The sequence below is a fragment of the Ceratotherium simum genome, chromosome 20, assembly GCF_057802395.1.
Source record: "Ceratotherium simum simum isolate JZ-2026a chromosome 20, ASM5780239v1, whole genome shotgun sequence".
NCBI lineage: Eukaryota > Metazoa > Chordata > Mammalia > Perissodactyla > Rhinocerotidae > Ceratotherium > Ceratotherium simum.
In genome coordinates, this window is record NC_141919.1 from 41793537 (window position 1) to 41865625 (window position 72089).

General features: G+C 35.9%; 1 long non-coding RNA gene across 1 annotated transcript; it reads left to right on the plus strand.

Annotated features, from left to right (window-relative positions):
- The first annotated feature begins 35077 nt into the window (after positions 1-35077).
- LOC147914435 (uncharacterized) lies at positions 35078-59565 on the plus strand. Its single transcript, XR_015555321.1, has 3 exons — positions 35078-35189; positions 47673-47816; positions 59496-59565. It is a non-coding gene; the product is annotated as an uncharacterized LOC147914435 (long non-coding RNA).
- Positions 59566-72089: the final 12524 nt, after the last annotated feature.

Consider the following 72089-nt stretch of genomic DNA (forward strand, 5'->3'; position numbering starts at 1 on the left):
GTCCAGGTGAATTTAAGAAGAGAGGAGGGGCTCAGCCCCAGGGCAGAGAGCCCAGGAGCATTTCTCTCTGCTGACCTTCCACCAGGCAACTCTTGTGGTTTGGTTTCATCATTAATACCTTACGAAGAAGAAGCAGCACTGAGAGAATGTTACGTAACTAGTTTGTTATCCACCACCTTGGAGTTTACAAAGACAGAGGATACAGAAGAGATGACTGAATAGGGCTGGGCTCTTCACATGATTAAGGCTTTTTATAAACTGTACTGGTATCGTCCAGGTAACAATTCAGTGGCCTGGCCTGGACCAACAATGTGAATAAACTCGGAAGCAAATTCTTACCCAGCCAAACTTCCAGATGGGAATGCGCACTGGCTGATACCTTGATTGCAGCCTTGTGAGACCCCAGGACCCAGTAAAGCCATGCCAGGACTCCTGACCCACAGAAACTGAGATAATAAGTATGTGTTGTTTTTTAAGTCTCACTTGGTGGTAATTTGTTACACGGCACTAGATAACTGATGCACCATTCCTTCCAGAAAGGATGACATGTAAAAGAAGGAGAGATATGAGAACGCATGACTGTCTCGTAAATGTTTAAGTAGCTTGATGTAACTAAACCATAGAGGGCAAGGTGTGGAAGTAAGAGACCAGAGTAACTGAGAACTCACTATATGCTGTTCAGCGTGCCAACTGTTTTTTAGGCATCTTTCTATTTCCTCTAAAGCTCTATGAGTTTGGTGCCGTTGTTGTCTTTTTACATATTGGGAACTTGGCTTAGAGTAAATCTTCCTTACTGTCACATGCAGCACATGCAAACAGGCCAACAGTGTGCTGAGATGTGGATTTCCATGAGCAGGAGGAGCAGCCAGGTGAGGCTTGAGGTGGCTGGCTACACAGCTCCTTCCATTTACCCTAGTGGGCCATAAAACACTCCATTAATTCCTGTGTGCCTATGCTGAAAAGTTTTAGAGGCACTTAGAAAGGCTAAGCAATGTATTTCAGGTCATCCATCTTTCGAGCGGATGAGAGGTCTTTCAGACTTAGACATTTGACTCCAAGCTTTGTGTTCTTTGCATCATTTTGCACCATCTAAAGTAGAAGATGACCTTCCTAGTAGGAAGAACTCAGTTCATTTAAGAACTTTTTTCGCTATGTATCTGATATAATAATTGAACTCGTGCAATGAGCTAGGTATTGAATTCAGTGGTTTATATCCATTATTTCATTTAATCCTCACAACAAACCTGAGAGATAAGAAATAAAATATTCTCATTTTAAGAGCAAAGTCACAAAGTCAAAGAGAGATTAAGTGATAGAAGGTTTCAGAATTAGTAAATAGTGGGAAAGCATTTAAATTCATGTCTGTCAGACCCTAAAGACAGTAAGCTTAACTATAAAATAAAATGACCTGGAAATGGCCAAAGTCTGAATGAAGTGTGGAAATCTACCCCACTAGTTGTTTTTACATGATGTATCCAATTGTACATGAACTGTTTGTAAATTAAATTTTGAAAACAACTGCTCTTTTTCGTAAGGCAAAATGAAATGAAGTGAGATCATATCCTAGGCATCTATTATTCTTTGTGTACCTAGATGTCTTTACAAATTGCTGAAGATACCAGGATGAGCTTAAGGATAGGGAACTGCAGATATAGCTTATGGAACAAAATTGCTTATAAGTTCATAAAGATTGAGGAAGGTTACTTGATGGGGATGGAAGTAGTGAGGTATAAGGCATTATGGACAATAAAGTTCATTTTAAATTTAATAATAGGATTGAAAATAGGAAACCAAGTTAAAGGGAAATTCATACTGACAAAATGCCTTTTCTTTACTCTTTTAAACAACATGATAAAAAGTGTGATAACATTTCAAGCTCCATGACTACCAGTTATAGCTTTTTGACTTTGAGCAAATTACCTTTTCCATTTGTACTTTAGTTTGCTCACCAATAAAATGGTAATGCTACTAGTACCTTATATATATATATGTATGTATACACACACACATACATATACCTTAGCATTTCTGAAATGGACACGTTTTACTGTTGAATGTAAAAGGTGCTTTTGTTTTATTTAATTTCAAGAAACACAGCTATTTTGTAGGTGTGCTAAGTGGTTTAGATATTTAATTCTCCCATGAGTTTCTGGGATTTTGCATCTAGGGTACAATAACTCTTACATGTCTAGGACTTTGCACAACTGTGCAACACAGTTGCCTCCTCTGCCCCTCCCTCGCAATGCAATCCATTCTGGGGAGAGTGATATGCAGGTGACAGTGAGCATCACTTTGGTGAAAAAATGCACTTTCCATTACAGCATATTTCTCTATCATCAATAGCGATTTAAATGGGTTGTGAGTAGAAATAACTAAATAAAGAATCTTTTCTTCATCCAAAAAGATTTACTGACTTTCTGAAGTAAATGGTGATGCTCTAAATATGTCCATAGTGGCAAACATTCAGATCCCGATGTAGTTGGCTTTCAACTTGGAGGAAACCAAAATGCCCATTAGAAGATATTGATTTTATGAGGAAATATTAATCAAATCTTAATTAACTAGCCTACATTTATTTTCATAGTTCTTTTGCAATACATGAAAACAAATCTTATGCTTATTTTAAAAGTGATAGAGATTAAGAAAGGTCAAACAGTTTGTTTGGCTAATAAAATGAGATAGTAAAAATTCAAGGATGAGAAATCAGAATTCCAAGCCTAATGAAGAGAAAGTCTTTCTTTTCCATTTTTGTGTGGAAGGCCAATATTTAAACACGTTCAGAGTCAATAGCACATTTCTGCTTGAACAAGATACAGCAAAATCAGGAAACTATGACTTAAAAACAAAAGAAGGTAGGCATAATTTTGCTTGTGAGTACTGTAAATTCAGTAGTAAAATGGAAACTAAAATATCGGGGTAAAAAGACTGAAAGAACCGCAATGATAAATTATTAATAGAAAATACCTTATGCTCAACTCATTAATAGTACTCAGATCTGTGACCTACTTAGAAATAAATAGGTTTTCTCTCTTAGTGTTCAGAATCTACTGAACAGACTAGGATGGGCAAGTATAACTAGGAGTAGATTTCCTTTAGTAAATCATTTAAGTCGCATGTTGTGCCTGCAATCAAAAAGCAAGTGAAGAGTACATTCATAATATATGTGGTTAGGAATCCTTATAGAAGCCTGATTTTCCTACTGCTAAGTTTATATGCCTTCACCATCTGTAGTTCTCAAATTCTAGAAGCCATGCTAATGCTAACAAAGTGGCTGGCTTGGCAGATCAATCCGAATGGGAGCCTGGAGAATTACCTACTTTGAAAAGGTAATTTAAAACTAAATCCATCTCTAAAAGTGAATATCCCCTTTGGGTTTATAGGTTTCACTGAGGGGGGGAGCCCTACATGTTGGAAGCATTCCCTTTTGTTTGCCAATCGAAGGAAGACTAAGGCCAAAACCCAAAAGGATATGACTTAGACAAGAATGAACATATGGCTCTCAAAATTTTAATCACAAGAAAGGAAAATATAGTTACAGCTAGTGGATAAACAGCTCTGTTTTATAAAAACCTCAGATCAGTATCAACTTAATTATAAGATCATCTGATAAAAGACATAGTGATTTAAAGGAACAAATCAGTTTTGCATGCTAAAACAAAACAAAACAAAACACCCAAGGAGAAGTGAGACTAACAGGAAAAATTCAAGCAATGGAAGAATTTGGTGCAATAATCTCCTATAAAGTAGGCTATCTGAAGTATTTTATCAGCACCTGTGTTAGAGTTAAGAAGCAGGAGTTCAGGGACCAAGTCTAAAAATGGTTTGGCACAGTCATTGCTAATAATATTAAAAATTCTTAAGTTATAAGGAAATGATTTCTTGTACAATCTTGAGGTATTCATATTATATTGGAATTTTCATGCTAAAATTGACAACTCCTAGGTGATTTTTTTCCCACTTTCAACACAAGATTACAGGTCTCTATTTTTAAATAAAGATAAAGTGCAAATTGTCCTTACAAGAAGAGGTAAACTGTTTCCAGTTTTCATAGTGTTGTCGTCTATTGCTTGACTATGCATGTTTTTTTGGAATCTTTAACCAATCTATTATCCACTTATAAAGTTAAATGTTCAATAATAGAATATGCAGTACTTCCGGATGTGCTGATCAAATAAACTTAAGAAAGTTTGATATGCATTCGTCTAACAAAAATGTAAACAAATTTAGACAGTCATTAAGGAAATATATAAAGAACATCTACTCTGGACTAGGCAGGGATTGTTTGTTGTGTGAAGCTGTGAACTTGAACTTTCTTAAATATTGGCCATCATATCTCTAGTCATGCTTTAGCTTCATAGCTTACATCCTCCCTCCCCTCCTCTCTCTCTTCCTCCCTCTCTCCCTCCCTCTCTTCCTTCTTTCCTTTCTTCCTTCTTTTTTTCCTCCTTCCTTATCAAATATATTTTAAGTTTTTTTAATATTCCAGGCACTAGATGAATGAAACATGGACTTGGTCATCGCAGAGCTCACAGAAAGTGGGAGTTATATGTAAACACCAAAGTATAACACCAAAATTCTGAAAGTTTGACTCATAAACTAAAATATAACCACAGACTAAAAAGCAAGAGGTTATGCCAGTTTTGATTTTCTTTATTAAATACTGTGCTAAATGCTCTGGGTTGAAAGATGCCAAAATGAGTAAGCAACCCTACCCACAAGGAATACACATGCAGTCAAGGGGGGAAGGTGTGAAGACAGATGCTATGATAGAGGATATGTATAAAAAATTTCCAAAGGGTGCTGTATTAGTTTCCTATTACTGCTGTAACAAATGACCATAAATGTATTGTCTCAAAACAACATACATTTATTATTTTACAGTCTAGTTCAGAAGTTTGCGTGAGTCTCCCTGAGGAGGTTCTAGAGGATAATCTGTTTCCTTGTCTTTTCTAGCTTCTAGACACCACCCACATTCCTCGGCTCCTGTCTTTCTCTTTCTATCTTCAAAGCCATCAACGTTGGGTCTCTCTCTGTGCCTTTCTTCTGTAGTCCCATCTCCCTCTGCCTTCCTTCCTCTGCCTTCCTCTTCCACTTTTACGGACCCTTGTAATTACATTGGGCCCATATAGATAATCCAAGTAATCTTCTTTAATTCCATCTTCAATCAAAACTACCCTTTGCTATGTAACCAAAACTATTTCAAAGTTTCATAGATTCTGGAAATTAGGAAATGGACATCTCTGATATCACAGTGCTATTGAAATGCAATAGAAATTCATATTAAATGAGATAACGTGTATAAAATACTTTGTAAAATATAAAGGGTGATGCTAATTTAAGGTGTTATAGTGGCAGGTTGCTATGCTGTGGTTTGGCTATGCAGGCATGTGAAGTTAGGTCACATTTCTTTTTTCCCCTCTACTTCTTCTGGGTCTCTAGGTACTATGTTTGACTTGCCTAATTCCATGAGTTTATTATTTTGGCCCAGAAAGATGGTACTTGTGTAGTTTAAAGTCAGGCTTTTCCTCCTATGTAAGCAAAACAGAACCCTCAAATATTTTTCTCTTCTCTGGACAGACTAATTCAGATATGTTGACCTATCTACATTCCCTGATTTTTGTGGGTCCCGAAATCACTATGGAGAAAAACTTAAAATCACAACTGTCGACAGTTGTGATTTAGACAAATGAAGACATGTCCGATGGGCTAAGAGTGTGGATGCATGACTGACATTAAGAATCCAGGTTTAAAGGAGGGCAATGCCTGTTCCCATTCCCTCCCTATTCCACAACTCCCATGAACAAAATCACCATAATTAGAAATGTTTTTCTCACCTGTGGATCCATCTTGAGAAATAAATCTGAGAAGGCATAAGAAAAAGAAGTTCCTGATTATAACACAAGATATTTTAACCCTCTCTGATAGGTCCTGAATTGCCTGGGCAGACGAGTGATACATGGTAAAAACTGAATCATAGGGGAGGGGCCATGCAAAACATTGCTGGAATACAATCACCCTTCCTACCCATCCAGGGTTGAAATAAGTATATATTTATTTGTATTCCTAAAGGCCCAAGCAAATGCCCGTTGGATAGCACGTGAAGAATTTTACACTTATTTAGTAAAGGATGAGAAGCAAAGACAATAAAGTAAAGAATGACAGTTTTCGAGTTTAGAAGTGACTAGAGCTAGGCTTTCAGAAGCTGAAATTGTAACAACACATAGGATGGATTGGAAAGGGCTGGTGGTACATAGAAAATTATTAAAGTACTTTCAGTTCTATACTACTACAATGGCATGGTTGACATCCTTGTACATGTCACTTGTTAGTGAGTACAATATTGATGATTCTGTTCATAAAAATATGTCTTCCTCTCCGCGGAGGCTGGAGTAGAGATTTGCGTGTAACATGCACTCCTTTAAACATTACTCCTTAATTGAACATGAGGCTGATCACTTGAGTTGTTTCAGACCAGGGTAAAGTCACAGGGCAGCTGTAATAAAACCTTTCAACCACAGCAGAATCAGAATAGAACCAACCTTCAGAGATAAAGGGAGATGATCCCATTTGTTTAGTGGTTGTCAAGTTAGATTAATCTTAAGTAAAGTCCAACTGCATGTATCAGTCAGGGTGGAAAGTTAGTGTAGGAGAAAGAACAATGGCTTTGGTGTCAGAAAACATGAGTTCAATCCCCAGCTTCACTCATTACTAGAACTATGACCTTGAATATATTTCTTTCTCTCTCTGAACTTTGGTTTCCTGAGTAAACAAGCAGGATATTTGGGTGACATCAGTGAAAAAGATCACTGTAAGGACCATGCACAATCACATTTGAGAAATCCTGGATGTTCTTGAACCAGAAAAGAGGATTTGAGGAGTTTGAATTCTTCCAACTATGTGTGTAAGGGTTATGTGCCAAAGACCACTCGTTGCAACCATACTCCTTTTCTGTTTGTGGTGTTAGAGAACCTGGAGCATAGGATCCAAAGAAGAGTTTAGCAATAAGTCAGGTGACTGCTGACCTAATATTCATTCAGCCCCCTCAAAGAGGTTATGATGTGACTCTTACCACAGACTGGGGCAGCACTGGGCTTTTACCAGAGTATCAAGCTGGCATCTCTGTTGGAAAAGGACTTTTGATCTAAGGACCCAAGCAGGTCTTTCAAGTAGAACTGTGCTGTCACAGTGCTGGCATATTTGAATAGGTTCTGCATTCGTGTCAGGCATTTATGCCCAACTCCTAAAACCTATTAGAGATCAATTATGGTTAAATCCAACACACTTAGATAAAAAGATACTCTGAAACTGCTCAGCTGTTTCCTCTATATTGTCGAAAATGATCTTGGTAGAATGCAAAGCCTCTTTAACTTGTAAAATATATCATTATACTTTGCTTTGAGTAATGTGCAAGTTAATGTCCCTCCCATCCCAATCATAACAATCCCTCAGCCAACTGTAAAAGATCCTTTAATGATTATTTTCTCCAGTTAATGCCTTTTTTCATCTGTGGTTACACAAGTGGAGCTGGGGTGCCCTGCCTATGCGCTATCATTTGTTTTAGAGATTCTTGGGGAGTTAAAAATAAAAGACATTTGCAAAAAATGTTGAAAGTTAAATGGATATATTAACATAGTACTAACCAATAAATTAAAAGGGCAATGCGATAAAATAGAATTTCAAATTCAAAAGGGTTTATCTCATGAAAAACTTAAGCCGCTCTAAATTTTTGCTACATATAAAATTGCACAATTAACAAGGAACTCAATGTGCTAATGGTTTTAAAATATTCATTTTAGGCTTATAGTTTCCAGTTTATACATCTTTTGGAAAGCTTTGATATATAAACACCACAACAATTCATTTAAAATGGTATTTTTAAGTTTCCTAAATGATTTGGACACCCAAGCCTTTTTTAAAGAAATTTCTTAGAATGATAATTGGGCAATGGTTCAATCCATTCCAAATGTTTAGTAAAGTTCCTCGTAACTATTAATTATATCTCAATAAAAGCTTCCAAGTAAATCAAAATTTTAATGTTTCAAAGGGTTATAATTTTCCTGGTCTTATAAAGAGAAGCTAAGTTAAAGAGAGCAAATTTACTGGGAAAAATGAAATTCTGTCCCCTCATTCTCCTTTGTGCCTAGGTTTATGCTAGAGAAAGAGTGAGAATGACAAGAGTACCAGCTGGTGCCAGGTTCATATTAGTGGGCACTTGCTGTGATGCTCAGGGTCTCTGGTGTTTGCCTTTTCCTCCCAGAACCTAACATTACTAGATACTCTGGCATCATGCTGCCCTCACCCCAGCTCGGTAATCAAACTCTAAGTTCCTTAAGTTCAGGGACTGTTTCTTATTCTCTCAGTATCTACCACAGTATATATAACATGTCAAGTACTTAACTGCTAGAAATTTAAATAAATATGTCTATATGTACATATGTGTATTTATATATACACATATGTATGTGTGTATTGTATAATAAAGAATTTGTCTGGCCTTTGTCCAAGATTCCTGGGATAGAGCCTCTAAACGCTTGGAATTTCCTGAGTGATTGGAGTATCTTTGTTGTTCATGATGGGCCCCTGGGATGACTACTGAGTTTATACATATGAGATGATTTATGGTGGATTCTTACATAGCTTATGCTATCAAGTGCACTCAGGATGGGGGCAGGAAATGCCAGAAAGACCAACCATATGACTAGAGTATTGGGGCTTTGAACCACATCTACCAGCCCAACCTCTGGGAAGAAGAGATGGGCTGGAGATTGAGTTCAATCACGTCATCAATGATTCCATTAATGATGCCTACATAATGAAACTCTAATAAAATCTCTGGACACTGAGGCTCAGGTAAGCTCCTTGGTTGGTGGACATACGATGTGTCAGGAGGTTGACACGTCCTGATTCCATGGGAGAGGACCCTCAGGACTCTCCCAAATCTCCCAGACCTCTCCCTATGTGTGTCTACTTTGACTGGTCTTGATTTGTATTCATCATAATAAAACTGTAATCATAAGTATAGCACTTTCCTGAGTTCTGTGAGTCGTTTTAGTGACATCAAAACTGAAGGAATTGTAGGAACCCCTAAATATGTAGCAAGTTGGTCAGAAATGTAGGGGGCCTGAGGACTCCTGACCTCGCAGCTGGCATCTAAAACGAGAGCAGTCTTGTTGGGGACTGTACTCTTAACCTGTGGAATCTACACTAATTGGGGAGAGTTAGTGTCAGAATTGAATTGTACAGTATATGTGTAGAAAATACGTATATGCATATTTCTGTCTTAGAGTCTCTAAATAAAGGTGGCAACAAAGACTCTGGATTCTTAACTTTTGAAATAAAGATTTAAACCTTTACCATGAAGTGCTTATGCCGCGTTGTTCAACCCCAGCACAGAGTCATTCCAGAGCTGGCACTATTAAGGCCCTCAGGGAACTGCCCTTCTGGGGTTTGGGGGTGCCTTTTAAAAGGTTCTACTACTCCATGTCTAATGCAGGTACAGGATAGAGAGAGACTGCACTCACAGGCGGAGGACTAGGAATAGACTTTTGGGGAAGACAAGAAGGGCTCAATCATGATTTTTATTCTCTCTTTCCTGTGTCCCCTTCCATTTTGTGACTTAGATTTCTTATTTTTCCTTACCTTTTCTCTCTATCATTTCCTTCTCAAAGGCATGGGCATTAGGTATTCACTTCCACTAAAAAGTGAACAACCAATGGATCTTTCAGTGTTCTCCTCCCTCTGGGCATGGTCCTTCTCAGTCCCTTACCAATATGTCAAAAAGACCCCACTACCTGTTGTCACCCTGTGAAACTGGTTCTCATGACATAGTTGGACCAAACAGGCCTGCCTCCTCTGACCTTTTGTCTCCTTTGTTCTTTTTATAAAAGTAGCAAGCAGTCTATTGTGTCAGACACTCCTTAAATGCAAGTACTAACCGTTTATATCTTAAACCAGGAGGTAGGTACTATTTTTTATGCTCATTTTATAGATGATTATATGAAACACAATGAGTTAAAAAAATTTGCTCAAGACCACTCAGCTAGTAAGTGGTAGAGCCAATTCCAGTCAAGGCAGTTTGATTCTGGAACCCACACTCATAATTAGTGAGTTATGCTTCCTCACATAAAATGCTTCTTAATCTGTGGAGACCTGTGCTCTTGCTCTGCCCTAGTATGAGTAGCTCATCACATATGCAAGAATATTCCTTTTATTTCCATAGTCTTATTTGTCACAGTGTTCCCCTATGCACTATCTTTCTAGCATTATTTGCTATCTCCCAAATGCCTGGTACTTTCTCCAACTTCCCACTTGCTTTTCCCTCTGCTTGGAGAGCCCTTCTCAATTTCTCCACATCACTTACTCCTGCTCGTTCTTCAACTCATCTCATGAATGTTTTGATGCTGAGTCTGGGAGAAGCCATTTCTCTGTACCTCTTCAGTGTCTGCATGCTTTTATTGCGGTGCTTATCGCAGCCTGTGGTGGCACTTAATTTACTTTTGTTTTTCTCGGAAGGCTAAAATCTATTTGATGAAGGTCTTTTGTCTCACACATCTCTATCTCTAGATTTGGCCTAGCGCGAATTCTACAACATAATAACCATTCCTTGAAAGTTTGTAAAATAAATGAAAAAATTAATGAGACTAGATAATAACATTGCAATATTTCTGAAATCTAAGTTGATAACGAGAGATTTACAATTTGTCATATCCTAAGAGTTTCATGGAACATCTCTAGGGCTGGTAAGGTAGAAAATGTACTCATAGTGGACTGACTTGATGTGTGCTTACATCATTGAACCTGCAAGTTTACCTTAATCTCAGACAAGGATTGAGGGTACAATGAAAGAAAAAGTGGGTAATAATCTCACCTGATTATGCACTCCTTCTCAACTTCATCTAACTTTTGGGGAGTTGAAAATTCCCTGAGTGAAACAATCACAATTCTCGTATTTATAATACTTCAAATACACACACATACAATGCCCCCCACACATACGCACACATGCTATGGTATATATCCATAGTGTATACAGTGTGTGTGTATATATATTTCCCCATCCCCCTATGTAGAAGATGACAAAGTATACTATCACTTTAAATTGCTTTCTTAATATCATAACAAAATTATAGTAAACTGTCACTTTTAAAGCTTTATATATTTTATGCCATCAATTTTAACAGCTGTTATTCAGAGAGGTTTTGGTTTTTATTTTAATCACTTAATCTTTGACTTGGAAATTCAGTGAAAAAGTCAAAAGGAATGGATATATCTATGATTGTAAAAGAACAATTTCATTTATGAAAATACGTTTATCTCTGTCTGCATATCTAGAGATCTCTCAAGGTGTAAGACTCTATTTCAGAATGAAAGGCTCTGCTGTATGGTTTGAGTGAACTATTCTAATAATGAAAGAAAATCCGTGCTAACATTGAATCCATGTAACCCCAGGACACTGGCCAGGAAAAGCCAACTTGGTGGATTCTGCCTATAGAAGCATATCAGCCCCTATTTTGTGGTGGATCCTATCACTTTTCTCCCGAGAGGTGACTGTAGCAGCTTGTTAAGTATTCTCTCTCTCTATGAATTCCCAGAGAATGCCTAAAACCAGTAATTCACAGTTCGTGGAGATCATATTTCTGACCTCTGTAAGCTATAGCACTGGTCACTCAAGTTTGTCCCGTCCTGACATGGCCAAAAAGTACTTCCTTTTGTCCTGAAGAGTGGCCCAAGATTTCTCTAGGACACTTATCATATAGTTAGTGATTGGCATTCCCCTAGCTTCCTCTGGTTTATCAGTGTTGATATCCTTTTGTTCTACCTGCTTCGGTAGGGTTCACGTCAGATTTTATGTAAATGTATGTCAATAGGGATCTTGCTTTGCTTAAAATTTGTGTTTGGTTATAGACCAGTGGTTGTATGATGTTACTTCACAAATTTTGTAAATTGCTAATAACGTTCTGTGTTTATATAGTCCTTACATAACGGATGGAAATGCTCTAACACTGACAACAAAAATAGCAAATGCCATCATTTCTTGAGGACTCAGGTCATACCAAACCCAGTGCTAAGATTACATATGGTCTTTCATAAAATTTCCCTCATAAATTATTTGGTAATGGGGATTACTATCCCCTTTTACAGAAGAGTTTAATGAGATTTCATAATGTGCTAATCTAACTAGGGTCACAGAACTGGTAAGCAGCAAAGCCACAATTCAAATTCAGGGCTTGCTGATTCCAACAGTCCATATTCATAATTGTTACGTGAAGTTGCCTTCTTTACTACAGGCGTGGGAAGGGGTTATAATGCAAAACAGCAAAAAGCAGAGAATTAATGACTGCGCAGTAGAGAAGAATTTTTTTATTTTTTGTTTCTGTGAATTGTACTCAATCAGATAGTTGTTCTTTATCTGCCAAACAACAGAATGATGTACCAATCCATCCCTATTATTTCAAAGCACAGAGTGGTGTGCAAAGGTAAGGGGACATTCATTTCTGTGAAATATGTAGTTGGCATTTGCAGAGAACACTTTTGAAGAATGCACACTTTTTTGAATAACAGTGTTTCCTAGCTCTGTGTAGTAGAGACCTAAGAAAAACAGTAGCTAATGTTATAGATATGCAGTCGATTGAGTGAAAATGTGAGCATGAGCAAAATGATGGCAGAGACACTAAAAATTATGTATAAAAGCTGAGATAATAAGGAAGTGATGATTGGAATACAAATTGGAACCATATGGATCATTGAAGCGGATTCATGAATAATGCAAAACCAAGGTGACGAAAAATGATTTAAACAGGGCAAGGATAGAGATAATGTTGTTATCCTATCTTGGCTAGGGATTAAAATTAATACCTGAATTTAACTGTATATATTTTCAGTTCATGATTATATATATGTGTCTACACGTGTGGGTTATGTGTATGAATAATCTACACATACAGTAGTTTGCTACACAACTGAAATTTGTGCTTCAAGTTATACTGCCCCTACCCTGCATGTGCCCGCAAACTACCTACAGCTTCCTCTGGAGCAACTGTGGAAATTTTCTCTGGGATGTTTATTATATTGCCAGTGATGAATTGTTGCTCCAATGAACTCTAGCTCATTGTGTATCAACTGTCTGATAAACTGCTTATAATTCCTTCCAAAATAGAGTTTGAAGCTTTCAATTTGACTGAAAACTCTAAAGGAAAAGGTCCCTTTCAGGTATTGTTAACCTAGAATGGAAGGATCCAGGTGATAAATACAGTTGCATATCTGATGTTCAGATAGAGCAGACCAGGAAAAATGAGCCCTTTCCTAAAAGGGGACACATCAAGGCCCATTGCCACCTGGGAATTAGGTTAGATAATTTACACTACATCATGAATTTGGCTCCATATAGCAATTGTTGGCAACCATCTGAATCCCCAATTCATTTTACCTCTTCTAACCAAAGAATCATTGATTAATAAGATTTTCTAGTGGGATAGCTTTTGTGTTCCTTCTAGTCTCTCTCTCTCTCTTTCTCTCTCTCTCTCTCTCAGATGGTCTTAAACTGTAGTGCACATCCCAATCTGACTTTTTTTTTTTTTACCAGGGACTCATCTGGCTGTAGGATGTTTCATGAGACCCACTCTAGTTCTGCTTTTCGCATAGTCCTCCTCATCTTGGCCTGTCTCGCATTCATTTTTTTTCGCCTGGGCCTCTTACCTATCCTCCCCTTCTCTTCATCGCTGGTAATTTATTCCCAGGTCCTGTCCTCATCTATCCTAATAGAGAATTTCAACAGAAGCTTGGCCCTTTTTATGTTTAATCATATTAAACTTTTGTTTTTAAGTAAAAGAAATGAAAAATGTAGGTAAATAATAGAATTTTAGAGCACTGATAGCACAAAAGTAACTTATAAGGGAAAAAAATTTAATGTCGTTTTCTTGTGGCACTTTTGCTTTATTTTTAACAGGCTTTTAAAAATAATTCTCAATGAATTCAATAATCTCATATCTTATTTTACTCAGTGACACATGAAAAAATGTGTACTAAAAATAAAATTTGTTTGAGGAGTTAAACATTTTTTTTGAGATTGTTCTTCTATTAAGTACCAAAATTTTGTCCAAAAAAAAAAAAGAATGAAAGAATTCATATATAAATTGTACTCTATTTTTGTATTTATGTTGCACATTAAAGAGACTGAGTTTAAACAAGCACAAAACATGTAGTAGTCATTTCACATCCTTCCATTTCTTTTTGTCCCTGCTAAAACTTCTCTATACCCTTTGATCTCCTAATCCAATTTCAGAATAACTGACTCACCACTTTGCTTAAGTCCATTTCTTTAAAATGGTATTTATCTAGTAAGATTCCTGTTGCTTAATTTGAGTGTTTATCTGTCCTTTACTGTCTTCTATCACAGATCAGTAATTGCACAGTATATATGTTTTTGCCATTTGGGTTACAAAGAAGTCAGTTCCACAATTCTCTGAGGAATCAACAAGATTTGATGGTCAAGTTCTAAAACTCCATTGAGAGGTATGGTGGAAATTATGTAATTTTCCATGAACCTCTTTGATGAAATCAGAAATAATTATCAGTAAAGTTGCTGAAAGAAAAAAATAAAGTAGAAGCTTTAGAATAGACAGAAGCCATAAAATCCAAAATTACGCACTTTAAAAAATTTTAATAGCAAATGCTTTATCGTAGTTTCTTTGGAAATTAAAAAAGACACCTTATTCATTTTTTTATGTTCATCTCTCTAATGTTTTCAAAGATTAATATATCTCATAAAACTAATAGCCACTGTGAAACAATAACATTCTATAATTCTTATTAAGTGTACATTCAGATGGGGGAAGATTAAACCTTTTTCTGTAATTATAGTTTCTTCCTAGGTTGTTATTGATGAATGATAATTATCACTTCAGTTTTCTACTTGAATTGGCATCATCACGTTGGGTAGCTGACATTCTAAGTCAACCATCCAAGAAACCAACTTAATGTAGCTACAAAACTATCTGATTGAAACGCATGGAGTTCTAAAAGCCATTAACTTTTATGTGCAGCGTGAAAAGTTTGCTCCACTGGCGTGTAATTTCATTTTTATAGTCAGAAGATAACAATAACATGAAAACATTACTATCAGTGAAAATATGCCTTATAAAGAATGTAGAGTGGATGGAAATGGAATATTAGTTATTCTGAGATAAGTGGCTTTGTTTATGTGATAGAAAGCAAGAATGAAAATGAATCTACCCTAAGTAATTGTATGACTATAGCACTTGAGTATACAGTCATGTGCCACATAACGATGTTTCAGTCAACTATAGACCGCACATATGATGGTGGTCCCATAAGATTAGCACCATATAGCCCAGATGTGCAGTAGTCTATACCATCTAGGTTTATGTAAGTACACTCTATGATGTTCGCACGACGACAAAATCACCTAATGACACATTTCTCAGACTGTATCCCCACCGTTAAGTGACTCATGACTGTAATAAATATGATATAATCTTCACTAAAGTAGTGAAATGGACAACCATTTGAAGTTTTTCTCTACACTGCACCTGAAAATTCTATATTCTGGCATCCATCGGTATGAAATGCGACAAAAGAAGACTTTAAAAAGAGAACAGCTTGTTTCTTGAACAATGGGTGGAACACAAGTTGTGTGAATCAACAACGACAACAGTATCTAAATTAAAAGTTAGCAAAGTATTTCCTGTTCTACATTGATCCTTGCAATTATCTGCACTAGATCATTTGCTCTTGTTACAGGTTATTTCTATATCATTAGGGATATTTTGCTCCTCAAGTTGTCTTCCGAAAATTAACTTTGTATAGAAAAGCCCTTCACAATTGTATTTTCCTTTGGTTCAGATTTCTATACAGGAAAAAACCTACTGTTGTGAAGTATTATTAGTCCTCAGCATTGTTCTTATATTGTACTTTTAAAAGTTCCACTATTAGACAAATTTTTATTTTTTTAGTACAGTTAAACAGGGTAGTAAGAATTCTTCTGAGCTTATTGCCAGAAGCTTGTTATCAAGCTTATTGATATAAATACCTGATTCCAGTTTTTGGGTGCTAGTGGTTATATACATATATTAATGAACTTTATATAGTGCTTTCCTTTTCATTAATCCTTTTACATATATTATCTAATTTGATCTCCTGAGCAGCCATGAATGTCAGTTTTGTTATTTACAGATGAGGAAATGGAGGTTTGGAGAGATTAAGTGATTTGTTCAAATTAATTCATAAGTAGTTCAATTCAAAAGCATTTATTAGGCACATACTCTATAACAGATAACATTCTGGCCCACTAGGATAGTAAAAACAATTTTTTAAAAAGTACCTCACTCATGGGATTAATCTCAAATGTGGAGACAAACAGATAGAATCCCAGATATGTACAATGTGAGGTATATTCCAAACACAAAAGCAGTATAGAGAAAGAAATAATTATATTGTCTGCAAGGGTCATGGGATACTTTATTGAGGGATTGGTGCCTGAATCACATTTTGATTGGTGAATATGAGTTTGCCAATTAGACAAATGAAGGGAGGAAGAGTTCAAAAGCAGGTTTTGTAAACTACAATATAATATACTCTTTACTATACAACATTGCAACTACACTGTGCTGTATTTGTTTTCTATTGCTGGTATAAAAAATTACCACACATTTAGTGGATTAAACAATAAAAATTTATTATCCTTCAGTTCTGTATATTAGAAGTCTGATATGGGTGTTTTTCGGCTAAAATCAACACGTCATCTAGGCTGTGTTCCTTTCTAGAGGCTAGGTAGAGACTCCATTTTCTTGCTTTTTCCAGCTTCTAGAGGGCACTTACATAAATTCCTTGGTTTATGGCCCCCTTCTTCCATCTTTAAAGCCAGCAACAGTCACATCCCTTTGACCCTGCTTTAGTCATCATCACATCTCTTTTCCTGACCACAGCCAAAAAAGAGTCTCCATTTTTAAGGAGTTGTGTAATTAGACTGGGCTGACCTGGATAATCTAGGAAAATCTCCCCATATCAAGGTCCTTAACCTTAATGACATCTGCAAGGTCCCTTTTGTCATGTAAGGAAATATATTCACAGGTTCCAGGGATTAGGATCTTTGGGAGGAGGTATTATTCTGCCTACCACACATGCCATTGGTGATCTTAAATTATTTCTTGTCTCAAGTGGATTTAAACAGACTTCCTAATCTATAAGAACTAAATTATTACACCAGTGATGCCACATCTTTTGCCAATGGTGCTTCAATGATGGGTGAGAGGCTTACATTTTTATACCCTTTCCTATTATCTTAGAGATGCCATTTAAAAAATATGCAGTTTTGGAAAACCTCAAAAAGATGATGAAGGGATTTGACCATTATATCTGTGTTCATTGACTCAGATACTGAGTATATTTCTTGTTCACCATGTTATTACATATCCAGGATTTTGTTATCAGTCTTCTCTCCTTACTATACATATTTTCCATGAATGAATTTATCAAATCCATGTTACTATATGCTGATAACTAAAAAAATCTTTATTTTTAGCTCAGACACTTCTCCTCATTGGTCCAAATGCTTGTTGATTCTCCACAGGTCTCTCAAACACAACATACCACATGTTGACCTGTTATCTACACTCTTCCTCTACTTCTACTCCCTCTCTTTCTATTCTGCTCCTGATATTAGTGAAGGGAAAAATGATCCAATCAATTGGCTAAACAAAAATCCTGGAAGTCTCTCTGTCTCCAGTCTCATAACCAAAACCTACATAGTGCTAGGGATTCTACCAACTAAACATTTATCAAATCAGGCCATATTCTTCCATACCCAATGTCATGTCCTCAACTAATCATCTCCTATTTTGATTGTACAACAAATTACTAATCAGCTTCCTTGTCTCAAGCATTACTTCTCTCCCTTCCAGTATCCAGATTAAAGCCAAAGGGCATGTTTTAAAAAAGAAAACTCACCGTGTAACTGTGCTGCATCAAAACGCTTTATTCTCTCAGCATAAATCCCCAATTCTCAAATCATCTTAAGGGATGTTAAATTGCCTGAGAACCCTGTACTCTTTCTCACCTTTGGGTCTTTGCTCATATTATCCCTTCTTTACTCCTGTATTCTCTTCCTTCTCCCACCCCAAGCATTTTTTCCTGGATCTTCTTGTTGTTTATTACAAATATTTAAATTATCACCTCCCCTAGGAAGTTATTCCTCTTCCCCAAGGCTAGGCTGTACTCCTGCATCCACTCTAATATAACAGTGCTGCTTCTGCTATTGCAATGATCATGCGGTACTATAACTCAGAGACTAGATGGAGAGTGAGCCCTTTCAGATCAGAGGCGTATCCTATATTTTATTGAATCTCCAAAAGATAGCATTATGCCTAATACATTGAATGTATTGGTTATATTTTATTGAAAAAAATGAATTATTTTTAGGTCTCTTTCAAAATGAAAAAAGATGCCTGTTAATTTGGATTAATTATACACATAGAGCTCAAGGTTGGAATAAGAGTGATATAGAAGAAAATGCATTGGATTAAAAATGTAAAGGAAGAGAATGTTATTGAGACACATTATATGCCAACACTTAGCACTAGATGCTTTAAATATAATATGTCCTTAATCATTCCAACAATAATTTTTTAAAGTGGTTATTAGAGAAGTTACAATAAAAAAGCTGTATAATACATGAAAATTTAGAGAGGAGTCATCTGGGAAATGCTAGCAGACTATGGAGACATGAAATTTGACCTTGAATGTTGTATTCACAGTCACGGACTTGCCTTTCACCCTTGCTGGCTCAAAAAGGAATTTTTATTAATGTTCTCAATTTGATCAGATTCAGGGATGCCGACTCACTTTAGTAAAGTTCTCGTGAAGATAATGTATGAATGTGTTAATTTACTAGGATACTTTTCTCAGTGATCAAACTATAATGGGAAGTCACATTAGCAGAAGTTTTTTTGGTACCAACTAGAAAAGGAGAAGTTGGTTGTAAGATTTAAATGCTCAACCCATCAGGCTTTGAGGACCTACTGCATTCATTTCTATGGCATGTGTTTATTTGTCCAGGGGATCAAATCTTCAGGGCTGCCTGACAAGGTGTTTTTTTCCTGGACATTGCAGGAATGGTCGCTGCCAACAATTGCCTAAGTGTCTTCTTTTTCTGCATCTGTGGACTGACCAGCCCAGAACTAAAGAGTTTCTCCTACTTTTAGGTGTGATTAGATCTGATCAGATCTTTCTGAATGAGGAGACGACTTCATTTTTTTTGGTGCTGATCCATTTTTGCTCTATATTTTAATTTGAAGATGGTAAGTTTGTTTGCATTACTAATAACTTCTAAGGCATTGCATTATCCCATTTTATCCTGTAATTCTTCGAGTTCAAACTATGGATGTTAATAAATAACTCTGCTTTATAGTGAGAGGATTTATGCTCAAGAGTTTAAGTAACTTTTCTTAAGGCATAGCTGGTACTCAGAGAGTTTTGTCTGACAGCAGAGCCTTTGTTTTTTCAATTCTTGCTTCTCAGTCTTAGCTCTATTTCTAAGCAAATGTTTGCTCATAGGCAGATCACTAACTTCCCTCTGTGCCCCTTTGCTTATCATAAGGGTGAGATGTTGCTCTAGATTATTTCTAAAGTCTCTTGCAGGTCTGTTTTTTTTTTTTATTAATAAGAAGCATTATCATTTCCCTGCTCCCCTAACCATACCAGGCAGTATCTGTTTCACAACACAAAGCAAGGATACGCTATGAACTAAATTCTCATCCAGCTGCTTAGAACTGGCATGAGGTTGACTAAAGTCATATTTTTCAGTATTGTGAGCTTTCATCTTTTTTGCCCCTTTATGGTTAATTTAATGAGAGGTTGGTTGGTGCCATTTCTTGTAAAAGAAAGAGATTAGGGTTTGAGTAGCTCCTTCACTACTTTTTAATTATCTCAGATTTCACATTATTTAAGAAGAAATGGCTATAAGTTATTTAAGAGGAAGAAAATTCTGTGATGTACATTATGACTATAGTAGATCAAAGTCTTCATTTTTTTGCACTGTGCAGTTGTAGAATTTCTGTGACACAGGAGGATCCATCATTGGTAGCAAAAAAGGGAAAACAAAATTATACTGGTTTCACACATTTGCTTTGCAACATCTGTTTAGGTAGAAGGCATTTTGCCTTCTCATTTATTGAGGAGCTTGGTCATGACAAGCCATGTCTGTCTACTTCCTTGGTTATTCTGAAAGCTTTGAGTCCAAAGGGATTGGAATAGCCTAAATAAATTGCACTGATGCCAGTGAATAGTGACTTTTCATGAGGGGCAGAGTGAGCATCTGCTTTTCCTAGAATTCTAGAGCCAAGTGTGATATCTGGGGACAGAGGGTGGAATTGGACTGACAGCTTAGTTCCTCTGCTGCCCTGAATTTACTAAAGTTAGGTGTGAAAATAGCTCAACTTAATCGATGTAGGCCAGTTTGTCATATCATTGTTTCCTGTGACATTGGCTTTCCATCAACACTTAAGACCTCAGTCAGTGTTTCCTTCCCCCCACCCCGCACACACTTAGCCGATGGATTACCATCTTTGTACAGAGATCTCTTAAATAAAAATTTAACCTCCCTTTAAAGTCCTATATTGACAAAGAGACCACATGGATGTTTTGCTAACAATCCTGGGTATCTCCAGCATCCAGCCAACAATTTTTCTCTCTCAGGGAGACTGAAAGGCAGTGAGTAGGAAGGCCTTTTGTTACTGGTTAATGGAAAGCAAAATTACTATTTCATGGCAAGAATCACACAGACTATAAACAGAAAAAGAAGAAGAAAAATTACACAGTCACTGCACTCCTAGTATCCAACCATTATTTAGTAAATTGCTTTGAGATCAGGGTAGGTGAACCAATTGTTATAAAGGAAACTGGTCCATTGTTCCTATATTCTAAATGACCTATCAATATCTAAAATCCATAAAAAAATAGATGTGTATATCTTGAGATGTAAGAACAATAAACAAAAATTCAGGGTAACACTGCATTTTTCTTCATGTTTGGAGATCAAGAAAATAGAGGCAGAGGGAAGTAGTATTAATTTTAGTTTAACTGTTAGCATAAATTCAGTAGCAAATTTTGGCAAACAATCATCTTAAGGATTCAGATTTCGGACTTGTCCTTCTCTACATCCTATCTTTAAACATAATTGGAAGTTCTATTTATCTATCCAGCGGATCTTCAGAAGGGAGCCTGGAAATCATCTAATTCTTTGTAGAAATAGAATCTGACCTCTTGCTTTCCAATCAAGGAGTAACCATTACCTTTAACCCAATTGGAAAGCTGATTATTTTCTTAAGCCAGAGAGGACACTTGACACATATGTGTTTATCTTCATTGTAAATCTAGTTTTCCAGGTACCTGACTGATGAAGAAGCAAAGACATTCAATGGATTCAGTGGAGTTTACATGCTTTTCACAGAGATACTTAGCTGAGTCAGTTACCAGGCATAATGCATCACGCCCTGGGTCTTGAAATTTATTATCTCAGATACTCTAAGTCAAGAATAGTTTGTTCAGCTCAATTGCTCTAAAATGTAGAACATTCTATTTGGTGTAATATAAACAGTAAGCACATCAGGCAAAACAAAAAGAGAGAGTAACTGAGTATCCCTTGTCTGAAGGACAAATTCTGCCAATGGAGATGTATGACATATCAAAAAGAGATGAGAGTTTTGATTAATCTAGTCACTCCCATCAACCAAAATTTGATACCTTGCTTGTTTACATTTTCCAATACAATGCTATATCTAGTCTACAGGGAGTTATTTATTTATTTGTTCAGAAAAATCTTCTCTAAATTAATTCTGTATCTGTGGAATGAATACAGTTATTGTCTAAGAAAATTAATCCAGCTGGCTGCATTCTAGAAGTTGAAACACTAAAGTGATTGCGAGAGGAGGAGTCACGAGTAGGTAAGCTAAAAAGAATTGTAGAAGTATAATACTCATAAAGAGAAAGAAAATGTACATGGGGAAAGGTTGTTTGGAAATGTCTTCCCTTCCATACAGTCACAAAAGGTGCATTTCCTACTTTAAATAAAGCTCTGAGTTTCTTGTAATTTGTGTGTTTTACATCTGCTGATTACATTTACTCTTTTTTTTTTTTTTTTTGGTGAGGAAGATTAGCCCTGAGCTAACATCTGTTGCTAATCCTCCTCTTTTTGCTGAGGAAGATTGGCCCAGGGCTAACATCCATGCCCATCTTCCTCTACTTTATATGTGGGATGCCTGCCACAGCAGGCTTGATAAGCAGTGCATTAGGTCTGTGCCCGGGACCTGAACCTGTGAACCCCAGGCCACAGAAGCAGAGTACAAGAACTTAACCACTACGCCACTGGGCCGGCTCCTGCATTTACTCTTAAATGACAATTTTGTTGTTATCATTGACCTGAAGTGGAGATGTGAAGAAAAATGGAGGAGAGGCAAAAAGGCTATCACATACTTAGCATTAGAAAGTCATTTCAAGTGGATGGAAAACAATACTGTGGGCTCTTTCATCAAATGGTGGGAGGATCTCCATGGTGAAGAGATTGTGAGAGTTAGGGATCAAAATTAGCTAATTATTTTAAAAACAATATCTGTATGTCACTTTGCTCAGGAGTGTCTTTTTCGCCATACGGATGTTCACTGCCTCAACTCTCCTTCTCTCATATTCTCTTTTTTGCACACTATCTGTGTGAGTCATATGTTGGTAAAATTTCTGGAGGGCAGAAGTAGCCCTGAAGTCTCAGAACAATGGGCAAAAGGACAACAGGAGGGCATGATACGTTTGATAAGTGCCTTATGTAAACCACAGAAGATGATAGAGGCAAAAAAATGTTCATTTCCTCAGGCTGTGAAGCTACTGCATATTTCATGTCACGGAATAGATAACATAGGGGGACAGGAGGAAATTTGCTTGTTTCCACAGCTCCCCTTGAAAAAAATTCATTGAATTGGACTCTTTTGGAAACATGCACATATTCTGTATATGTTTTTACCAGACCATTTTAGCATCTTAATGGAGTAATAAAAGCTATCATTTGGGAAATATACACATTGCTCCTAGCAGAGTGCACAGAGGTGTTGGTAGATACTGAGGGAGGAACAGAGAGATGGGCCCTGAGAAAGTCTCTGTCTTGTCTCCATACGCATTTACTACTTGGAGAGGAACGTGGGGGAGGGCAGACTGGATGTGGCTGGCATCTTATAAGATTTATGAAGTGCTAAATTTAGAAATGTCATTTTGTTATTGCCAGTGTACTGCTGGCGTCTTTGTATGACTCACTAAGAAAAAATAGCAATCACCTCCTTTGCAAGAGCTAGTATGAGTAACACAAAATGGGTTCAATTAATCATTTTAACCACTGAATTCAGTCTGGATAAACAAAGTGTGTATCCGATGATATGCCCTAGAAAGGTAGTCATCCTTACAAAACGCTGCTCTCTGCAGCTATGCTCTTCTCATTATCGTATTGCAAATAGTTTTCTGAAAGAAAAAACTGTTCAAGCAAAATATTAAACAGCATTCATCTGTCATTTTCCTGCGGGCACTAGGCAGCAACCTGCTGTGGCTGAAAATATGTGGTCATTACGAAGCTGGTATTGAATTGTTTGTTTATCTTTAGAAGGGGAGAGAGGTTTCGATGCTGCTGCTTTTTGCTTGGTAATTTGAGGCACTTCTGCTTTCCAGAGGCGTACCCTCTGTCCAGAATTTGATACTAGTAGATGAGTGTGTAAACATGCTGTTTGTGTGTGTTTTTTAATGTTCATATAATTTTCTGTGCCACAAGCTCTTTTCAACCTGGGGAGTGGTGATGAGTTTCATTTTCTTGTTAGTGTATGGTGTTTTATATCACAGTGAGTGGGGCTGCTCGCTTTTTCGGAGACCTGAAGCGTTTGCTATAAGAGATAGGGTGTCTAGGGTGCCTTGCTCACTATGGCTTCGGCTAGTGGATCAGAGAGAGAGTTCAGGGTCTACCTGTGATTTGCTCTCTCTTTTCTCCTGCCACAGGAAGAAGTAGGCAGTTTTTAAATGCCAAGAAGTCTTGGTTTGGTTTCTCCTCTTTCTCCTTATCCTTCTGCTCCTCCTCCTCTCCCTTTTTCCCTCCCTTTTTCTTTTTCCCCATATTCTTCCCATTCTTATTCTTCTCTGCACTGACACTGTATTCACAGGATTAAAAAGCGACCCGAGAAGATAGTAAGCTACACACCTCTACTCAAATCCCCGAGACAGATGAGAACCCAGTTCACTTACGAGTAGCTTCAGACACCATCCTCATGGAACCCATTTCATTATTAACAACCTTGACCAAGTCCTTCATTCTGCCATTTAAAAATGTCTTCTTTTGTTATGTGCTTGGAGAACACAAGGAACTTGTCACCATTTTCTGAAACATTCCTTACTCAAAGACTGCAAAATCATTCTTTTAGCCTGTTTATTGGAAGCAGAATTCCAGCTTCATTAACATTATCTCTAAACTTTTAATCAGTTTATGGCTCACTTCTGAGCTGCTTTGCATTTTTTCAGATGCCCTTTAAGTCAGAGACTGTAGAAATGTACATAAAACTCCAAAAGGTAGTTACCCAGTACAAGTAAGTGGTCAACGGTAAAGTTCAAAATAAAAAGAGGCCAATTTGTAATCTCCATTCTCCTAGTATCACTTATGCAGGGCAGAGTATGCTGAGTGGAAGTGAGGATTTGCTAGTCCAAGAGTCTGGTAAGGGAGGCAACTTGACTGTCAGGGAAGAATGAGGCATTTAGAATACAGTAGAAAACATGGCTGTCCCTGGATGCTACCCTATTTGTTTCACATTTAGAAAGAGAAAAAAAAAAACAAATGTTGATGAAGAGCAGAAAGTGAGAGAAGCCTGTTGCATTGGGATTGTCCCAAATAACACTTATGCTTGGAGAACATACTGAGCCTGCATATGTCTTGATAATATTGATTTGTGATCCTTTCCATTAAAAAAATCCTTTCAGAGAGTTAGGTGAGGACAGCAAAGTGCAGAGACTTTTGAGGAGAAGAGTTAGAGCCAGATCAAGATCTGACTTGTTCGATAAACTATGAAGTTGTTCTTCCTTGCAGAAAGGAGACAATTGCAGGCTTTACTGCTGTCTGAATGAAGAGGCTTTCATTGCTCAGATATACTGCTATGCTTCTCTGCCTCATTAAGTGTATTAACAGTCGGATCCTGCAGTAGGAGAAAACAGAAAAAACATTAAATGAGGTAAAACCATGAGTTAAATCATTAGCTTATAACAATATACACACAAAGCGATTCATTCTCACCTGATCTTTTCCCTCATTTTTTTCTTTGTGTATGTGATGTGACTTTTTGAAAAAGCTTTACTTATTGCCTCACAAAGCCAAGGCTGACCATCCAACACCAATAAGCTGTAGCAATTGATACAGGATAATGGCCACCATTTATTCAGTTCCTACTATGTGCTGGATACTTAAACTACCTCATAGAATTACCTAATGTAATTACTCTGTCATTCAAGTGTATTAGGTACTTACTATATGTCATGCTCTGGGGTAAAGATACGAACCCTGTGATATAGGCATTCTCATCTCTATTTTACAGATGAGGAAACAGAGAAGTCTCGAGAAGTTGAGATTTGCTGAAGTGCTACAATTTATCAGTGGCAAAACTTAGTTTTGAACTCAAATCTCAAAAGCTGATGTTCTTCCCCATACATCTCCGTTTCTCTGCTTGACTTGTCAGATTTATTTTGCTTCTTGAAAAAATGCATGTAAGAGAACCACAGTTCTTCAGCCAAAACACTCCCTGAAAGACAGATAAGAACACTAAATTGCAATGACAATTAAATATTTTTGGATTTAATTTTTTTCTATCAGAGAAACCCAGAGAGAGTTATTTTTTTTTTAAAGCCTATCTAGCCAGAGATAGGCTAGAGCTGATGTTTCAGGAATTTTAACGACCAGTCTATTATGAGCACAATGTCATCACAGCCTGTAAGAAGTTACCACACTCATTATAGTATTGTTGCAATTATTGGTTTTAAAATAAAATGCAAAGTCCAAGCTCTTTAAAATATGATTAATTCACTTCACTTTATTAGGTTCTTATACTGTGTTCTTAAGTTTCTTTCTCTCTGTCTCTTTTTTTTCTCTGTCCCTTTCCTTGGGCGTTTTATGTGAGCCACAGAATTACAAGTCTGTGTCTTATTGTACTTTATGGTTGGGTAAATTAGGTCTGGGTGATAACCTGTGGGGATATTAATAATCCTTGTTTTAACAAGCCTAAATTTATACATCGTCAGAAGTTAACTACTCTGTTATACTCCTGGTGCTCAGGATTACTGAGTACTGAGGGATAGAGGTAGGGAATAAAGGTTTCCATTCTTGCAAAAGCTACCTTCCTAAGATTTGTGCTACTGGCAGGGAAGAGATATTTACTATGGAACTGACTATCTACTGAACAAAAAATAAAAGGTGTTTTATATAGGTACTAGGTAATACTTCTGAGGTCCAAAGTCATACAGAGCACAGACAGAAAGTCTTTATAAACTTATACAGTGCCTGAATCTGGATGCCTATGTGACCTGGCAAACACTACGGTTTTATCCTAAAACTGCACATCGGTGGTCCTTTGTCAGAACGGCTGTAACCAGTTGACAAGGTTTACCTTCTGGAAAACTTTCTTCCCTTTGTGAGGGGAAGAAGCAGCAAATACTTTCATTTTAATATTCTCCTTGCTTTCCTGGAAGCTGAAAGCGATCTTCCTGAACTTGAACTTGAACTTACTTGCTTGGGACCAAGAGTTAGGCTGAGGAAGAGCCAGACAAGAAAGCGAGATAGTGGAAGCTTCAGATAGTGGAAGCTTCAGATAGTGGAAGCCTCTGGAACCTCTAGGATAGTCACCCAGTCACTTGTTCCCGTTAAAAGTGTAATTAGAAGTTTTCAAATTGGTTTGTTAGTATTTCCTCATTCAATCATTAGTTTGTAAGAAGAGACCAAGGCTTCAATGACTTCATTTAATTTCCTCATCTGAAAAATGGGAATCATTAAATCTACCTCTCAGGATACTTTCAAAATTATTTGAAGTAGCTTTTGTGAAAATCTCTAGTATATCATCCTTAACAATAATATGGTATGTACTTGGCATATGTGCTAAATGTGATTGCCTGGACTCTGGTCCCCTAGATTATAGCAATAATTCTTTCCTCCCTAAGCTTTAGTAGGACTTCGATATCCTCAACTTAGAGCTCCAGATAGTAACTGCCAAATGATTGGAGCTCTGAAACCTAATGGCCATCCCTGACCTAAATCATAGTGGGTGCAATATAAAAGATTGTTCCTTCCCTTCCCTTCTCTTTCTTCCTTCCTTCCTTCCTTCTTACTATCCTTCCATAACGTCTTCCACCATGTTATGTACATATATTTTTAATTACTCAGTAATTCAGTAAATCCTACTACTCTCTTGTCATACGTTGGGATCTGTGGTAAATACCACGAGTATCACCATGGCTCAAGGGGAGCCATAGAGCAGCAAGTATTCAGAAGTTGTAGGCAGGCTGCTTTGACTTATACCCCAGATTTACCATTTTCTAACCACATGGGAAAATTGCTTAAACTCTCTAAGCCTTAATTTAGCATATACAATGTACAGTGAAGGATGTACAGTGTAGAATATACGTTAATGTAGAATGTACAATGATGACAATAAGAGCTCACTGTCTGGATCTAGACTGCTGAGTTCAAATCTTGACTCTGCTATTTACTTGCTGTGTGAACTTTGGTAAGTTATGTAACCTCTCTGTTCCTCTGTTTTGTTATCTATAAAATAGGCTACTGTAAAAATTCAGTGAGTTAAAATATGAATTATGTTTAGCAAAACGTCTGGCACATATAAGTGCTCGGTAAATGTTGTTGTTCTTATTGTTGCTATTATTACCTACCTCATTTAAACCACTTAGGAAATACATACAAATAATACTTAGTCTGTGATTGTTATTTTATTGTGATGTGTTCCTGCCTTCAAATAATAGACATACTTAAATAACAAATCAGTAAGGGATAAATATCGTATGGATGGCACGTAGAATAAACACTTTGTGATTTTAGTGGTGGAACTATCATTTCATGGAAATGGTAGCTAAATTAAAAGGACTGAAAATACCGAGTATTGGTGAAAATGTGGAGCTACTGGAAATTCTGGTATGAATGTAGAGTTGAACAATTATTTTAGAAACAATGTTCAATAAAAACATTTGATATCTAATCAAGTCTCAGCTTTCCATGCCCTATAATCCAGTGAGTTCACTCTTAGATATATACTCATGACTAATGAGTACATTTTACAACAAAACATATGTAGAGGACTGAAAACAACCCCCCCAAAAAAAATCAAAATGACAATGGATAAGAAAAACATGTGGAATACCCATACAAATAAATATTACACAGTAATGAAAATGAACAAAGTATTGATAAGTTCAACAATGTGGCTGTCTTTCAGAAATATAATATTGAGTAAAATAAGCCAGATGCAAAAGAGCACATAACACCAGATTCCCTTATATAATATTCCAATAGGCGAAACTACTTGATGACCTAAGAATAGTGATTGTCTTTGGAGAGGATAGGTAGTAACTGGAAAAGTGCATGAGAAGGGCTTCCCAACAATAAGATTTTGGAAATGAAAGAGCCTAGGGCATTGGTTTTCAAAGTCTGAGACAAAGTCCAGAATCTGTATGTTTAACTAATTGGCTTCTGCTATATCTCAAATAGTAACATATTTGATTAGTGCTTGGGATTTGTAAATGTAAGAGTCTTTTGTTTTTTTTACAACAAAATTGGATAATCTTTTAAAATTTTATTTCAATGGTTCAAAATCAAAATTTGAGGAATGACATCGAGTAGCATTAACACTTCTTGAGGCCTGCCCTTTTTGGGATGGGGAAGTATGGTAAAAAGCCTTTGAAAAATAACTCAAAATAATTGCCATCAAAATTGACATTACACCCACTCTGAACATATTTTAAACTTAGCAAAAAACACATAAGGCCCATGCTTACTTTAGAGAGAATCTTGGTCATCAAGTGAAATCTTATAGGAGGTTAAAGAGTTTCTCAGTGATTTGTTACCTATTTATACAGCCTGTAAAAGATTCAAGAAATACATTGGGATTTTAACCTAAGCTCTTACTCCCTAAATGAATCGGCTATATTGTCATCAACTGAGATACTTGTACAAATCACTACTTTGATTGGCATGGGTAGAACTTGGTTACCCCAGGAACCAAACTCTGAAATGGTGTTTAGTATGTGGGATGTTTACTAAGGAGTACTCTTGCGATCAACACCTGCGGAATTGAGAAGAAGAAAGTGTTATTAGGTGGAGAAATAAGATAAGGTATGATGCAGGCTCAATGACAACCACAGTTGATGACATGGCAAGTTCTGGAGTTAGGATTGCCATTAGAGTTGTTCCAAGTTAGACCAGTGGCCTAACCTTTATAGTTCCTCATTGATTAGTTTTGGATGCAGGCTACCTAGAGCAGGGGCATCTCCTTGGCCAAGGATGCCCTTTACAGCTGAGGTAACCCTGAAAAGGCTGCCAGCTGAAGATTGACTGCTCTCAGCACTCCCAGTCGCTGGGGAAACAAGTTCTTCCTTGAAGGACGAGTTGAGCAAAACATTAATGTCCACCATAGCCCATCTCTTGCCTGCTTGGATCATCTTCATAAAAATTCTGGAAGCTGCTGTCTCAAGATTCTGCTAGATATATCTTTATGGGGAAATCTTAGACGAAGAAAGTTAGTGGAAAGCTATAGCTACTGCTACTGCAGCTGGTCTGGGGTGTCCTGGGGGGCAATTGATAGCCATCATTTGTTTATTCCACTATCCATTCTATATTCCACTCACTGTCCACTAGCATCTCTGCTAGAATTGATGGTTCTGAGCCCCTGGTCACCATACCCTTCTCAAGCTATGGTTGTTGCTCTTGTCCATCTACTCTCAAAATTAGGCAAAGGAGCACTCAACTGGGTAACTAGAGGTAACCAACTCACCAACCACTCACCTGGGTGCAAATATATTCTTTCCATCCTCATTGCATAGCACAGCCCCGCCTCCTCCTGATCATCATGGTCTATTACCCCTGCCAGGGCAATGCTTACTCTTCTTGCCTGTTGTTCCCAGGTGGCAGTCACAACTTATAATTCAATGGGAATTTTGCTGTATCCCCTGGAAGAAGTGTTTCACCTTTGGGAACCAAAATCTCTAAACTTAAAGCCCAGAATTGAACATATAAGAAGTACAAATCCCCAAGTGGGTTTCCGGAAGTGATATAAGTGAGACTACTTGTGCTTCCAGCACTTGGTTCCTAGACTCACGTATTCTTCCTATTGGGTGCACAACTACATATAAAATGTTATTGATTCAATGAGTATACCATAGCCTAGAGGATTGTGTTCCATCCTCATAAAGCATTGCTTCCAAGCTGGCACTTCAGTTCTGATGTTCTACCAGTTTCTGGATGGTGGTTGTATGTTACATGACTAGTTTATCCCATAGTCATGAGCTTGGCTTTGTACTTCCTTTGTTGTAAACTGGGTTCCCTGGTCAGTCATTATGTTATGTGGGATCCAGTACCTAACATTCCTTAAATCTTCAGACAGTGGGACTGGCAGAGACCCTGTAGGCAGGAAAGGCAAACCCATATCTGAAAGATATGACTATTCCTATTAAAATGAATTACTTGTCCTTCCAGTGATTTGTCACCAAGAATCCATCTGGTCTTCTTGAGGAATGCTGCTATATTGGGGACTCAGCACTGGATTCTATTGATGACAGTGGATATTTGGTGTTGGTAGTAGCTATATCAGCCTTGGCAAGTGAAGTGGATTCCAAAGTGTTGGGCCCACATGGAGCCTATATTCTTGCAACCTTGGACTTTTCATGTGACTCAAATACCAACAATAGGGTAGCTGATGACAGATGCTGAAATCAACTGGCTGAGTTGTTACGTCTTGTTGGTTGTTCAGTGCTCCCTCCATGATGATTGTTCTCCCGTGAGTATTAGCATGCAATGCAAAAATCTTCATACTTCCTGCTCTCTTCCACATGTCCATTCTACTTGCCTCTACCCCAGAGCTCCTTTTGCTATATTTTCATCTATCTTTCTTTTTCCAGGCCCCTGATCACCTGACCAAGCCGTTTGTCGCTGTCTTTGAATCCAGATATATTCTGAACTTGAGTCACTTATATTCCTATGCAAAATGTATAACTAGGTGCCTCACTGAGACTCTTATAGGGAGGATTTTCCCTCGTCACTCTTTTTCACCACTGTCTTTCACTCTCTTTCACCATTATCCTTGAGTAGGGCTGTAATGTAGGTGCAATCCATTTTCTGATTGTACCCGTATATTGGTACTCATATGTTGGTATTTCAGATTATACCCACATTGACACCCATGAGGCAACCTGTGCTTTGTCTCCCTCCATTTGCTGGGTGTAAGGATTCCCTATCTGGCCAGAGATGTGAACTAGGGAAGAGGTGCTGGGGAACACTGGTGGATGACATGGGTACCTTGGCAATCTGTTTGTGCAGTTTGCATGGGCCCTCTGATCCTGCTTGAACTTAATCTCGGATGTACCACTTAGAACTCTCATTGAATATTTGCAGGACTCTTCTGACCCTACAACTTAGTGGTTTAGACAGTACCCAGTTCATGACCAGCAGCTATGGCTCAATTGTCACTTGGTACCCTGTGGTCATCTACTCCATCTATACTAGGTCCAGTAGTATGCCAAGAATTATTTACAAAAAGGCATATAATTCTCACAACATAACTTTGCTCCAGATCTCCAGCAATCTGTGTTGTGATTCTGTCATTGGTGCCTGCCATAATCTCTACATGGCATCATTTACCATTGCCGATACCGCTAATGCCAGGTCTTCCAGGTTGTAATGCCAAGTAACAAGGTTACTTGCAAAGCACCTCTCATCGCATCCGTAACTAGGTTATATTGTGACTTAACTCTAGTTATAGGCATGCTGGCCAAGAAGGCAGAGTGAGGAAATATGTTGTATTGAGTGTTGTCTGAACCATCTTCCAGCAATAGGGAGGTACTAGCTTTAAATAGAGATGTTTAGGCCGCTTCTGCAGACTCAGAAGGTTCAGCAGAATCTGGAGATTCTAGATATTCATGGCCATCATCCCCAACATCTCCTGCTTATTTGGTGGCATCTCATACTTTGCCAACAAGTACCCTAACCTTGGCAAAGAGGGCCTTTTTTGATTGGGAGTTTTTGACCTGGTGCTCAACTTTCTCTTCTCTCACTCTGCAGAAAATGAGAGCTTCTTCGTATGCTATCAAGGAGGCCCTCTCTGGCTTTTACACTTGGCTTTCTGTTAGATTAACGGTTCTTAGATTTTTGTTGTCTTGTGCAGAACATCAATAGAGCTTAACGGCTATCCAAATCCATTGTTTTTGTAATTACTATTTTTCCCATATTTCTCAAACTCTTAATGTGTTGAACCAGCTAATATATTCCCTTACAGAAGTATATCATTCCTATTTAATGCCAGTGAAAGTTTGAACAATTAATCGGGTACCTTGTGCAAGTATCTATATATGTAACATGAACCACCGGTGATGAGATCCTACTGCCAGCCAGAAGGCATGTGATCCAGCTCTACAGCCCGATCCTAGGACCTGCTTTCTTGATCTCCTCTTGGTACCAAATGATGCGGGTTCAGTTCCCTAAGAAGCAGTCCTTGAGATGGAGTGTGGTGTACAGGATTTTTACCAAGAAATGTCTTTGGAATCAAAACCTGTGGACGAGAGGATAATGAAGCAGAATTAAGCAGAGGGAGAAGTTGCTCTGAGATGCATTCCCAATGACAATCTTGTGCAACTGCATGGCATGCTCTAAAGTAAGAATTGTCCCCGGGTGTGCTGAGATGACCTGGACATTATACTCTCTCAGTGATTAGTCATTGCTTGTGGGCTGCCCTAGGAAGAAGGGTTACCTTGGATAATGTGGCTCTCTGACACTGAGGCAATTCTCAAAGGAGCAGACAGCAGAAAGCTATTTGCCAAGCATTCCTGTGACCTGGACACCAAGTCCTTCATTGAAGGAGTAGCTGGCAGCACATCACAGGGTTTACTACAGTAGTTAAAAAGTACTCAGCCTGACAGTGAATGTGGGGTTATAGAAAAGAGTAAGCACTACATTCATTCATTTATTATCTTTACTCTGCTCACCATAATAAAAGGATTTGATATACTCTACTAGAAGGCAAAAATACTACAGAAATGTTAAAACACTGGTAAAAGAAAAAGGCTTACATGACAGAGTGAAGACAGGGGAGTAAATTACTTAAGCATGAAACTTAGCTCTGACTTTTCTCTTGGCAAAAGAAAGTAGAGAAGCACAAGGCTTACATGGTTTTATTAGCTAATAATAGGAATCTTGCTTTTGTTTTCCTGGGAGATTAATTTTTTCCTAACTCTGAACTCTGAGAAGACTTTATTATGAGAGTCATTATAAATACTCTGGACAATATTCTGGATTGTAACTTCAATAACAGTTTTATAACAGTAGCAAAGCTGTTCTACTTTTATAGTTCTTTCTTTCACTGAGTTCCTGAAATGTATATATTGTGCTAATTGGAAGAAGATTTATGTGCTTTAAAAACAAAAAGAGGGGCCGGCCCCATAGCGTAGCGGTTAAGTGCAGGCTCTCCGCTGCTGGCAGCCCGGGTTCGGATCCCGGGCATGCACTGAAGCACCACTTGTCAGGCCATGCTGTGGTGGCATCCCACATAAAGTGGAGGAAGATGGGCATGGATGTTAGCTCAGGGCCAGTCTTCCTCAGCAAAAAAAAAGAAAGAAGAAAAAGAGGAGGATTAGCATGGATGTTAGCTCAGGGCTGATCTTCCTCACACACAAAAAAAGAAAAACAAAAAATAAAAAAATAAAATAAAATAAAAACAAAAAGCACATGATGGCCAAAGTGGACATGTCATAACGTCAATTGAAGAGTCTGAGTTGCAATAGTTGGGGCATTAACTTCTGGAATATAAGTTGGACTCTGTCTTTCTATCTAGACTCATCCAAAACATTCCCTTTAACAACTAATTTTTGATTCTTAAATTTCACCATCATAAGGTGTATTCAAGTGTGTGTTTGTTGTATATGCGTAAAAGAAGTTACACCTCAGCATGAGACTGTTTATCGATGTCTTTAAATTTAATTTAATTTGATTTATTTTGACTCAGTGCAAATTCTATTTAAAACTGTGTGATTAGGCATGAAATAAAAAGATGTCCAAAGTGGAGTATTATTTTCCAGAAGTTATGTACTTGTAAGAAGAGTAAGATACACAGATACAAATGTGAATAGATTCACAACACACAAAAGATATTAAAATTATCAAAGAAAAAAGAGATCATACTAACTGAGGATATTATTAAATATTTTAGGGAGGGGGCAGCATTTAAAAAATAGGCCTTGAAGGGTGCCTGATATATAGTAAGCCCTCAATAAATATGTGGAAGCAAATAATCCATAATCAATCTATAAATCAAAATTGGGGTGAATTTATTATATGATCCACGTCTGAGGACTATACCCTATGGCTTCTTTTCCCAAGGAAGGAAGCGTACCAAAGAAATGGGGTGTACAGGGTGGTCATATACCATCTTGGAACAAAGAGCACACATCACGTATGACAGGAATGCCCCTTTTACAACCGTGGTGGGATACTTCTGCTGGCAGAGCAGGTCAGTGGTCAGCAGGGGAACTCAGCAGGTTGGTGGTTAGCAGGTCAGGCCGAATGAGTTTTCAACCAAATATCTTCCTCACCTACTCCAATACATCCCATTGATTTTCATTTATTCATCAAATATTACCTAGTATTACTAGCAGTTTTTCCTTAATTGATACCTAGCCGAATATAAATGTGAAAAGTAACATTAGCTGAGTGCTTTTGCAGATTTAATCACGTTTTTTCCTCAAGGTAACATCAAAATGACAACTTTTATCTTCATTTTACAGTAAGAAAGAAGAAGAAAGAAAGGAAGGAAAGAAAGAACAAAGAGAGAAAGAAACTGAGCCACAGAGAGATGAAAGCAACTTTTCCAGGTCAAACATTGGTAGACCTGAGACCAAGGATCTGAATATGAGTATGTTTGGCCATAAAGTCCATTTTTGTTCACTACAACGATCTATTACTAGTAGAAATTGATGTTAACTACAAAATATTATTCCAAATTATTTGCTGTGAAGAGAAAGGAGTAATTATTTCAGAATACACAGTACTGCTAAACGAAGAGCGTGCTATGGGAGGAAGCTAGCTGAATTAGAGCAGTGTAGATACTCTGAGCTGTTGGAGGAAAAGGAAAGAGAGTTATGAGAGAAGAGGCATGAAGTAGGCAGAACCTAGAAGCTAACTTCCCTTACTTTACAATTTTATGCGGAGCTAACCATGCTTTTAATTATATATATATATTTACATATCTGTATATATTTACATATGTGTGTATATATATATTTTTTTTAACCTTTCAAGGCAGTTATGTAACTAGATTTCTCCTGACAAATATAGTTGCTTGGTTTCAATGACAGAAGAGGTTATTACATTTTGATGATAGCTCAACCACTATACATTTAAATAGATGAATAACCCAGGAGGATTCAAGAGTTCAAGGGCTTAGGAATGAAGCCCTCTTCCCTTGGTTGTCTTTCAAAGTTATCCCAGTTTATTGATGGTGCCAAAATATTATCTTCTTTCAGATATTTAAAGACTGAAAGGAGTTAGATTGATGATTTCAATGATTTACCCAGACCATAAATACCCATATTATGAAGAGAGTCTAGAAGAAAAAGTTTTATATCCATCCATCATCACTGATTCAGAGTAGTTCTGGCACTTGCTGTTAAATAGTGATTGCTTCATCTCTATGTGCTTTAAAATACTGAGGATTTTAAATTACGTACTAATATGTAAATTCTTTGTTACTATTTACTTAGAAAGAAGGAATGGTGAAAATTGCTCTTTGGGGACCTATGGACTTCTCAAGATAAGACATTGATTGTTGAACATTATAGCACTTAAATTTTTAGAGTTGTAGGGTTTCAAAGGACTTCTGCAAAAGAAAAAAAAACCCTGAGATGTAGGTCATGAAACAACAATAAGTAATATCCCACAAGATGCTATAGTTGCCAAAAGGACTAAAAAAGAGGAGAGAAGTGGGGGAGTGTCCAAGAAGATAGAAAAAGAAATGAAGGTAGATCCAGTGGCCAGCACTTCAAAGAGAAAATAAAATACCTGACTTTGAAAATTTGTATCTTGTGACATATGTACTTGCAAACCCTCAACTTAAACTTATTTCTTAAGTTTTATACATGTATATGAAACAGATTAATGGTATTTTAAGCCAATCAGAGCTTAGAATTAAGTTAATTCAGTGACTATATAGAACCCTTTAACAATTGTATAATATCCAATATATTATAAACATAATCCTGGCTACAAGTTTACTCCTTGATCTTCCAGAATGAAAGTATATTGCAAAGGAAATTCCATTCTAGCAAGAGAAATTCTATTCTGATCTACGAATCCATAAATTATCACAATGACAATTAGCATAATGGATTCAAATGTCTTTCATAGAATCTTTCAATAGATTTAAGTTATTTTATCCCTCTAGAAAATATGGAGAGTTTGGAGTTAACCCAAAGGGCAATAAATTAGCTAGAAATTCATATCCATTAAAAGCTCAATGTATTCCGGTTATGTATTCTTTTTCCCTTTCACTCAACCCCAATGTCTATTAATCATATAATCTGAAATATTTACTTCAGTACAAAACCACTTAGGCAATCCAACCCCTACATTAGCTACTTCCTCCTTAACTCCGTACTTCCTCTCCTTCGTAAAGCATTTAAATACCAGACATGGCCATCAACTGCTAATTCCTCTTCTTAGTACTGGGTTCACTAAGTGAAACCAATATTAAGTAAAGAAATGGCTCAGCATTTAATTACTAGAAATTGCTATCAATTACTAAACATTACTACAAATTACCTGCCGAATGGACAAGTACTCTTTCTGGTAATAAGAATTTCAACGAGTAATTTTACTAAATTTATTTCTTAGACTACCCTTTGGGCACAATTGACTCCTCTTTGGGCAGCTTCAGCAGAAACCTAAAGGACCAAATGAACTCAGAGACTCAAATCCTGCCTCCAATTTGGAGGAACATAATTGAGAAAAAGGGGTGCATCTTGCAGAAGTAGTTTTTTGGTTCTACTCTCCAAGAAAATTGTTGTATTGGTTTAAATGTAAAATTATAGGTATCATTTTTCTTAAACTTCCATGTCTTTAATAAGCACAATGCATCATTTAATAAAGGCAGCCTGGCAAGGTGGAAAGATCTGGAAGTTAGGAGCCTTGGTTCTAGTGACAGTTCTTTCACTACAAATTATTAAAAGTAAGGAAGGGTAGGGTACTTCCCTTCTCTGAACTCTAGTTTCTCCATCTGTACAGGAAGAGTGTATTATTAACTCTTTTAGTTATAAATGAAATTAACAAAATTCAAAATGATTTGAGCATAAAAATGTAATTTATTTGCTCAGGGTGCCAAGCTTCAAGAACGGTCAGAACAAACAAGTATCACCAGAATACTCTCTCTGGATCTTTTTCTTTCCTGTGTGTGTGTGTGTGTGTGTGTGTGTGTGTGTACTCACTATCTCTTTATCTCTAGTGGCCCTTTATTATTAGTTTATGTTAATTTCATTCTCATGTGGTAGTCTTCAAAATATATAACCAAGAATCCCAACCTAAAATTTTCTTCCAAATCTCTAGAATTTAGTTTCACTAATCTCTTTTGGGTCATGTGCCCTTCCCCAAATAAATTACTATAGATAGAGAGATGGAGTATGCTGATGCGTTTGCACTGGATCACATAACATGCCTTTAATCAAAGGTGAAGGGTTGTTAGCCTCACCTGAAACAGGTGGGCTGAGAGTAGAAAACCTGTAGGTCCATTGGGAAAATGGATGTCCTGCTATGAGATAAATGTGGAGTGAATTCTGGACACACAAAGGAAAAGATGTACATTGCAAGAGGGCTGGTAGATTTTCATTATTTCATTCTCTCATTTATTCTCTTAAAGAATTATAATACAAAAATGGTCAAGGCTGACATGGTTCCTGTCTTCATCCAGCTTACAGTAAATGGATGAGAGATACATTAAAATGAAAAATTATAAAGCCATACAATTATACTTAAGACTCTTTCTGTTTCTCTCATTCTATGACATGTAGCGTGGTGATCTTTTCACTGTTTAATAAAATCACATCTCACTTGCCTATAGTATTATTTCTAATTTCTCATGGATCCTTGGCTTGCGGGCTTTGCTAATTTGTACTGCTGTTTTCAGATTCTGGGTGGAGTCATTTGCCCTAAAGCTGCCCACCATTACATACACGATCCACGAATACTCAGAGAAAATGATTTCAATTCTCAAAGCTTTCAGCCCAGAACCACTTGGAACAAAATGGGAGCCAAATAATATCTTGGTAACTAAACAGCTAAATTCCTTCTTTTCCTCAGAAATTGACATTGTTTTCAGTAGGTGTTTTCTGAAATTACTAACAGAGCTTGTTGACTTTTTTGGGGAAAGGGTGAACTATATAGATTGCCTTTTTTGTTTTTCTAGGAATGACTTGGAGTCCTTTCTTCACATTAGCTGTGGAGTTTCACTCAGTGTCTTTGGTACATTGAAGTGTTGTTAATGATTTTTGTAATTTTGTAATATTTGTAATTTTGTTAATTTTCATGATGGAAAAATGTGTATTTTTTGAGTAATTTTACTCCTAACCTTTACTAACAAGCATTACTAGATTATAATCTTTGTTTTTTAATCAATACAAATCACCAAACAGATTATTTGAATTTCCAAAAGTGAGCTGGAGAAGATTTTATAAAATAGCATCATCTTCTTGGTCAGAGTAAGATCATGGGGACAAACAATAACTGATTATACAGTAGAATTTGGGCACCAATATTTCCAACTTTTGATGAGGCAGTGGGAGCTTAGTGAGAGATGGAACAAAATGATAATTTGGCTGATACAGAACAACCTTTTAGTTGGTACTTGGCATATAAGAATTGGCAGATGTATTTGGAACTGAGAGTTAATAGAAATAATAAAAATTACGCAAACTTTATGGAAATTCTTCAAAGAAGGGATGTTTAAGCCAAGACTGGCATGGATTCTTCTTGCATTAAGAGTCATAATTGTCACATGTGCACATTTTTGAGGATTTTCAGTATGCATCTTCTGGTCAGGCAGGTTTCAAAAGGCACCCTTCTTTTGGTTAGACATGATCACTTCAAGAACGTCAGCCCCACTGAGTGAATAAAATCTTGGCGTGTGGATTGTAGGTCTTGGTTCCAATCTTTAATTATTAGCTTAGCAATCTTATGCTAATTACTTTCACAAGACTCACTTTTTTCTACTCCATAAAATGAGTATAACTATACTTATTTCATAAATTGTGCACATTGAAGAGATAATGTAGGTAAATTGTTTAGCACACAGCCTGCCACTATCTACACTAAGTACTTAATGAAAATTTGCTCTAATTTTATTGTGTTATTACTAGTAGGAATAATAATGGTAGTACTACTGTTATTATTGCTTTATCTTAGTCTCTCAGATCCTATATCAAATGGTTTTTTGCCACGCCTTGTCCTATTGTCAATATTATGACTGGGTATCTTAGTAATTTTTATTGAGAAGTAGGAGGAATGAAGTGAGGCTAAAAGCCACAGTTGATAAAGAAGGAAAAATAACCAGCAGGAACTCATATTAGTTAGGATAAAGGATACTTGGTTATTTCTGTGTAATGCCTACAAGGCGGTCTTGTTTTTGGCTTAATCCATCGTGGTCAGAGCGCCGTTGTCTTAGGTTGGTGTTTGGTGCAATTGTTTATGTTCAACAGGAGAACACCATAGCCTTGTTGGGAGTTCCAGGTCAGCTCCTGGCAACACATAGGTCTGTCTGATAGTGCCCTGCCTGACTTTGGCTGAGAGGGGTTGCTTTTATCTTTCTTACTTTGCAGAACACCACATTTTTGCGAGCCATTGAACATTAACATCATGTCTAGGAGGTGAGCAGAGTAGCGAAGGATTTAAAAACTATATTTTGTGAACAATATCTTAAAGAAATGGGGTCATTAAACACTGAGAATTGAGGATTTTAGCCACAGAGAAGTGAGATAGCTGAGTTTGACTGACAGCTCTCTCAAAATATATGAAGGTCAGTCACAAATATAAGGTATGTCAGGGTCATTACTAAGATAAATAGAAATTTCTCAAAAATAAGAAGACCGTTATTTATTTTTTAAATTGTTAGACTTGTAAAGCAGTGGAATCAGTAGTTCTTTTCCATGACGGACTTTGCTATCACTGGACATGTTCATTCAGAGTCTAGATAAACTGTCTGCCAAGGCTATTGTGTGAGACAGCCCTGTGTCAATAAATGGACAGGACAACACTACGTGTCTTAAATTCTCTGTCTCTAGAAACAAGGAAGATGAAATACAGAGATAAGCTCCTGGATGACTGAGGTCCAAACTCAGATTTTGTTTCATTCCTTTAGAACAAAAAATTGTCCACTTCTCTCAGCTTCCAATCTCCTCAGTTCTCCATCCACCTTTCTCTGAGTAGACATACATGTTGAATTATATTCAGGGATATTTAATTCTTGTGGAATAACAAATGCACTGACATTCTCTTTGCCAATGAAGATACTGTAAACTCATCCTTGTCCAAGTTCCATTTACTTACTGAAGGGCAAGCCAGAAACAGTCCAAGGAATTAAAACTGCCATAACCATTTGATTAAGCTGTCAATGAGCTTTCCAGGAATTTTGTGGTTGGCTTAACTGGGGAGAGTAGCATTTTTCCTGCCCTGTCCTTTGAGTGTCTGGGAATAGGTGACCTTGTGAATCATTTCTTGATCAGATATTATAAGACTTGCAAGATGGAAGCAAATAGGAATGAGGATCTTGAGGGGAAAATTTGAAAGTCATCTTCTCAACAGCTAATTCTAAATAACTTTGAGATTTAAATATCTCTGTTTCATACACTCTAAGTCTTAAAATAAGCATTAGTTCATGTATTTGGAGGATGCTCGTGAGATCTCTTGTCAAAAAGTCTACCTCTAGTGTTGAACAGGAAGTCGACAATGGGAAAGTGGGAGCAACTCTGGCAGAGCTGATTAATGGAGGGCTTAATGAATCTGACCTTCTTTATTTTGTGTTATTTGCTTTGGCCTCCATAGCAATTTCCATTTGAATTTAATTGCTTTCTTTCCTATTCTATCCATATTTGTGTTTCTTCATTTTCTGTTTATGGGGCCACTGAGATAAGAATTGACATTCAAGAAGGCATTCTGGTCTATTATTAAATGACATTCCATTATGATTCTTTGCATTCTCTTCGTCATCAACCACACCACTGAAAGAGAATTGAGCATGAGCAGTTGTATACACAAGTGACACTCATAAAGCCCTCCATCTAAGAAGTGTTCCTTTACAATTGATGCCAGTCTCCTATTGTACCTTGCAGAATGCTCTGCAAATACTAGGTGCTTTATAAGTGCTAGTTAAATACATTTTGGGATTGCCTGCATAAAGAATGTTTTCATTCTTTTGTTTTTATTTATAGTTTTATTTGTAAGTTTGCAAGACTATTTGAATAGCTACATATATTTTTCCTCAGACTTCTCTAATTTTTGCTTTTTCCTAATCTAAAATTTAAAAATACTGCATTAATAATGATGCTATGACTACTCTTCTATTAATAAAATCCAAATGCCTCATGATATCTGGAGGAGTAAAATGTTTGCTGGTCTGTAAAGCAGCAGACTGGGAGTCTGCTAATGGGGAACATCAAGAAATCTAAAATCAAACTGCTTAATTTTCACCAGCCATAAAATTAAATGACAATATTTTCTGTATTCCTCAGGGCCAATAAGAAGGGCAACTAACCAAATAATAAAGCACTTGGCACTTGCTATTTAAATGTGAAATTCCCCAAATCAAGCTCATCATGATTATCCAAGCAGGCAGCTGTGGAATAATGATTAAGTGTGAGGACTAGGGGTTAGACCACCAGGGTTCAGACGGCATGTGACCCAGACTTCTCCCTCTGCTTCCACTTCTGCAGGTGCAAAATGTGGACAATTTTACCAATTTCACAGCATCTCTGTGGGGATTAAATGGTATAATATTGTAAAGTATTTAGAACAACGCCTGCTATGTGGTAGGTGTTCAATTAATGTTAGATAGTGAAGATACGTAAGAAAACATATAAAATTTAAAAAAACACTTTTAACTATACAAAATGAACCATCTAGAACAGCTGCAGAGATGTGGCTGCCAAATAATAACAGCAGCAGGAGGGAGCTGGTAATTCACTTCTCTCTGAAGACTCCTAGAAACATCAGACGTCATGCTCAAAACTAACATATCTATTAGAGAAATTGTGACTACCGTAATAAGATCCCTAGTGTCTACTCTTTCAGGAAAAAAAATAGATTCAGCCTACCCAGAAAACATAACTTGGCATGGAAACTGTGAAGGGAAAAGAAGAGAGACCAACCGTGGTAAATGGAAGCAAGTACATTGTGACTTTGACAAGAGAGAGCATAAACAGTGACCAAAGACAGCATCAAGTAGAGAGAAGTTATTCTGGGCTCTAGGAAGAATCAGACTCTGACCAATGTGGAGACATATCAATTAAAAGTGAAATGAATGTGCTTTAGGGCAAAACTTGAAGGGATCAAATTCAAGCTCCTAAGGAAATTACACCTTTTAACAACTGAAGCTGAGATTTATCCTGTTTTTCTCCTTCAGCCTGACAACAGGAAGCAAGATTTAGAAGGACATCTTACTTGTATATCATCTCACCAAGTAGATTAAATTGAACCTTGATAAGGAAAAGAGGCAAGACGTTCAATACTAACACTAAACTTCTGTGGAGAACAGCAGAGAAGGAAATGGAGAAAGAGAAAAAGAGATACAGTGTTTTGGAAGTAAGGAGAAGGGGACAAAGAAACAGGCAGAAGGGAAAGGGGGTATAGAATGAAAGGAGTAAAATAGGATATTTTTCTAAAAAAAACTCTCAGTAGCATGGGGAATGAGTCTGATGATGAAGGGGAGAAGGACAGATTGAACATGGAAAAAAGAACTTAAGCCTAAATGTTCCACCTGTGCAATTGTACCCAATTGATCTGTCGGATTTAAAAAGCTAAGGCAAGTGTGTTGTGAGGGATTCACCAGGGGGTATGTATCTGAGTCAGTGGTGATTCACAGCCTCAGTGGGGTATTAGTGAATTGAGCTGGTTGGAGGTCCCATCTCTTAGATTAGACCTAAAGAATTATGATCATTAAAAGTCCCATGGTATTTAGGTTAACACACGGAAGTTAAGTTTGTATTTTGGGCAGATTCCAGCAAAGAAATTATATCTATGTCCTGCATGATGTGTGTGTGTTTATGAGTGTGTGTGTGTCTGTATTTTAAATAAACTTTGTGTTGAAGCTATGGAAAAGTATTTCCATCTGTTTTCTTGACTGGTCAGGGTATTTTTCTTCTCTTTGATGGTTTATTATTGAATTATTGATAAAATAGAAATTCACAACAACTACAATTTCACTTGTAAAGAAAAATCTTCAAAAACTCATTTTGGGATATTTTGGTTTAGTCCCTTTGGGAAGCTACTAAAACTAGAGTGACCATTGCCCTCTTCAAGGTATTTTATAAAATTAGACAGGCTGCTTTTTCACTATGTAAAAAATACTTCTAATAAAATCTGATTCTAGAATTTTTGTTTAAAATGATGCTACAGAATTTAAATCGTATGTTCATATTATAAAATAAGTGAGCTTTAGTTCATAATATTATACAGATTTTCTTAATTTGGTTTCCAATTACTTGCCAAGATATTCCAAACAGACACATATTCATTCTTCTATTCGAATTTGAAAACATAGTGCACTGTGTTAGGCCTTCAAACTGAGGAAACACACCATTTAGGAACAACCTCTGCCCTCTAGAATTACAGAGTATCACGGATATTTATAGGAATAACTGCTGAGCTTCTATTTTTGGTAATATGTTGGACGAGAGACACAAAGAAACTTCTGAAAATGCATCTATAAAATGTGTAACATAATATAATGTTTTCAAATATGTGACAGAATGCAAGAGAATTCCTCAAAGGACACGAATGACAAGAAATAATATATAGGACTAAGAGAATGCAGGAGGTTGCTTTACCTCTGGAGATATCAATAATCCATGGGGACCTAGAGGCTGGATTTTCATAGCCCACGTGCTGATCACAGGGGAAACTAAGTCTGGAGCCTGAGCAGGCCCAAATAAAACTCACAATGGAAAATTAATTATAGTTAAAATAATCCCTATCAAATTTTTGAGAAGGAGATAAAGTAATTTTTTGAGGGAAATTTATAGTCTTAAATGCTTATTGGAATAAAAGAAAAACTAAAAATTAATGAGTTAGTCATTGAACTTAAGAAATTTTAAAAAACGACTAAGAACAAAAAGTTGAGAAATGAAACAGTAAAGGTAAGAGCTGAAATTAGTTGGGACAATACAATAGAGTGTCATCAAAGGGAAAAGTTGTTTTTTTGCCAGGACTAGAAAAAAATGATAAACCTTGGGCAAGACTGATAAAGTGAAAAAGAAAGAGAAAGCAAGCCTAAATAAATGAAATTGGGAATTAGAAGATGAAACTAAATATTCAGCAAATATTAAAATATATGAGATTAGTACAGCCAACTTTATGTCAATAAATTTGAAAACTTAGGTGAAATAGGCAAATTCTTGGAAAAGCATAAACTACCCAAATGGACTCAACTTTCATAGCTATGCTATATATGCATTGTGAGAGCATATAGATTATTATATACAGTCATGTGCCACATAAGGACATTTCTGTCAACTATGGACCTCATGTATGATGGTGGTCCCATAGGATTAGTACTGTATAGCGTAGGTGTGTAGCAGGCTATACCACCTAGGTTTGTGTAAGTACACTCTATGATGTTCTCATAACAAGGAAATTGCCTAATGACACATTTCTCAGAATGTATCCCCATCGTTAAGTGACAAGCAACTGTATTAGATTCTTGTAACCCTCATTTAATTTTAGTCCTCATAATAGCTATATATGTAATGCTCATCATCAGATCCATCAGATCTTATGTTGATATCTTTTTATTTTTTCTGTTGTTTGAAGCTCATTCTAATAGATTACTTAAGAAGCGTTCACAGGAACAATATTTCTTGAGTTCTTGAATGTTTAAAACAGTTTATGTCCTTTATACTTGAAAATCAGTATTACTGGTTGTCAAATTTTGGGGTCACATTTTCTTTCCTTGAGTATCTTAAATATCTCAATTTTCTTCTAAGATAAAAGGTTTCCATTAAAAAATCTGATGATCTATTTTTTCTTTTCCTTAATTAACTCGCTGTTATTTAAATGTCCAAAAGAATTTTCTTTTAAAGTCAACTAATTTTACTAGACTACATCTCAATGTTGATTGTCATGGCTCGATATTTTCAGGTATGCCATTGTGTACTTTTATAATTTTTATTTATTTTTTTATTTTCCCCCCAAAGCCCCAGTAGATAGTTGTATGGGATCCAAACCCGGCCGCCAGCAGCGGAGCGCACGCACTTACCCGCTAAGCCACGGGGCCGGCCCTGCCATTGTGTACTTTTAATGTGCAATTTCAGGTTGTTTTTAGATAAAATCCATTTAACATAAATTCATCATTTTAACCATTTTATAGCATACAATCCAGGGATTTTTAGTAAAGTCACAAGTTATATCGTCATCTCCACTATCTAATTCCGGAACATTTTTATCACCCCCAAAATAAAACTGATATTCATTAAGTAGTTGCTCTTCGTTCCACTCTCCCCACCACCCCTGGCAACCACTAATCTGCTCTCTATCTTTATGGATTTGCACATTTCATATAAACGGAGTCATACAACATGTCGACTTTTATGTCTGACTTCTTTCATTTAGCATAATGTTTCAAGGTTGATATATGTTGCAGCATGTATCAATACTTCATTTCTTTTTATGGTAGAATAATATTCTATTACATATTATTCCAAAGGTATATACAACATTTTATATATCCGTTCATCAGTTGATGAATATTTAGGTCATTTCCACTTTTTGGCTATTATAAATAATGCTGTTGTCAACATTCCTGTACAAGGGTTGTTTTAATACCTGTTTTCACTCCTCTGAGATATATACCTAAGAGTGGAATGGTGGGTCATATGTTAAATCTATGTTAAATTTTGAGGAATTGTCAAACTGTTTTCTGTAGCAGCTGCAGTATTTTGCATTCCCACTAGCAGTATATGAGGGTTTCAGTGTCTCCACATCCTCACTAATACTTCTTTTCTTTTTTCTTTTTTTCAAATTTTAGCATCCTAGTGGTTGTGAAGTGATATCTTACTGTGATTTTAATTTTCATTTCCCTAATGACTAAGATATTGAGATTCTTTTCATGTTCTTCTTGGCCATTTATATACTTTCTTTGGAAAATTTTCTATTCAAGTTTTTTTGTCCATTTTTAAATTTGGTTGCTTTTTTTTTAATTGTTGAATTATAAGAGTTCTCTATAATTCTGAAGTTTTACAAATATTGTCTCCCATTTGAGGGTTGTCTTTTCACCTTCCTGATAGTGTTCTTTGATGCATGATAGTTTTTAATTTTGTTGAAGCCCAAATATTCTATTTTTTCTTTAGTTGCTTGTATCCTTGATGCTATATCTAAGAATCCATTGCCAAATCCAAGGTCATGAATATTTACCCTATGTTTTCTTCTAAGAATTTCATAATTTTAGCTCTTTCATTGAGTTAATTTTTACATATGGTGTGAGAGAAGTATCAAAATTTATTCTTTTGCATGTGGATATCCAGGTTTCCCAACACAATTTGTTGAAAACATTATTCTTTCCAAATGGAATAGTCTTGGCACCTTTGTCAAAAATCAGTTGGCCGTAGATGCCAATTTTCAGTATTTTCAATTCTATTCCATTGATCTATATACCTATTCTGTGTCCTTGTGATTCCATATGAATTTTAGGATCAGCTGTCCCTTTCTACAAGAGGCAATTGCGATTTTAATATGGAATGCATTGAACCGGTACCTCAATGTGGAGAGAATAGCTGTCTCAACAATATTAAGTATTCCAATCCAGTACCATGTGTGATGTCTTTCCATTTATTTAGCTATTTTAAAATTATTTCAACAATTTTTGTAGTTGTCAGTCCACAAATCTTGCAACTTCTCAGTTAAATTTATTCCTAAGTATTTTACTATTTTAATGGTATAGTATATGTATATAATTTAATATTTTTATTATAAAAAGATTTTGGATTTTGTCAAATGCTTTTTCTGCATCAATTGAGATAATTGTATTGGTTTTTAAAAATTCTGTTCATGTAAAATATTAACAGAAAAGAAATTCAGGTGGATTTCTATGTAGGGATAACAATAGAATAAGAATAACTACAAGTCTATGAATTATATCCCAATTTAGAGCATGTGAAAGAAAGAAGATGACACAGAGGTGCTGTGCTTTATGTAATACATAATGCAATCCTGGGCAGCCTTGTGTGCTTCAGGCTGGATGTAGGCTCTTTGGGAGCATGTCATCAACTTCTGACACAGCAATGTGCTTACAGTAAGTATTCAATAAAATATTGTCTTTCTTCAACATTGAATTGAATGATTATCACAACAACTACTTTTCCATTATTAGGCAATAGTCTAATTTTTTTTCTTCTTTTGGAGATACATAGTGTGTAAATCATTAGGGGACTTAATTACTTAAGTATGTTTAGAAATTCAAGACCAGAGATTAAGAATATAGACTTTTTAGTCATATCAGGTTTTCAATCCCAGCTCCTCCCCCTCTTGGTGGAGGGCTTGAAATATGTTATTTAATCTCTCTGAGCCTCTGTTTCCACATTTGTAAGTTGTGCTGATAGTTTATAGCCACCTCCCAGGTTGTTGAGGATTGAATAAAATGTGTCAAGTATTAAAAAAAAAAAAATTCTGTTCATGTGGTATATTGCATTAATTGATTATTAAGTGCTGAACCACCCTCATATTCCTGGGATGAATCATTGGATCATAGTGTAAAATATTTTTAAACTTCTGCCGAATTCAGCTTGCTCGTATTTTATTGAGGCGTTTTACATCAATATTCATAAGCAATATTGGTCTATAGTTTCCTTTCTAAGGATGTCTGTGTTTGATTTTGGAGTCAGGGTAATATTGGCTTCATGAATAAGTTAGAAAGTTTTCCCTCCTCTTCTATCTATTGAGAAAATTTGAGGTGGGTTGGTGTTAATTCTTCTTCACATGTTTGGTAGAATTCACCATTGAAAGTATCTTGTCCCGGGCTTTTCTTTGTAGGAAGTTTTTTGATTTTTGATTCAATCTCTTTACTGTTTACTAGGTCTACTCAGATTATCTATATCTTATTAAATCAGTTTTGATAGTTTATGTGTTTCTAGGAATTTGTCCATTTCATCTAAGTTATCTAATTTGTTGGGATACCACCATTCATAGTCTTCTCTTTTAATCTATTTTATTTCTGTAAGGTTGGTAGTAATATCCTCATATTCGTTCTGGTCAAAGAATCAATATTTTAGTTTTGTTTCCATACCATTTTTTTTCTCTTCTCTTCATTTCTCTCTGCTCTAATCTTGATTATTTCTTTCTTTCTGCTTGCATTGGGTTTAGTTTGCTTTTCTTTATTCAGTTCCTTGAGGTAGAATTTTAGGTTAACGATTTCAGATCTTTATTTTGTTTTAATACAGATGTTTTCAGACACAAATTTCTCTCTGAGCACTGCTTTCACCCCATCTCATAAGTTTTGAAATGATGTATTTTCATTTTAATTCATCTCAAAGTATTTTTAATTTCCATCTTGATAACTTCTCTGACCAATTGGTTGTTTAAGAATGTGTTGTTTAATTTCCACAAATCCCTGACTTTCCCAAATTTCCTTCTGTTATTTATTACTAATCTCATTCCATTGTTATCAGAGAGGGTACTTTGTATGATTTCAATCTTGTTAAGTTCATTGGGGCTTGTTTGGTGGCCTAATATGTGGTCTATCCTGGAGAATGTTCCATGTGCATTGAAGAAGAGTGTATTATGCTGTTGTTGCATGGAGTGTTCTACAGATGTCTGTTAGGAGGGTCTACAGATGTCTGTTAGTCTGTTAAAACAACTGTTTTATAGTTGTCATATCCCATATTGCCTTGTTTATCTTTTATCTAGTTGTTTTATTCTACAACTATTATTGTTGAACTATTTCCCCTTCAATTCTGTCAGTTTTTGCTTCATATATTTTGAAGCTCTGTTGTTATTGCATATATGTTTACAATTATTATATATTCTTGATGGATTGATACTTTTATCATCACATAATATCCTTCTTTGTCTCCTGTACCAATTTTTGACTTTAAGTCTAGATTGCCTGATATTAGTGTAGCCACTCCAGTTTTGTATAGCCACTCCAGCCCACTTTTGGTTATTATTTGCATGAAATATGTTTTTTCATCCTTGGATATTCAACCTGTTTGTGTCACTGAATTTGAAGTGAGTCGCTTATAGACAGCATATAGTTGGATCATGTTTTTTTAATCCTTTCTAACACTTTCTATCTTTTAATTGTAGTGTTTAATCCATTTATATTTAATATAATTATTGATAAGGAAGAACTTACTTTTGCCATTTTGCTATTTGCTTTCTATATGTCTTGTATTTTTTTGTCCCACAATTCTTCTTTTACCACTTTCTTTTGTGTTAGATAACTATTTTCTAGACATCATTTTGATTCTTTTTTTAATCATGTATCAAATGACTTGTAGCTATTTTCTTAATGGTTTCTGTGGAGATTACAAATACCATCTTAATTTATAACAATATTGTTTGAATTAATAGCATCTTAGCTCCAATAGCATACATTAACTCTGTTCCTATCCAGCTGCTCCCCTTTATGTTGTTATTGTCACAAATTACATCTTCATACATTTTTGTGCCCATCTTTATAGATTTATAACTATAATTTAATTTAATTGTCTGTTAAGTCATGAAGGAAAAAGGAGAAATTAAAAACCAAAATTACATTAATGCTAAATTTTATATTTACCCATGTAATTACCTTTACTGATGTTCTTATTTCTTTGTATGGATTCAAGTAACTTCCAAGTATACTTTCATTTCAGCTTGAAGGACTGCTTTTAGCATTTCTTGTAGGGCATGTCTACTAGCAACAAACTTTCAGTTTCTCTTTATGTGGAAATGTCTTACTTTCTCCTTCATTTCTAGGACAGTTTTGACAGATACATAATTCTTGGTTGACAGTTTTTTTCTTCCCCAGCACTTTGAATATGCCCTCCACAGCCTTCCAGCCTCCATGGTTTCTGGTGAGAAGTCAACTGTTAATCTTATGGAGGATCCTTGCTATTGTCAGCATCCTCCCTTTGTGCTTGCTTTCAACAATTTATTATAATATATCTCAATGTTGATCTCTTTGAGTTTATTGCACTTGAAATTCATTGAGCTTAGTGGATGTGTAGATTCACATCTTTCATCAAATTCAGGAAGTTTGAGAATTATTTCTTCAAATATTCTTTCTGTTACTTTATCTCTCTCCTCTCCTTCCAGAACTCCATTATGTTGACATATTCAATGGTGTCCTACAGGTCTCTTAGGCTCTTTTTATTTTACTTCATTCTACTTCCTTTCTAGTCCTCAGATTTCCTAATCTCATTTGATTTTACATTAGATGATTCTTTTTTATGTCTTCTCAAATCTGCTGCTGAAGCCCTCTAGTGAATTTTTTATTTTAGTTATTATACTCTTCAGTTCCAGAATTTCTGTTTGGTTTCCTTTTATAATTTCTACCTCTTCATTGATATTCTTTTTCGTGAGACATTGTTTTCACTATTTTCTTTAGTTTTTTTTGTCCATGCTTTTCTTTAGCAATGTGAATATATTTAAAACAGTTGACTTACAGTCTTTGGTAAGTTCAATATCTGGGCTTCCTCAGAATTTCCATTTATTTATTTTTTATCCTGTGTGTGGGTTATACATTCTTGGTTTTTGCATACTTCAAAATTTTTGTATTGAAAACTAGACATTTTGAATATTATAATGTGGCAACTCTCAGGATTCTCTCATTCCCCAGGGATTTTTTGTTCTGCTGGTTGTAGTTTTTTGTTTGTTTATTTAGTGACTTTTCCACACCAATTTTGTAAAGTCTATATTGTTTGTTGCATGTGGCCCTTGAAGTCCCTGTTTCATTATCATGGTAGTCAACTTGTGATTTCACAGTGATTTCCTTAAATACCTGGAAACAGAAAAACAAAGCAAAATCCAAATATTTGCAGCTGTGCTCTGATTGTGTTGGGGCATAACTTCCACACTCAGGCAGGTAGTTTTCAACTTTGTCTCATGCTTCACTTCTGCTTTTGCACAGCCTTAAGGTCAGCCAGAGATGAGAGCTTGGAGCCTTCACAGGCCTTTGGTGAGCATGTGCCCAACCCTGGATATATTGTGGTCTTCTAGATTCCCAGGAGTATGTGGGAGCTTTTCAAAGCCCTTATCCTCAGAAGCATCTCATTCACTAGCCTTCTTCCAAAGCTTTTAGATTTGTTTATTGCTTGCCCCAACTATTACCTCTTGCCCCAAGTGGCAATGGCTAACACATTTGCCTTTAAATGTTTTTGACAAACATGCTTCCAAATAGCCAACTCAGTCCTAGGAGAGTTCAGAGTTAAGTAAAATAAAAGCAAGGTCTTTGACCTGGCCCTTCAGGTAACCACAAGACATTTCAAGACAAAGAGCAACAATTCTTTGAGAGTAAATTTCCTTTTGCTGCCTCCAGTACTAGGAAAATACAATCTGTAGAGAATAGAGGCTGTTGTTGTCAAGACTGCTACACAGCTGAGGAGTGTTTGATGGGGCCAGTGCAAATTAAAACTCAACTAATCTTTTTACTGAGACTCAGCTGTTTCTTTTTTCTTGCTTAAACATTTGCCTGGTTGCTGGAAACCCTTGATTCATTTCCAGAGTTATGGTAAAGATGCTTCTGACAATCATTACCAATTTATTTCTTTCTTTTGTCGAGGGACAGGTTTTTGGAGTTACCTACCCAGTCATTTTCACTGATGTCCTCAATTTTTTTCTAATTGTTCAAGAAAGTTACTTGAATTATAGTTGAGTTGGTATTTATTCTGTTCTTTTGTTTTGGCATTTGTCCTCAGAAACTGCTATTACCCATTTTGGATTTTCTTTTTGACTGTCTTCAGTGATTCTCATTTATCTCAAATCCTTTCCTTAAGTTTTTCTCAATTTTTTTTTTATTTTTAAGACTTTCATCCTTTTCACTATTTATTTCTCTTACAGCTCTAATTTGTAGTGTTTATTTGTTTTTGCATTCCCTCTATTTTGGTTTTCATATCTAAAATGATTTTTTTCCCTTTATTTTTAATTATATACTGAGTTCTGTCATCTCATTTTGGAATTGTTATAATCCTGATTTATATTCTTTCATGTTTCGTAACATTTTCTTAATCTCTTTTTGCTATTCTGCAATGATCCCTGAATATTCAATTTTGAAAAGCTGCTCCAGACTCTTCACACCTTCTCATAAACCTGCACTTACCTAGCTTTGCAGTAGGTAAACCTCTTACCAATTTTAGTTGCTGTATATGAATTCATCTGTTGTGATTTTCAGTAAATACGTGTTGGCTATTTGGGTTTCTATTGTTCTCAGATATATCAGATTCTCTATTGCTTTCTCCCCCAAAGACACTGGGACTAGGTAGGACTTCTGGCTATTGTCGGTTTTTTTCCTCATTCACTGTATCTGGGGCTTCATAGGGATACTTCATTACCTAATTTCACTATAAAGTTTGTCCATGGAGTTCTCACTTTTCTGTTTAGTTGCTGGGTCTGTTTTTATCTGGGGATTCAGGCATATTCAAAAACTGTGACATGGCTGCTGTCAATTTCCCTGAATTTCTTTTCTGGCTTGAGTCTTATTCATAGAACTCATCTGAACTGATATTGATGCAGTAAAAAATAAGAAAGTTGTTAGCAGGTACATTAATGTGAATACGCCTTCATCACTTTAATGCCATTAACACCAACGTTTATTTGCAATACTTATTTCTATATCCCATCACAAATAAATCTTGGTGTCACATGTTATTTATTCTTTTTTTTTCATGTATATATTCAAAATAGCTTCCTCAAGGGGGAGCAAAACTTAAAAATATTCTGGATACTAAAGTTTTAAAAGTCATGTATTGATTCCGATGCTTTCAAAATTTGAGAATAAAATTCCCTGCTTTAAATAGTGGCTTCCTATACAAAGTTTTGAATAGCGACATTTTTTAAATTACTAGATATTCATGCACATTAATATTCATCTGCATAAAAGTTTTTAGGGTTGAAAAGGAATCTTTTTTAAAAGTTCAGCTTCTTAAAGAGAATGTTATGGCTTGATTGTCTAGTCTTTCTGCTGCCTCCTTAAACTTCCCCTTATAGTTGTACAGCACATTTTATGGATGAGCTGCTCTAGAGTCAGGAAAGCTGGTAAGCATTGACGGAAAATTTGCATGGTTTCCACTTCACTAAGCTCAGAGATGAAAGTTAAATATTGTTTTTGTGTTCTAGTCATGTATAAACTTACTATCTCAGAACACACTCTGCCCAAATATTACTATGCTTTTCTGGTAACGGCATTGGAAATCTTCTCTCCTGAATAGTAAAATCCTTCAGAGTCTCTGTAAGAGTAAAGTTCCAAACCTCTAAAAACTATTTCAGAGGAAAAAGAAATACCTTTAAACAAGTTTTTTTAATCCAGGGGATGAATGTGTTTTGAACTTTATGTTTTAAGTGCTTGAGAAAATGTTTCAATGAGATAATTAACTATTTTAAATACGTATATTTCTGCTTTGATCAGGTATTTATAAAACTTTGAAAGCATATAACTATGCTTTATAATAGTGGATTAACTGTCAAGCAAGTCACTTGATATATTTTTACGTATTGTAGAGACCACTGTAGTGTCTCTTGGGCAGTAGCACTAAAAGTAGAAAGCATGCAGAAATAGAAGTTTGTTAGGAACCTATATATGCTTCTTGCATTAATCACGTTTTGAAATGGTGCTCTAGGCATACCATTTTCTGTACTCTGCAATTTGTGATGACATTTGCTAAATTTTTGTTTCTGTTTTCATTGTATAAAATAAGTATATATTCATTTATTCTTCCTCTTTATATGATTACATGTGAGAAATGAGGGCCTTTAGAGTCAGACTAACTGTGCCACTACTTGTGTTGTTTTATGCTCACTGAATCTCATTTTTCTCTCTTGAAAAATGAAGATTAAAATACAGAGAGGTAGAGGGGCCGGCCCGGTGGCGCAAGCGGTTAAGTGCGCGCGCTCCACTGCGGCGGCCTGGGGTTCGCTGGTTCGGATCCCGGGCGCGCACCGACGCACTGCTTGGCAAGACATGCTGTGGCGGCGTCCCATATAAAGTGGAGGAAGATGGGCACAGATGTTAGCCCAGGGCCGTCTTCCTCAGCAAAAAAGAGGAGGATTGGCGGATGTTAGCACAGGGCTGATCTCCTCACAAAAAAAAAAAAAAAAAATACAGAGAGGTAGAGAAAAAAATGCCCAACACTAGGTCAAAAATAAACTATATGTTTAAAAATATAAATTTATTCTATCTTTCCCCTACATAATAAAACATTTATGACCAAATAATTTCTGCATTGTAATGTTTCTGCAGTATAATTTACAATATGTCCCCAAAGAGCAGTCAAGTCTTAGTTTTTCTGAAGAAAATCATTTATAATTTTTAGACATTTGGTGATATCCATAACCCTCCTTATTCTTAATTATATCATTTAGTGCTTTCATATTCTTGCTGACTTTCTTTCAAGTTAAAGAAAGAACAATTTTGTCAGTCAAATACCTCAGTAAGGTACAGGAAAATTTAATTATCTGATTTCTATATCACAAATTAATTCATCAAAGACAAGTTTATTATTTTGGTAAGGAAGGAGAAGGAATTATTTCACAGATGCTAAAAAGCAACATTTCAGAATGTAGTGTTCTGTGCTGAGGAAGATGTAAATATTGTGAATCTTTAAGTATATTTTTCACCAAATTCTTGACATTTTCAGTTACTATTTATTCAAATATCTTCTCCCCCAATTTCTCTCTCCTCTTTTTCAGGAACTACAATTACATGTATATTATAGTTTTTGTTATTATTTCACATGACCCTGAGGCTCTGACACTTCTTTCCCAATCTATTTTCTATTTGTTCTTCAGATTTGATTATTTCTATTTGTTTGTCTTCAAGTTCTATATTCCTTCTGTAATCTTCATTCTTATAGAGCCCATCGAGTGAATTTTTTAACAAGCTCTAAATTAAATCAAATTAATTAGTCTTTAGGTTCTAAAATTTCTATTTGATTCTGTTCTATGGGATTTATTTTGTGATTAGATTTTCTACCTTTTCACTTACATATGTATATTTTCTCTGAATATAATGTGATATATACTTAGAAATATTTACCTGTTAATTCCAACACCTGAATTATCTCAGTGTTAGTCTAGCTTTTTGATTTTTGGTTTTGAGACTGGATCACATTTTCCCGATTCTTTGTATTTTGATTAATTTTGGTTTGTACCCTAGAAATTGTGGATATTACGTTACAGAGATTCTGGATTGTGTTATATTCCTCAGAAGAATGTTAATGTTTCTTCCCCCCTCTCCTGCAGTGGGTAACAACTGAAATCTCAGTTCAGTTCTTCTATCCTTTTGAATTGCTTTGAGTCTGCTCCATGCATACATAGTTTGGGGGTCAGCCAGAATTTGGGGCACAGGTTGTATAGGAAATTTGCCACTTTCCCTAGCTCTCTTTGTTTCTGGGACTCTAACTAATTTCCAAAGGCCATGGTTACCCCTAACTCTATCTTCTGGTTCCTCAGTCCAGAAATCTATGGGCTTTCTTCCAGTATTATACATGCCTTTTACAGTGCTCACTTTGACCTCCATTCAGGATAAAATATGGAGGAAATTATGCTAAGTGAAATAAGATAGTCACAAAGGACAAATACTGCATAATTTGCCTTATAAGAGGTATCTACAATAGTCAAATTCATGGAAGTAAGGAATAGAATTGTGGATGTGAGCTGCTAAAGGAAGGGGAAAATGGGGAGTTGCTAATCAGTGGGTTTAAAATTTCAGTTACACAAGATGAGGAACTTCTAGAGATCTACTGTACAACATTATGCCTATTGATGACAATACTGTATTGTACACTTAAAAATCTGTTAAGAATGTAGATTTCATTTTAAACATTCTCACCAAATAAAACTCTAAAAATAAAAATAATGGAAAAACTAGAAGCAACTATGTATAGGCACTACAGGACCACATGACTGTCATTGAGGGTACAATCACAGTAGGGAAGAATCTCCGAACAGATACTTACTGTAAACTAGAAAAAAAAAACTGTGAGCCAGACATTTAACCAAGCCAGGTACTAGGACATTGCAAAATTATAGATATTGTCATAAAGCTAGGAAAGAAAAAACACTGTGCTGGGGAAACTGCAGAAGAATTATCTACATATTTCAGAAAAATCATCTTTAAGCACCATCCAGTCCCTGGGCTTCTTTATGTCAATGAACCCGAGTCTATTCTGCAGGGATTGCCAACTCTGTCTAAGTTACAGTCAGTGAATCTGGTGCCAAGATGTATGTGAAATTGAAATTAACTCACCCTGCATCACTGATATAGGCTGCTATAAAAACTTAATTTTCTTGTTTAAAAAAGTGTCAAGATCCTGTAACTTCCTATTGTGTTTTGCAAACATATGCAAAAAAATATGTAAACACTATTGAAAAAAAAACTGTGCTTATGCTTTTAGAAAAGGATTATCTTAGAATCATGATTGTGTCTTAGTGGAGGGTGGGCAAATGAGCCAAATCTGGCCTACCACTTGTTTGTGTAAGGCCAGTAAATATACTAAATATGTTTTTTTTATTTTTAAATGGTTGAAAAATCAAAAGAAGAATAATAATCAGTGACTCAGAAAAATTGCATAAAATTCAAGTTTCAGTGTTCATAAATAAACTTATATTGGAATACAGCCACAGTCATTAATTTACATATTGTTTATGGCTGATTTTGTGCTACGTCACCAGACTTGAGTAATTGTGATAGAGACTATAAGGCCCGCAAAGCATAAAATACCTACTATCCGGCTCTTTACAGAAATAGTTTGCCAAACCTGTTGTAGAGTAGTAAAGCCATGTTACGGAGAAGCTCTTAAAACGCTCATCCTAAGGAAGCAGAGTTAGTACCTGGAAATAAACAAACAAAACAAATCAACAAGTTAAAACAAATGAAACGTTCTAGGATTTTGATAGGAAACGGCATTGATCTACAGATCAATTGGGGAGGATTGCCACCTTGGCAATATTGATTCTTCAATCCTTGAGCATATAGACTCTCTCTCCATTTATTTAGATCTTCTTTAATTTCCCTTAGCAAAGGTTTAAAATTTTTGAATTTATAATTCTTGCTTTCTTGGTTAAATTTATTGCTAAGTATTTTATTCTTTTTGGGGCTCTCATGAATGGAATTATTTTCTTAATTTAATTTTCAGGTTATTCATTGCTACTGTATGTAAATACAATTGATTTTTAAAATATTGTCTTGTATCCTGCAAGCTTGCTGTACTTGTTTGTTAATATTTTTGTGTGTGGATTCCTTAGGATTTTCTACATTAGGATCATGATATCTGTGAACAAACACAGTTTTACTTTTTCCTTTCCAGTCTTCATGTCTTTTATCTTTCTTGCCTAATTGCTCCAGCTAGAAAGTCCAGTACTATATGTAATAGAAGAGTTCAGAACACATATCCTTACCTTGTACCTGAATTGAAGGGAAAACATTCAATCTTTAACCATTAATATGATGTTTGCTGTAGATTTTTTGTAGAAGCCCTTTATGAGGTTAAAAAAGTTACCTTCTATTATATGTTTTGTAAGAGGTTTTTTGTTGTTGTTGTTGTTTTGTTTGTTTGTTTTTTAAATCATGAATGAGTTGGATTTTATCCAATGCTTTTTTCTGCATCTGTTGAAATAACGATGTGGTATTTGTCCTATATATTATGATATATTAGATTAATTGATTTTTTGGATGTCAAACCAACCTGCATTTCTGAAATAAAGTTCACTTGGTCATAGTTTAGACTCTTTTTTTTTTTTTTAAAGATTTTATTTATTTATTTTTTCCCCGCAAAGCCCCAGTAGATAGTTGTATGTGATAGCTGCACATCTTTCTAGTTGCTGTATGTGGGACGCAGCCTCAGCATGGCCGGAGAAGTGGTGCACGCCCGGGATCCGAACCCGGGCCGCCAGCAGCGGAGCGCGCGCACTTAACCGCTAAGCCACAGGGCCGGCCCTAGACTCTTTTTTAAAAAAATACATATATTTGGATTCAGTTGTCTAATACCCTTTTGATAGTTTTTGAATCTATATTCAAAAACTATATTCAAAATGGATATTGGTATGCAATTTTGTTTTCTTGTGATATCTTTGCCCAGCTTTGGTAACAGGGTGATGCTGGTCTCATAGAATGGGTTGAGATTGTGAGACTGGATTTTGAGGATGCTTGATTAATGGGAGCTGAACCACCATAAGACTGAGTAACGAAGATTTTATTGACTTGGGAGAACTCTTTCAGGGATTTTACACCTTCCTTCCTTCCTTCCTCCTTTCATTATCCTTTATTCCTTCTTTCACTCTTTCCTTCTTTCTCTCCTTCCTTCCTTTCTGTATTGAGGTGTATACTAGCAATCATAAAGTTGGATATATTTCAATACACTATTATTCCTTATATTTGAAAGTAAAACTACTTAAGCTCTTGTCATTATCCTCATATATCCATAGGCCGAAATTCTCACCATTACTCCAAACACACTCTATCTTTCACATATCCCCACCTCTTGCTGAAATGTTCATCTCCGTACTTTCCATTTATTAACTCTTAGTCATCCTTTGTGACTGAGCTGTGGAAGTTTGTAGACAAAGTGTTCTATAATCTTATCAAGGTTAGACCAACATCTGGCTATAGTTAGAAGGAAGAGTGATTGATCTCACTCTGGATAAAGAAACTAAAGAGAGATGGTTGGCAGATCTAAGTAAGTGGGTTATGACAGTAAGTTTAGAGATTTCATCCAGGGGTGAAATGAAAATAGAACATAGGAATACAAAATCAACTTTAATTGTTTTTGTATTTTTTTAGTGGGGAATTTACTCTAAATTCTTCATGGACTGTGTGACAGTCAACTCGTGTGGTGATGATGGAAAATATCAAAAGGTAAAGACTACTGATTAATCTGTTTAAAATAAATATTGAATCACTTGACATATAGGTATTAACCAGTTACCATAACCAATTTTTCATGCCTAACTGTTAATTGATATAGAATTCCAACACAAATTATAAATTTAGGACAAATAAATGTCTGAGACATAAATGTTGCTAAGTGAATCCAAATAGGTCATCCACAGCTTGCAATAAATAAAACTTTAAATCTTTGGAGCTAATTACACTGATCAAAGGAGGGAAATAAATATTGCTTGGAATAAAGTAGTTATGGAACCAAGAAAACTAAGTTTATTAAAGATTCATTTGCTTATGAAAATAATTTAATTAATAATTGCTAGCTTTAGGTAAATGAAGCTAATATTGAGGGCTAAATATTTATCACACATATGAGGAAGTTTTTATTTTGACAATTTCCATTATATACAAAGCAACACATAATTTATTTTTATTATGTCAGATTTCTAAACTGCATATTCATAGAATTCATTTAACACAAAATATCATAAAACTAAATTGCATCATTTCTTAAGTAAAGATGGACGATTACTAATTGCTTCAGAAGGGATATGAAGGCCAACAAAGATAATGTAATTGGGTTTTTAATTAATTTAATTTGTTTTAAAATTGCCATATATAAATTGCTATTAACACACTTCCCTTTTTTTGTTAAAGTTTTACAGTCCTATAATGGATCCCTAAAAGTGAGAGTAAAGTAATTAACTTTGATGAAATTCATTTCTATCTATTCCCCTAGAGGTACTGATAAAAGCAAGTGACACTTTGGCTACTCTTGTACAAATCTGTTTGGGTTTTGCAGAATTTTGGTGAACCTTCAGCTAATTACAGATACAGAGTATAGAATGGGGTCCTGATTAGAATAGCAAATATTCCTGTTGTATAGAGCTTATGAGAAAGTATTTTAGTTCTCTTTCCAATTCAGAAGATTGCTACTAGCATTCATAACTGTAGATATGGATTGAGGTAAATTTGGTTAGTGAGAAAGCGTAGAGGAGAATAGCCTTAAAAGGGGTCTAGGATAAGATTGCAGTGATCAGAAATGAGACTACATGTTAGGATCCCCATACCTCAGTCCATCAATTAGCAGAGAGAAAACCATTGCTGTTAGGATGAGTTACTTACAGAACTCTTGACTTCTGAGCACTGTGGTTTTAATTCACTAAATCTCTTTGAGTTCCTTTAAAGGAATTGTATGCAGAATTATGCAGTATTTAGTGGTGAACTTAGTTTAGAGCTAAACTTAGGTTAGAGATTTTGAAGAATGGGTTTTGCATTTTCTATTTTGTTATAAGTAAAAATTGCCAAATTCCTGGATATTCTTATACTTAAGTAAAAAATGCAGATGGTAAATGTTTCAGGTACCAGTTTTGGGTTCCAATTATATAAGGACTAAAAATGAGTTTCATGTCTTATAAGGGCTCTTAAAAAACAAAAAAACTCTAAATCTTACAGATTCTCTTGACAGGATCAGGCATAACATTCTCACCTTTGTCTACCATTTTAGTGCCTAAATGGAGTTAAAGGGTGTATGAAAAATAAGACAGAATAAAACCTTGATTATCTCAACAACCCTAGATATGCCATTGCTTGAAAACATTACAGGAGCCTAAAGCTGATATAATAGCTATTAGATATCTATGAAGGGAAGCTCTACACTTGTTTAAAACAGAATGCTGGTAAAATGTCTCTGAGTGCATAAACTATTTCATTTTTCAATCTACAAAACAGAGATAATATTTGCCACCCACATATCTCTGAGGAATGTCATGAGGAAAGTGCTTTGTACTTTTGTCATATTTAACCTTCATTCTAATCATCTTATTAACCTGCTTCTTAGTCATTACAAAGACATTCCTGACAAAGAGACATGCCATTGTTAAAACATGTTCCTTTAGCTGTCATACTGCATCTCTTTGTTCCCAGGAAGAATTTGTGCCCAAGCGTGGTTCTTTGCATTTGATTTAAATGGACGTTTAGATTTCTGCTACCATGCATTAGAGCCATTTCAACTATTTTATTCACATACTCTCTGGATGAGAGAACTCCATCAATGAAACAGTTTTTCTTAAAGAACTTGTAATCACTTATAGAAGTAATTTCTATGATGCATATACAATATTCAGAGCCTTTACTTTGAGCCAACAGATAAACATCATTCAGCAACTATGGCTGTAGTACATAAATTATATATACTAAATTTACTATTCCTGCGCTACCTAAGCAGAAATTTAAGTACAATGAAGAACACTTCCTTTTTACCCTACTGTATTTTCCTAATAATTAATGTGTATTGTACATTAATTTTAACTTTGGACTATATAGAAAAATGGTTTCCTGCTATTTCAGACATTGGAGTAAAAGAGAATCTTGCTTTTGGAGTAAAAGAGAAGATACTATTACCTATTGTTGTTTTGGCAGAAAATACCAGCTGTTCCAAAAGATACAATTTATTTACTTCTAAGATACACAGATAGGCTAAATTTCACAGATTACTTTGGCCATATCAGTGGGTTTTAACCAAAGAAATATGAGTACAAGTTATGTGCACCATTTTTGACCCAAGGGCCTTGAGTTACAATAAGAAATATATATTTTGTTTTTGTCCTCTGTCAGGAGCTCCTGACAGAGCTCCTAAATTACCTTGGAATTTCCTAAGTGATAAGGTGATAAGAACATCTTTTGTTCCAATAAGGCAACTCTTGGTGGGCTCCCAGGTAGCTTGAGGATGGGGTTGGTTGCTAGAAAGACCCAAGTGCCATTAGAGGGTTGGAAATTTCAGCCCTACCCCCTGATCGCTTAACTTCCAACCTCACCAGCTGAGAGGGGCTGGAGATTGAGTTAATCACCAATAAGCCAATGACTTAATCAATCGTGTCTACTTAATGAAACCTCCATAAAAACCTTTAAATGACGGAGTACGGTGAGCTTCCTGTTTGGTGAACATATCGAGGTCCTGGGAGGGCGACATGCCTGGAGAGGGCATAGAAGCTTTGTGTCGCTTCCCTATACCTGGCTGTATGCATCTTTTCTGTCTATCTGTTTCTGAGTTGTGTCTTTTGTAACAAACCATTAATAGTAAAGTGTTTTCCTTGGTTCTGTGAGCCGTTCTAGCAGATTATCAAAACCGAGGAGAGGTTCATGGGAATCTCTGATTTATAGCTGGTTGATCAGAAGTGCAGTTGACAACCTGGGGCTTACAACTGGCATTTGAAGTAGGGAGAGTCTTGTGGGACTGAACCCTTAACCTGTGGGATCTGTGCTAACTCCATGGAGTTGGTGACAGAATTGGATTGAAGTCTAGGACGCTCAGATGCTGTCTGGAGAACTGGAGAATTTTCTGGTGTTGGGAAAAACACCATACATTTGGTGTCAGAAGTGTGAATAAAAACAGTGCAGAGGCTTTAAGTAGAAGATGTGTCCACTGACTACCATCTTTTCTCTTGTACTGGCTTGAATATCAACAAATCTCTAAGAAATGATGATACCACAAGATAGAAATCCCAAGAAAGAGTCTGTCTCCCTGGTGACTCTCCACATGGCAGAAGGTCACCTTCCAGCTAAGGAAACTCATGTTGTGTGGTAATGTGATTAAGACATAAACTTCTGTTTTGTTTGAGTTATCACACACTTAGTTCTAATTGTACTGCAGCCTAGTCTACTCTAATACAACAGTGTAACATTTATTTCTTTTTTACTGAATGTTAAAAAATTGAATAATGAATGCAAATTTGACAGTGACATTCTCTTATTAATATTACTATATTTCAATAAACACGAGACTTACTGTAACAATTATTGCTTTTGATAACCTAACAAAAACCTGAGTCACCATGACAGCCAAGATAAAAGTATTCAAGTTTAAATGTTGAGTTAGCAACATTCTTATAATGTGAGCAGAAGAATATGCATGATTTAATTCTCCTTACTTTAAAAACAGAAATCAAGTGTAAATTGTATAATTGCATGTAAGTCTTTGAAAGAAGCAAGATTTTTGTCGAATTTCCTTGAAATAAGCAAATGACCACTTTATTCTTTGAAGCTCTCACACATGATAAAAATTCAAATATTTCTTGTTCCAAAACTCTGGAACTTTTTATTGGATTACAATCCCTCCTTCAATTAATATGCAAACATGTAGCAGCATTATGATTTATGTTTTCACATGTATTATCTCATTTGATAGCCCTTAACATGACATGATACCTCCAATTACTCCCATTTTGAAAAAATAAATAATGGAAATCAAAGAATTATATAAATTGCCTTAAGTCACAGAGCTAGAAACCCTCAGGACAAGGATTTTGTGGGAGATCTCACTGTATGCTGACAATTCTTTCTACTTTAAAATTTTGGCTCTAGCTTGGAATTATAAACCTCCTGGAAGAGGGGAATCATGTTTCTACCATACTGAGTGTATCTCCTGAGGAAAACAAATAAGAAAGCTAAGAATTTTATTTTACTCTTTTTTTAACATTAGTCCCTGAAATTATACTAATAACACATCTACCAAAAAAAAAAAAAAAAAAGAAGAAGCAAAAATGGGAATCCTGGAATAGAAACAAGTACCAAGTACCAAAGTCAGAATGTTTCTTGAGGAATCTGCCAAGACTGATAACCTTGAGATTCAATTTTGATATTTATGTAGTTATGCAGATTGTGGGAGATAATAAATCCCTCAGCCAAGCCTAGAAAGTGAAGAGCAGGCTCCCACATAAATCTGGTACCTCCAAAGTGCTATAGGTTCTGAGCAAATGTTGCCAAAGGAAAGATGAATTTCTCAACCTGGTCCATGGGAGAAGGGAAAAAGATCTCTATTGAGAATTTGTAAACATAAATAGTTGTTCACAAAGTTGTGTGGCCTGAATTCATTCAAACTGCTTGGTTATAAAACCTCAAGCAAATAGTTATTTAAAGCCGTCCTGGGACTGTATTTCTATCAGGCAACTTGCAGAAGAACATACAAACTATTTTTGGAGGAATATAACTTTTTCATGGAATAATTCAACAGATAAAGCCCAATGAATATGAACTCACAGCAAAATAAAAATAAACACAATAGATTCTCACTATTCATGGCATTTATGTTCTATGAAGTTGCCGTGAACACTGAATAGCAAATACTGAACCATTGCTCCTAGGGGAAATAATGGGTTAGGTTCCTCTGAGCCTCTAGTTACAATGTTTTCATCAACCAATCAATATATCACTTTTTATTACATCTATTTCTGTTTAAAGACACCATATTTAACATATATTGTTGATTCATTGACATTGAACTCATGGCCAACAGAACTATCACTCTTGGTTGAATGAAGCTAATCTAACACACATATTCTCTCCACCCGCACACCAAAGTCTTCTTATGTTTAAGAATACTAGTCAGCACTTCAGCACTGGGCTTGGAGGGCCATCTTAAACTGTGAAATCATGCATACACACAAAAGCACAAAAATTAAAAAAAACTTGGCACTAAACAGACTGCAAAATGGACACTTGTTTACAGTACAACAGCTGAAATCAGAAGGCAAAGCATCACCTTGTTCAACCTCAGCCATGTGTTTGTCAGCTGACTCAAAATTTTTGCCATTCTGTGTATGTCATATATGACCACGAAAGTGCCATGAGTATTGATTTTAGGATTATGTACAAATAAATTTTAGTGAATAGATGAATTCATAATTATAGATCCACGAATGATGAGAATCAACTGTACTGCAGAAGGAAACAAAGCCCCATGAACCTGAGCCAACAGGAAAACAAACAAATAGCAGAATCAGACATGCAAATGCTTCTTGCATTGGGATTATCCAAAGGATATAAAATGAATATGTATTTTATAATCCAAAAGAAATAAAAGAAATCCTGAATGAACATGGACTAAGAAGCGATAAATATTATCAAGCATATTTGCTAAAGAATCAAATGGAATCTATAGAAACAAGAACATGTAAAGATTAAAACAATAAAGGGTATATTAAATGGCAGAGTAGTCAAAGTTGAAAAGAGCATTAGTAAACTGGAATTGCAATCTGAGGCTATTATCCAGAATATAGCCAGAGAAGAAGACAAGAAAAATATGAAAGAGAAGTTAAAACATCTAGACTATAGAGTGAGAAAGAACATTTATCTATACTGAAGTCCAGGATAATAGAGAGCATGGAACAGAAATACGATTTGAAGAGACAGGATCTATGATTTTTCTAGGTTTATTGCAAGACACTAACCTCAGGTCCAGAGTCCAATATATTCCCATCATAATAAATAGAAAGAAATCCATATCTAGACAAATCACAGTGAGCTAACAGAAATCAAAAGACAAAGAGAAGTTCATAGAACCAACCAAAGAGAAAAGAAAGAGAACCTACGTAGTAGACAAATTATATTGGTAGTTAATTTCTTTTCAACCTAATAAAATATCTTAAATGTGTTGAGGAAAGGTTACTTTCAACTTTAGAATTATATACCCAGTAAAATATCTTTTAAAAATGAGGGCAGAATTAAGAAATTTTTTAGAATACAAAATCTTCTGGCTTCTAATAGATTCTTTGTAAAAAAAATTATGAAAAATAAGTTTAAGGCAGAAGAAAAATGACCTCAGATTGAACTTCTAAGATGCGAAGAGAAGTAGTGAGCAACAATACTGATAAATATGTTGGTAAATCTAAACAAACATTGACTACATAAGATCACAAAAATAATATTATAATAATTATCATTTAATTACGTACAAATAAAAAATTAAAATACCTAACAACAATGTCATTAAATGGGGAGAGTGATGATCAGATTTAAAGAATTCTAACATCCTTGTAATTTTATGGACACTTAATGGAAAATAAAGATACAAGATATCTTAATTTTGTATTGAATCAAGTATGTATGATAAGTTATCTAAGGTTAACACCAAATAAATAGAATAGGGAGGGTGCCATCAAAAGTGACAATAGGAAAAGAATAGAATACAAAAACAAAATGTGAAAAAATTCAAAAGAAAGCAACGAAGAAAAAAAAAACACATAGAAAAGATGACATAAGCCAATACTCTGAAATAGAATAGTAGAAATTTGCATAAATGTATCAGTAGTAATAACAATGGGACTAAATTCTCCAGTGAAAGAGACAATTATTTTCCAGACTAATTTAGAAAAGGAAATTTTCCAATACACCTCTTTACATTAGGTACCTCTGAAATATAAAGACACAAAAAGGTCAAAATTAAAATAAAATTTGTTGCAGCTATATTTGTTTTAGACAAAGAGAATTTAAGTTAAAAGTCTACTGGATAAGCTCAGACTAATTTCACTAGAATTGCGTAAATATTCCAATTGAATTTATGTTCTGACGTAGCTTTAAAACATATGGGAAATTACTATAAAATAAACGGACAATTCCACCATTATAAGCAGAGATTTTAATATACCATATTCAGTAATTGGTAGATCAAACTGACCAATAGGTACTAGGTCTGTGGGTGTTCATTTTATAACTCTTTCCTTTATTGCAAGTGGAAATTTAAGAGTGTATTTACTAAAAATGACTATAAGATATTGGCATATGCACCTGACCACGTTAAAAAGCAGGTTACAAACTTAATGCAGATTCAGTGACAGGTTGACCTTATCCACTTTCTTATACTTAGAATACTTTTTACCTTTTCCTCTTCACCTAGCTAAAGTATACTCATGTCTGAGTTCCCGGTTTCCTCGGCGAGGCATTTTTGGCCCTTGGCCCTTGGACTTGGACCTGTGTACTTACTTTCATGACACCGCATAATCCTTCAGTGATAACACTCATCAAACTTGTGATTGTTTGTTTATGTTTTTCCGCCCTGATACATCAAATGCAAGAGGCCATGACCACGTCCTTCTTGTTAATTATTCTATCTCCAGTCTTAGCACGGTGCTAGCCTGATAGTAGTAGTGATGGGTTAGCAATTGCAGATAGAAATGAAGGAAGAAAGAGGGAAGTGAGGGAGATATTCTTCATGTAGACTGTTGGACTTTGGTGCCTTGGGACTCCAGAGAATATACTGGTATTACTTTGAGGCCTGTGGGGATTCTAGCACATCAGAGGGGTGGGAGTTATGCCAAAGATGAGGACGCTTGATGCTCCTGAAGGAGGCCAAAGCTACAGAGAAAAGAAACGATGCCTGCTCTATAATAACAGGATCTATTCAAGAGCAACTATGAGACACCACATAGGGACTCCCAGAAATGGTTGAGTTTGAGAAGGCTGCTTTGCAGGAGTTGGAGGCCCTGAAATTCGCACCAGGAAAGTATACAAAATAGTAAAAATCAGAGTTATTACGGTGTCTGTGATCCAAATTTTAAAGCCCAGGCTGATGTGGCCACGCAAACGTAGACCACAATGTAAACAACAGGGGCTTGTGATTCTCAGGGCGTAAGCTATTTGACATCAAGATTACCATGAATGGTTTTTATTAGGGACAAAAGCAGAGGCAGCAGATACGCAGAAACCAACTGCAGAATTGGCTATGTCATCGGCAGTTAGAAGATAAGGCCACAAACACACAAACAAAATGCTAAACTTACTCCAAAACACGGAAACTACAGAAGATGCAGAGAGGCACATCTGCTCCAGAAGGGATTTTCAATGAGCAGCAAGAGAAAGAAAAAAAGCATTGCCCTGAAGACTTTTAAGGCTGGCAGAGAATAAACACAGCCATTACCCAAGTTCACAGCTGTAACCTTGGGGAGCTGAACTGGAGCATAGAACGGCTGGCACCTGCGCAGCTGAAGAAAGACGAATAGCAGGAACTTAACATCAGATCAGTGATTTCTTGGCTGCAGAAAAGGTAGCATCTTTCACAAAGCAAGCTGTTTTCCTGCTTTTAGTGACTCCAATTCTACTGAAGATTGTTGTTTTATAATGGAGAGAAACCCTTGCTGGCAACATTGCCTGTATACTGATCTGTCATAAAAGACTCTAACAGATGCTCCTGCCCAGTCCCCCATGTGACAGAACATTCATTGTGGGTAATGTTTGCGCTGCATTCTGCCCACGAGAAGCTACCAGCGATGCATCTCTTCCAAACAACAAGTATCGTGTGCCAAATACCCAGCATCTCTCTGAAGGTTTTTAACCCAATACCTTTCACAAAATAAAATTCACATTCAATAGTGTGCAGAATAAGGAACAAAAAGAGGAAAACAAATGGTATGCCCTTTTTCCTTGGTGAACAACCAGATTGCTGTATAGTGATTAGAATTTTCCCTGACATTGATTTTTTGGGGGTAAGAAAACAGCTAATAGCTCTAATAGAGGGTCCCACATTCTGAACTTGAAAGATTATTTCCTCATATTAGGTTTTGATTATATATATTTCTGGCAAGAAAACTAGCAGGTGAAGGGTCTTGTATCGTATTGTATTGTATGAGGTTATCCCACTAGTGTTGATATCACCTTTAATCATTTGAGGTAGGTGGTGACTGCCAGATACATTTCTCTTTGTTGTTAGTAAGAATCAGGGTGACGTGAAAGGATTGAAGGCCTCTCGCAGCAGTTTAAAGAATTGAGTATGGTTGGTGAGACTGAGACAGAGACGTAAGTCAGGGAAAGTTATAATAATCCTTTCAAGAGATTATCAGGGTCTGAAAGAGTAGTGGCAAGGTGGAGTGAGGTAGAGAAGAAGGATTCCAGAGATGTAAAATTGGCTGAATCAAGAGGACCTGGAAACTGATTAGATAAATGCAATGGAACAAGATTTAAAGACTGTGAAAAGGAGTCTAAGATAAATCCTAGGTTCTGGGTTGCAGGAATAAGAGAGGATTTCTTTTGGGACCTGCTGAGTATGAGATTGCCTGGGGATTTCAAGTGTAGATATCATATAGACATTTGGAAGTAAAAGAAAGTAAAATTTAAAAGGTGTGACTGTATATAAAGTATTTGTTTTACTTCCTTCTCTCTATCTTTCCTGATGGATCCTATCTCTTGCTAATGGGTGAGAATTTTGAGAAAAGTAATAAATAATAGACGGAGTGGTTTAATCTATGTTTGTAGCTCATGTTTGTATATTCTTTTAAAAATCCATATTAAATAGCCATGAGAAGAGATTTTATTTCTTTCTCTTGATGACCCATTGCAACAGGTCTGATTATTATAAATTACTGTTAAAATGGAAATAAACTTTTAGTACCTGATACTTTGAGTGTTTGGTTATGTTTCTACCACTTGATTATTTATCTTCTTAGATAAGTTTGTGCTATACATGTCCATTACACCTCACATACATAGAAGAATATGCTGTTCTTTTTAGTATCTATACTTCAAGACTGAAAAACAAAATTTTTTTGTCTATTGTCTTATGTCTATGATTCTGTGGATGTTTTACATAGTACTAGCAAAGTGGTGAAACTTACAAAATACATGATTCATTTCATTCAAACAAAGCTTGGAAAACGCAATTAAACAAAGATGTTGGTTTTCTGATGACAATATCAGTTCAAACAAGGGGTTAATTATAGTAAACTCTGGGAATTAAACTGCAGCCTAATCCATGAGGTATTAAAACCCAGTACCTGAGTGCTCAGTAATGTGAAATTGAATAGGAACCCTTATGTCCTATTTTCTTCCCAACCTTATTATTCCAGTGTTAAAGATTTAATATTCAGCTGATTTTGCAATTAGATATTCTGTGATCTTCATTGAATTTGTAATCTCATTGAAGGTCAGCATCAGGAATTGTACTTCTAAGGTTCCTCTACTATATTGCTGAACACACTTGACCAATGGTCATTTGCAGGCAGGCATAAAAGAAGGAAAGTTAAGAAGGAAAAAAGACCTCATCACAAGGTCACTCTTTTGAGTGAAAATCTTCCAGAAACCCTTGATTAAATGCTAGCTAACCATCCCTGAAATGTGTTTTTCTGACTAGGATGTCCAGCTGCCCTAAGATGCAGGTTAAAACTAATACAGAAACAGTTTTATCACACTGTATATATTGAACTATTTTAGAGTAACTTACAGACCACTTAACACTATCTTATTCTATTATCATTACAACTTTTTGAAGTAGGCAGTATATCCCTATTTTAAAGATAAGAAAGTCTTAATAATCTAAGGCCATACAACCAGTAATTCAGAGAAAAAATTTAAACCTAGGTCTGTATCTCATCAAAGTCTGGACTCAAATTCTAACTCTACCAACTGTCTTCAGTATTCTGTCTTGAGGAATTCTTTTAATTGGATTAAATGGGTGCTGGTATATGTATTTGGAAACATATTCAATAGTCAACTGTCCTCAGACATCTTCAATAAAGCAGTTCTACTGACAGGGTAATGTCATGCTCAGCTCTCCATCAATGATTAATCTCTCAGTCTTATGCTTTATCATAAATGTTCATTTGAATTTTATGTTCTACACTAGATTGTGCATCAAAATAATAGATGGAGCTTTAAAAAATATAGATGCCTCTGTCTCACTCCTAGATATTCTACTTCAATAAGACCTTTTATTCTCGTGCTAAAATATATCACATTTGTTTTATGCCAAGGAAAATTCACCCTGAGCTAACATCTGTTGCCAATCTTCCTCTATCTTTTTTTTTTTGGCTTGAGGAAGATTAGCCCTGACCTAACATCTGTGCTAATCTTCCTCTATTTTGCGTGTGGGTTGCCTCCACAGCATGACTTGACTAGTGGTGTAGGTCTTTCCCCAGGATTTGAACCCCGAACCCGGGCCAGTGAAGTGGACTGCATGGAACTTGAACCACTTGGCCATGGGGCTGGCCCCACCACACTTGTTTTAAAATAAAAATAATGACTTAAAGTACTCAGTAATGAAATTGTTTGATTTCTCAAATTTGAGCCATACTTTCCTAAAATTGAGCAATATATGTGCTTCAGGAAGATACACTCTGTTCATCTCGTTACTTAGACAATATCTTAATATTTACAGTTTTTAGCTGTATAATCTCCAGTGGCAGGGATCGTCCTTACTTCTTGTAATCCCCAGTGCATGGTACTACCTTGGAGCCTATTATACATCTAATACTGGTTGAGTCAAAGGTGCATTAAGACTGAATGGTCAGGGGTCTTGAAACTAATTGGCTAAGGGTATGGATTTATCATTTATCTCCAAGTTAAAGCAGCTATCTTATAGAAGTTGCCTTATGCTAGAGCCCATGGATGTAATACATAACATATTTATGCATATTTATTATTGTTTATATAACCCTACGAGAAGGGGGAAAAATGAAAAGGAAAAGGAGATCACAGCTATCAATAATTTCATATTTATATGAACTAAAGTTGACAAAAATCCACTATCTGGTAGGAGGAGTCTTGGGTTGGTTAGTAACTTCAGAGAAATGCAGTGGCCTATGTAAGATGCTTGTAAAGGTGTAATTTCTTTTGGCAAGAACATGATTTATAAATGCCAGTTTCATTCATCAGTATTATCAGGAACATAATTAATATTTTTATTAATATTCACTCAAGTAGCACCTTGTACCTCAGTAAAGTTAGAAA